The sequence below is a fragment of the Cavia porcellus genome, unplaced genomic scaffold, assembly GCF_034190915.1.
Source record: "Cavia porcellus strain 051 isolate PalLab524CR breed Dunkin Hartley unplaced genomic scaffold, mCavPor4.1 scaffold_17, whole genome shotgun sequence".
Taxonomy (NCBI): Eukaryota; Metazoa; Chordata; class Mammalia; order Rodentia; family Caviidae; genus Cavia; species Cavia porcellus.
The window spans coordinates 64,088,452-64,160,540 of record NW_026947500.1 but is presented as its reverse complement, the minus strand read 5'-3'; the positions used below and the strand labels follow the sequence as shown (position 1 = coordinate 64,160,540).

At 36.3% G+C, this 72,089-nt stretch overlaps 1 protein-coding gene across 1 annotated transcript; it reads left to right on the top strand.

Annotated features, from left to right (window-relative positions):
• Positions 1 to 31,338: 31,338 nt before the first annotated feature.
• Positions 31,339 to 65,186, top strand: LOC100732286 (vomeronasal type-2 receptor 116-like; the record flags this gene model as incomplete). Its single annotated transcript, XM_063229123.1, has 8 exons — positions 31,339 to 31,507; positions 42,228 to 42,366; positions 47,624 to 47,915; positions 49,045 to 49,851; positions 51,385 to 51,612; positions 52,747 to 52,870; positions 58,032 to 58,919; positions 65,164 to 65,186. Coding segments are annotated over exons 1-8 (2,670 nt in total), but the record flags the coding sequence as incomplete, so codon positions are not given.
• Positions 65,187 to 72,089: the final 6,903 nt, after the last annotated feature.

Genomic DNA, 72,089 nt, shown 5'->3' with positions numbered 1-72,089 from the left:
TCTGTGAGCTAATATATGGTCTATTTTAGAAAATGATCCATGTACTGCTGAGAAGAATGTGTATTCTGATGTTGTTGGGTGGAACATTCTGTATATGTCTATCAAACCCATTTGTTCACAGGTGTGATTCAGTTCTGTTATTTCTTTGCTCATTTTCTGTCTGGTTGATCTGTCCCTTGGTGTCAGTGGTGTATTAAGGTCTCCTGTTACAATTGTGTTACTGATAATTTGAGTTTTCATTTCTGTTAATAATTGTTTTATATAACTGGGTGCTCTGGAGTTTGGTGCGTATATATTTAAGATAGTTATCTCTTCCTCTTGGAGTTTTCCCCTTACGAGTATGTAGTGACCTTCTTTGTCCTTTATGGTCATTGTTGGTTTAAAGTTCACGTTGTCTGCAAACAGAATGGCTACTCCTGCCTTTTTTTGGATTCCTGCTGCATGAAGAATTGTTTTCCATCCTTTGACTTTCAGTCTGTGAGTATCTTTCTGGGTTAGATGGGTTTTCTGTAAACAGCATATGGTTGGATTTTGTTTCTTGATCCATTCTGCTAGTCTGTTTCTTTTGATTGGTGCATTGAGACCATTTACATTAATGGTTATTATTGTTAAATGCTGGTTAATTGTAGGAATGTTATCTTTCTGCTGTTGCATCTTTATCTTTCGGTTCTGTTTAATTATTTGCTTTGCTTAGTGGTTTTTTCCTTTGTGTATCTAAACTGTCTTTCAATATTTTTTGCAGGGTTGGTTTGGTGTTCATGAAGTTCTTCAGCTGTTCTTTGTCATGGAAGTATCGTATTGCACCATCTATTTTGAATGATAGTTTTGCAGGATATATCAGTCTTGGTTGGAAATCATTTTGCTTTAGGATCTGGAATACTTCACTCCATGCTCTTCTTGACTTTATCGTTTGTGCTGAGAAGTCTGCTGTGATTCTGATAGGTTTTCCTTTATAAGTGATCTGTCTTTTCTCTCTGACAGCTTTTAATAATCTATTCTTGTGTTGGATTTCTGGGATGGTGACTATTATATGTCTGGGTGTAGTTTTATTTTGGTTCTGACTGTTTGGAGTTCTATATGCTTCACTGATCCTGATGTCAGTTTCTGATCTCATGCTTGGGAAATTTTCAGCTATTACTTCTCTAAATATCCTCCTGACATCCTTTATGTTGTCTCCCTCTCTTTCATTAATCCCTATCATTCTTATGTTATTCTTCTTTGCATCGTCTTGCAGTTGTTGAATTGTTGTTTCCTGGTTCCTTGTTATTTTCAAAAGATCTTTCCTTTCCTGTTCACTAGCTGCAATCCTGTCTTCAAGGTCTGAAATTCTATCTTCACTTTCATTAAGGCGGTTTTTACAACTTTCAGTGGAGTTTTTTATTTCCTGTATATCTCTGTGCATCTGCATTATGTATTCTGTTTGTTTCTTATATTGCTCGTCTAGGGATTCTATCTTTTTGTTTAGTTCCTCCAATTTTTTATCTGTGTTTTCTTTAGATATATTTAGAATCTCTTTCATTTCTTTTATCATTTCTTCTTTTATCTGGGAGATTATTTCGAGTTTGAATTTCTTTAAAGCTTCCTGGAGTTGCTTGTCAATTTCAGTGGCTATTGTGTCCGATATATGAGGTGGATGGGATATATTTTCTTCTATATACATCACTCCTAGGGTTTCTTGAGATGGGCTGGAGGTTTGAGGTTGTAATTTGGTCTTTCGTTTTGTCATTTTCCTATATTTCTGTGTTTCAAGTGTTATTTGAAAGCTTCCTCAGGATCTGTTGAAAATCCCCTTCTATGTTTGGAGCTACTGGGACTCTGGCGCCGCGCTACTCCAAGCCATTCGGCCTACAGAACCAGTGGCCCTCCTCTGCCAGCTCAGAACTCCGCAGTTCCAGACAAGCTGGGCCTCAGGGACACTGTGCGCCCACCTGCCCCTTGGAAGCTCCACAGTTCTTCAATCGCAGCCGGGTTAGGGTACTCACCACAGGCCGCAGTGCTTCAGGAACCTGTGGACCCTCCCTGGTTGCAGAGATATCCAGAGTCCTCCAGACACGCAGAGAGGCCGGTGAGGGCACCCCAGATCTGCCCAGCTCCTCCTCTGCAGACCTATGGCCAGGCGCGGCAGCTAAACAGGCTGGGCTAGGCTGGTAGTGTGGGCCAGCCCACCTATCGGGAGCTCAGCAGGTCTCCAAATGAAGCCGGGAATGGGGAGGCTGATGTGGAAGCCTCAAACCCACCTCTCTCCTTCACTGCACCTGGAAGCCTGAGGGAACTCCAGCAGTCTGGGCGCAGAAATCCAGAGTCCTCCAGACACGCAGAGAGGCCAGTGAGGGCACCCCAGATCTGCCCAGCTCCTCCTCTGCAGACCTATGGCCAGGCGCGGCAGCTAAACAGGCTGGGCTAGGCTGGTAGTGTGGGCCAGCCCACCTATCGGGAGCTCAGCAGGTCTCCAAATGAAGCCGGGAATGGGGAGGCTGATGTGGAAGCCTCAAACCCACCTCTCTCCTTCACTGCACCTGGAAGCCTGAGGAAACTCCAGCAGTCTGGGCACAGAAATCCAGAGTCCTCCAGACACGCAGAGAGGCCAGTGAGGGCACCCCAGATCTGCCCAGCTCCTCCTCTGCAGACCTATGGCCAGGCGCGGCAGCTAAACAGTGTATAATCTTCTTGATGATTTGCTGCATCCTATTTGCCAATATTTTATTGAGGATTTTTGTATCTGTGTTCGTTAGGGAGATTTGTCTGTAGTTCTCTTTTTTAGTTGGATCTTTCTCAGGTTTTGGTACTAGAATAATATTTGCTTCCAGGAATGACTTAGAAAGGATTAGTTCCCTTTCAATTTCATTGAAGAGTTTGAGGAGTGTTGGCATTAGGTCTTCTGTGTATTTCTTGTCAAATTCTACAGCAAATCCATCTGGGGCTGGGCTCTTCTTTGTAGGTAAGGACATAATTACATTTTCAATTTCATTAATAGATATTGGGTTATTCAGCAGTTTTACATCCTCCTGATCTAGCTTTGGTACCTCATATGTTTCTAGGAATCTGTCTATTTCTTCTGTGTTATCAACCCTTTGAAAGTAGAGGTTTTTGAAGTAGGCGTTGATGCTCTTCTATATTTCTATTGAGTCTGTAGTGATTTCACCATTTTCATTTCTTATTGCATGAATTTGAGCTTTTTCTTCCCTTTTTAAAATAAGGTTGACTAAGAGGTTATCAGTTTTATTTATTATTTCAAAGAACCAACTCTTTGATTCATTGATTTTTTGGATTGTTTAATTAGTCTCTATTGCATTGATTTCTGCTCTGATTTTTATAATTTCCTCTCTTCTTTTGGTTTTGGGCTTGACTTGCTCTTCTTTTTCTAGCTGTTTGAGGTGTAGCATCAGGCTATTTATTTGTATTTGTTCTGTTTTCCTGATGTGGGAACTCAGTGCAATAAATTTTCCTCTCAGGACGGCTTTCATTGCATCCCACAGATTCCGGTAAGTTGTATCTGTATTTTCATTTTCTTGTAGGTATTGTTTAATGTCTTCTTTAATTTCCTCTGTGATCCACTGATTACTCAAGAATGTGTTATTCAGTTTCCATATGTTTGTGGGATTTTTGCAGTATCTTTTATCATTAATTTCTAATTTCAATGTGCTATGATCTGATAACATGTAAGGGATGACTTCCACTCTTTTGCATTTGTTTAAATATGTTCTATGAGCTAATATGTGGTCTATTTTAGAGAATGACCCATGTACTGCTGAGAGGAATGTGTATTCTGATGTTGTTGGGTGAAACTTTCTGTGTATGTGTATCAACATTTGTTCACAGGTGTGGTTTAGTTCTGTTATTTCTTTGCTCATTTTCTGTCTGGTTGATCTGTCCCTTGGGGTCAATGGTGTGTTAAGGTCTCCTGTTACAATTGTGTTACTGATAATTTGATTTTTCCTTTCTGTTAATAGTTGTTTTATATAACTGGGTACTCTGGAATTTGGTGCATATATATTTAAGATAGTTATCTCTTCCTCTTGAAGTTTTCCCCTAATGAGTATGTAGTGACCTTCTATGTCCTTTCTGATCATTGTTGGTTTAATGTTCACATTGTCTGCAAACAGAATGGCTATTTCTGCTTGTTTTTGGATTCCTATTGTGCAAATTATTTTTTCCGTCCTTTGACTTTCAGTCTGTGAGTATACTTCTGTGTTAGATGGGTTTCCTGTAAACAGAATATGATTATATTTTGTCTCTTTAACCATTCTGCCAGTCTATTTCTTTTAATTGGTGTATTGAGACCATTTAGATTAGTGGTTATTACTGTTATATGCTGGTTTATTGTTGACATGTTATCTTTCTGCTCTTGCATCTTTATCTTTCTCTTCTGTTTAATTATTTGCTTTGCTTAATGGTTTTTCCCTTTGTGTATCTAAACTGTCTCTCAATATTTTTTGCAGGGTTGACTTGGTGTTCATGAAGTTCTCAAGCTGTTCTTTGTCACGGAAGTGTCTTATTTCACCATGGATTTTAAATGATAGTTTCGCAGGGTACATCAGTCTAGGTTGGAAATAATTTTGCTTTAGGATCTGGAATACTTCACTCCATGCTCTTCTTGAGTTTATTGTTTGTGCTGAGAAGTCTGCTGTAATTCTGATAGGATTTCCTTTATTTATTTAAAGAAAAGGAAACAAAAATACATGGAGATAAAAAGGGTAGTAATAATACAAAATTACAGAAAAATAAATGGTAAGAAATTGCTAGTTGATAAGTTACATATTGTCATCTTAGAAATATCTTTTCAGGTTACAAAATTAAAGTATGTAAAATGACATTCAAAAAGTGACACTGCAAACAGTTCTGCTCAATGGTCGAACAAAAACTCAGTAATATGGTCATCAGTCCTACATACTTGTTTCATATCTCAAAGAGGGTAAGATTAAACATATCAAAACAGAACAAAACAGTTAAAAAAACAATTTAAAGAAATACAGATTTCAAAGCAAGTCCACTGGAGATCTTCACTGTTTATCTAATTGTCTCTAGTTTCTTACAAATAGTTGTCCCCATCTTCACACATATTAAATACATATTGCACATTATAGAACTAATCAAATCATTACAGTCTGATGAAGGCTTTTTAGGTCTTCAAATCTAACATTGGGGAAGACAATAACTATCATCGCATCTCTCATTCTCTTCATAGTAGCTGTCCATATCTTTACATATCTGCTGAAATTGAATTCAAGAGATTAGACTAATATCATTCTGATCAGTGAATAATAGTATTGCTAGAATTTATATCATAATGCTACAAAATTCACATTGGGTTTCTTCGTGTCTCTTCTTCAGAGTATCTGTTCATTACATCTTGCATTATATAATCTGTTCCTGTAAATAATTTTTAAAAAAAATCTCATGTGTTAATTTCTACATATATATCTATCCTCTCTGTATTATAGGGAAAAACAAATCATGACAAGACAGAAAAACAAATTCCTAGAAAAACGTGCAATGGATAAGACGTATAAGACCACAATATAGGTGATCTTCCATAGTTACTATGTTTTCTCTTATTATTTTCAATAGATTTGTCCACATCATCGGCTTAGTATAGTTAAACATAGTATTACCTATTTTTATCAAAACACAACTTAGAAAATATTGTAGGATTTGAGAACTGTTAATAATTAACACCAGTATGGATATCTTCTACATCTTGTCATCTTCAGAGTAGTTGCCTCTAATTTTAGGGTTGATACTAACAAGCATACCAAATTCAAATAAAATCAGCCAAGGCAAAACCGTGGTCTTATGAATTGGATTCAATTAAGATCATTCATAGTAAGACAATGTAAGTAATACAGGATTTCAGTTTAAGTTAATAGGAAAGTAAGGATAGTTACCATGATATAACCTGCTATTTTTGGGTCAGATGTCTGTGCCCTCAAATCTGACATGACAGAAGAAATTAAATTCAAACTAAACATGGAGATAAGACTACTGTGTTTTTTAAATTCTGATACACTAGTAACAATTATCTCTGCCTTTTTTATAGTGTTTCAGAGCTATCTATACTAAAGACTATAGCTTAACGTCTCTGCCTCATGTCTGCTACTCCACTTTTCTGCTATAATTTGTCCACCTTATTCCCTCATTCCACTGTCTGCCCCATTCATTGAGGCCTCTCTGCCACTGTTGCTGGAATCCTGGTATCCTTTCCTCTCTTTCTCTGCAATGTCCTTCAGCACTATCTGTAGGGTTGGATTGGTGTCCACGAACTCTCACAGTTCCTCCTTGTCTTGGAAGCATCTTATTTCTCCATTAATTTTGAGAGAGAGTTTTGATGGGTATATGAGTCTTGGTTGCATATTATTTTCTTTCATGACTTGGAATATATCTCCCCATTCCCTTCTTGATTTAAGAGTTTGTATTGATAAGTCTGTTGTTATTTTGATAATTTTCCCATTGTAGGTAATCTGCTTCTTTTCTTGGCTGCTTTTAATATTGTTATTTTGGTGGATTTCTGGAATCTTGAATATTATATGTCTAGGTGTAGATCTGTATTGGTTGTAGGTAGCTGGTGTTCTGTATGCTTCTTTTATCTGGATATCATTTCTTTTTGCTATACATGGGAAATTTTGCTTTAATATATCTGTGAATATTCTTTGTATTTCATTTTTGGTTGCTCCTGCTTCCTCGCTCACATGATTTATTCTTAAGTTATGTATCCTTTTGTCATCTTCTAGCCTTTGAATTGTTTCTTTCTGGTTCCTTGTTATTTTTAAGAGGTTTTTTCTTTCACGATAATATGTCATAAATCTCTCTTCAAGTTTCAGAAGGCAGGCTTTAGTTTCTGTCAGGGCATTTTGCCAGTGTTCAATGGAGTTTTTAGTTTCCTGGGATCTGTTTCATGTATTCTAAGTTATGTTTAAATTCTTCTTCAGAAGTTTTTCTTTCTTTTCTGATTTCCTCATCTCTTCCATCTGTGTTCTCTTGGGCGGGGCTTGTCATTTCTTTAATTAATCTCTTTATATCTTGCCTCACTTGGATCAGGAGTATAGCTTTAAATTCATCTATGAGGTCATGGAGGTATTTTTAAATTTCGGCTGGTGCTGTGTCCAGTATTGGATGGTTACTGTGCTTGTTCTCTTCAGTGTTTACTTCTCCTGGGCTTATTTTCTCATGTTGGGCAGCTGGAGATTTTTTTTTTATTTTTATCTCTTGTCATGTTTCTGGTTTCTTTCAGACTGGAGTGTCCCGGGGATCTCTGGCCCTCTCCGTATTGCTTAGGGCCTTTCAGAAGCATTCTGACTTGAGTTTTTGCTGTCTTCCCCAATTTGCTGTTATCTGGGGTAGGCAGGGATGCAGGGACGGTGCAGGCTAGCCTCCACCCTCTGTGCCAGTCAATCGTAACTTAGGCTGTACTTTCTGGATGTCACAGAGTTGTGACTATTTTGTATCTGCTTATTGGGCTTCAAGCAGAGGCTTGGTTCAGCCCCAGCAGATCCTGCCAGTTCTCTCTGTGCCAGAAGCAGCTGACTAATGTCACCATGGCACAGGGTTCTGCTCCAATCCCAGCTGTTCTCTAAATTTCTTCTTTAATTTCCCCTGTAACCCACTGATTACTCAAGTGTGTGTTATTCAGTTTCCAGGTTTTTGTGGGATTTTTTCTGTATCTTTTATCATTAATTTCTTATTTCATAGTGTTATTATCTGATAAAATGCAAAGGATATTTTCAACTCTTTTTTATTGATATAAATATGTCCTGTGAGCTAATATTTTAGAGAATACCTCACGTTCTGCTGGGAAGAATGTGTATTCTGATGTTGTTGGATGGAACACTGTACATATCTATCAAGTCCATTTGTTCACAGGTGTGATTCAGTTCTGTTATTTCTTTGCTGATTTTCTGTCTGGTTGATACCTCCCTTTTTGTCAAAGTTGTTTTAAGGTCTCATGTTATAATTGTGTTACTGATAATTTGATTTTTAATTTTTATTAATACTTGTTTTATATAACTGGGTGCTCTGGAATTTGGTGCAGACATATTTAAGATAGTTTTCCCTTCATCTTGAAGTTTTTGTCTAACCAGTATGTAGTGACCTTCTTTATCTCTTCTGCGCATTATTTGTTTAAAATTCACATTGTCTGCAAGCAGAACTCCCTCTTTTTTTGGGCGGGTTCCTGTTGTGTGAAGTATTGTTTTCCATCCTTTGACTTTCAGCCTGTGAGTATCCTTTTGGGTAGATGGGTTTCTTATAGACAGCATGTGGTTCGATTTTGTTTCTTGATCCATTCTGCCAGTCTGTTTCTTTTAATTGGTGCATTAAGACCATTTACATTAATGCTTATAACTGTTATATGTTGGTTTATTGTTGACATATTGTCTTTCTGCTGTTGCATCATTATCTTTCTGCTCTCTTTACTTGTCTGCTTTGCTTAGTGGTTTTTTCCTAAGTGTATCTAAACTCTCTTTCAGTATTCTTGGCAGAGTTGACTTGGTGATCCTAAAGTTCTTTAGCTGTTATTTGTCATGGAATTATCTTATTTCCTCATCAATTTTGAAGACAGTTTTGCAGGGTACATCAATCTTAATTGGAATTCATTTTCCTTTAGGATCTGGAATACTTCACTCCACGCTCTTCTTGATTTTATTGTTTGTGCTGAGAAGTCTGCTGTGGTTCTGACAGGTTTTCCTTTACAAGTGATCTGTCTTTTCTCTCTGACAGCTTTTAATATTCTATTCTTATGTTGGATTTTGGGAATATTGATTATTATGTGTCTGGGTGTAGTTTTATTTTGGCTATGACTATTTGGAGTTCTATATGCTTCACTGATCCTGATTTTGGTTTCCTGTCTCATGGTTGTGAAATTCTCAGCTATTACTTCTCTAAATATCCTCTTGACATCCTTTATGTTGTCCCTTTCTTTTTCATCAATCCCTATCAACCTTATGTTTTTTTCCTTTGAGTCACCTTGCAGTTGTTGAATTGTTATTTCCTGATTCCTTGTTATTTTTAAAAGATCTTTCCTTTCCTGTTCACTAGCTGCAATCTTGTGTTTGAGGTCTATAATTCTATCTTCACTTTCAATGAGGATGTTTTCACAGCTTTCAATGGAATTTTTGATTTCCTGTATATCTCTTTGCATCTGCTTTATGCATTCTGTTTGTTTCTTATATTGTTCATCCAGGGATTCTATCTTTTTGTTTAGTTCCTCCAATTTTTTAACTGTGTTTTCTTTAGATATGTTCAGCATCTCCTTCATTTCTTCTTTTACCTGGGAGATTATTTCTGGTTTGAATTCTTTTAAAGCTTTCCAGAGTTGCTTCTTTATTTCATTTGCTATTCTGATATTTCAGGTGTATGACATATATTAGGAGGATGTACATCACTCCTAATGTTTCTTGCATTGGGCTCTAGGTTTGAGATTATAATTTGTTCTTGGTTTTGTCATTTTCCTATATTTCTGTGTTTTGAGTGTTATTCCAAGGCCTCCCCAGGGTCTGTTGCAAATCTTCTATGTCCTCAGCTCCTGGGACTCTGGCCACCCTGTTCCCCAGATTGAGAGGAGGTCACTAGGGGTCAGGCAGACTGGCTCATGCCAAGCCTCTGGAGCCAATGGCACCCACATGCTTGCTTAGAACTCTAGAGTCCACCAAGCATGGCTTGGATTGGGGATGCCCTTGCAGGCCCACTCAGGACCTGCTGCACTAATCCAGTGCACCAGAAGCAGCAAAGTTCCCTGTTCTCTGTCTAAGGCTTAGCAAGGGATCCAAACAAGCTGGACTCAGGGAAAAGCAGGGGAGGAGGACCTAGCCCAGACTGCTCAACCTCTGGAACCGATGGTGCCCGCTTGCTTGCTTAGAATTCCAGAGTCCACCAAGCAAGGCCGGGAGCAGGGAGGCCTCTGCAGTTGCACTCAGCACCCACTGTGCTGGTCCAGTGCACCAGGAAGCTGCAAAGTTCCCTGTCCAGGGCCGAGTGAGGGTCCCAAACTAGCTGCACTTGGGGGAAAGTGCACAGGGCTATTACACCAGGCCACCCAGGCTTTGGAACTGACGGTGCCCACTTGTTTGCTTAGAACTCCAGCACGATTTAGCTATCTGTAATACTTCCGTGTAAAATTAAATGTCACTGTGACATGCTGCTTTTAATGGTTTTCTGAGGACACTAAGGTGTTGAGATCTACTATTTTGAGGAGTTTCCACATTGATTTTCACAGTCATCACACCAGGTTACACTCCCACCAACAGAGGACAAGGGTTGATTTTTTCCCACAGACCATCCAACATTTATAATTGATTGATTTCTTTCTGGAGTGAGATAGAATCTCAGTGCTGATTTAATTTGCATCTTGAATGACCAATAATGTTCAACAGTTTTTAATGTATTGATTTGCTGTTTATACTTCTTTGTCAGACAAGTATGTATTCATTTCCAATGTCCATTTTTAGCTTTGGTCTTTTAATTTGGAGGGCCTGATTTTATTGGGTTCTTTGCACCTTCTAGATACTAGGTTTTTGTCTGAGGAACTGATGGAAGAAATATTTGTCTATTTACTCTTTTGATGATTTTTTTTGCTTTTCAAAAGTCTTTTAGTATTAGAACATCCCAGTTCTTACTTTTTGTGTGTTTTGTGTGTGGTTGTGTTTTTTATTTCATAAAGTCTTTGTCTGCACCTGTGTCTCCAAGAGTTTTACTTTTTCTCTCTTAAAGGAGATTTAGTGTTCCTCTTTCATTATTTAGATCTTTGACTCATTTAATTTTAGTTTAGTGAATGATGAGTGATATGGGTCTAGTTTTGCTTTTTGGTATGTGAGAAGCCAGCATTTCCCTGATTATGTACTAAGGAAGATTTTTTTTTCAGTGATGATGTTTTAAACTTTTGTAAAAGACAAGGTAACTAGATTTGTTAAAAGTGGTTTTTGCACCATCTAGTGTGTTTCATTGACCCTGGGATATGTTTTTTAAATTTGTTATTGTTCTGTTTCATTTTTTCCAAAATGCTATGCTGTTTTTGTCACAACAGTTCTGCAGTATAATTTAAGTTAGGGATTGGGATGCCACTGCTTTACTTTGGTTGCCTAGGATTGTTTTGCTATTCTAGGTCTCCTATGGCTCCTAATCAACTTTTAAATGTTTTCTCTAATTCTGTGAGGTATGCTGTTTGTATTTTCATCAGGATTGTTTTGAATCTGTATACCAATTTTGGAAGTATGTACATTTTCTTTACATTGGTTATTCCTACCCCAGAACAAGGGATGGGGATTCCACTTTCTGATACCCTCTTTGACCTTGGTTTTCCAAGTATTATAATTTTTTAATACAAACTATTTTATTTCCTTTATTGCATTAATTCCTAAGTATTTCTTTTGTGGGAATTCTACTTTGAAAGGTGTTGTTTTTCTAATTTCTCTGAGTTTGTTATATGTGTACAGGAATGCTATGAATTTGTATCCAGATATGTTGCTCAGTTTAGTTATTAAATCTAGGCATGTTTGCATGGACAATTTGGTGTCATCTATATAGAGTATTGTGTCATGCACAAATAATGATTTCTTCCTGCCTGTCCTTATTCCTTTATATTTTGATATTGTCTAATTGCTCTGGCTAATATATTCGGAACTATATTGAATCGGAGTGATGATGGTGGACATCCTTGTCTCATTCCTGATTCTAGAATGAAAGCTTTCACTTTTTGTCCATGTAGTATGATGCTGGCTGTTGGTTTGTCATAGATGGCTTTTATCAGATTGAGATAAAAAACATCTATTCCAATTTTCTTTAGGATTTTATCAGGAATGGGTATTGCACTTTGGATCCTGTTGTCCGATAATATGCAAGGAATAAGTTCAATTCCTTCACATTTACTTCAGTATAAGTTAGTATGTTGTATGGGTTAATATGTGACTTATTTTGGATAATAGCATACGCAGCTGAGAATATATATTGTGATGTGGGAGAGGATACTCTGTAGCTATCTACTAAATGAATTTGTTCACAAGTTTGGATCAGTTTCAATAATTCTTTGTTAATTTCTTTTCTAGTTATGGTGTCCAGTTTTGTCAGTGCATCATTGAGGTCTCCAGTTACAATGTGATTTTTCATGTGTGTTAGTAATTTTTACTATAGTTCTGTACACCGATATTTGGTTCATTCATATTTATGTTCTTTTCATCTCACAGTGTTCCTTTAACAAGTATATAGTGATCTTCTTTGTCTCTTTTGATCAGTCATGCCTTGAACTTCACTATCCGAACACAATAGCTACTCATGCTTTTTTCTGGGTTCTTGTTGCATGAAGTATTGTTTTCCATCCTTTGAGTTTTAGTCTACTGACTGCTTTTTGTGTTGTGTGTTTCTTGTGTGCAGCATATTTTTGCATTTTGATAATTCATTCTGTTTGTCTCCTTCTTTTGAATGATAAATTGAGATTATTTACATTGATGGTTTTAAGTGATACGATTTGATGTATCCTTGTTATATTATTTTTCTGTTGCTGGTTCCCTGTATTTTTCTCTGTCTTTAATTAATTGCCTTTCATGTGGTTTTTTTATCTTTAATGTTCTTGGAGTTGAGGTCTTTATTATCTTTAAAATGTTTTGTAGAGATATTTTGGTGATCATGAATTACTTCTGTTGCTGTTTGTCATAGATGTATCTTATTTCTCCATCAATTTTTAAAGATAGTTTTGCAGGGTAGATAAATCTGTGTTGGAGGTTATTTTCTTTCTGGATCTGAACTAATTCACTTCAAGCTGCTTGACTTAAGGGTTTGTATTGAGAAGTCTGCTGGGATTGTAATGCTCTTCCTATTTAAGTGGTTTGTTTTTTCTCTAACATTTTTTAATGTTCTGAATCTTCAATGTTATGTGGTTTTTGAATAGATTTTGTTTGTTTTTGAATCATCAATGTTATGTGGCTTTTGGAGATTTTTTTTGTTTATTTTTCACTTTTAGAGACAAGGTCTTAGGGGCTGGGGATTTAGCTCAGCGGCATAAGCGCCTGCCTTGTAAAGCAGGCAGTTGTGAGTTCGATCCCCCGTACCGATAAAAAGGAAAAAGACAAAAAAAAAAAAAAAAAAAAAAAAAAAAAAAAAAAAAACCAAACAAAAAAACAAAACAAAACAAAAAAAAAACAGAGACAAGGTCTTTCTTTGCAGCATAATATGGTGTTAAACTCACTATGTAGCCAAGCCTGACTTTGAAATCACAGTGATTATCCTGCCTAAGCCTAGAGAGTGCTGGGGTTATAGGTATGCACTACTATTGGTGGCTTTGTGTAAAATCTTTTTGATAATGTTTAACTGGAGATGTATATGTCCTATTTATTTGCATGTCAAATTTTTCATGTTTGGGATGTTTCCTGCCATTACTTTGGTGAATAGGGGATTTTATCCATTGTTTTTAAGTTGACTTTTTTCACTGTTTGTGTTATTCTTTGCATAGTACAACAGCTGATGCTTTAATGTTTCATGATTTCTTTCTATTTTAAACAAATTTATGATTCCTTTTTCACAAATAAAAATTCTTCTGGATCTGATATTCTGTCTTCATGTTGGCTCATTCTGCTGTGTATCCTATCAATGGAAGTTTTAATCTTCTTGACATATATTTGAATCCATTTCATGAATTTCTTGTATTGGGCATTCATGGTTTACATTGTTTTACTGAGCTCTTTTGTTTTTTATGTGTATCTTCATTGGAGTCACTAATCATACTCTTCATTATGCCCATCATCTCTGAAGTTATTTGATAAATGATGTCTGATTTTTATTTTTTTCTAGAGCCTTATGCATCTGCTTTGTTACTTTCACTCATATCACTTCAGAAAAGGCAGGCAGGTAGGTTTTAAATTGTTCCACCTCACTGCCCTCTGGGATGCTTTGGGGGAGTGCAAATCTGGACTTACACATGGCTTCTATGTTTTCTCATTTTTGAGTTTTTCATTTCAGTTTTGTTCCTGCATTGATGCTTGTAAACTGATTGTGGTAGGTATCTTTATGGATAGTGTTGAGAACCCTTAGGAAATGACTGTTTCTCAGAGATGTCATCTAGTCATAGTTGGATTTTTGTGTCATAACTTTGTCATGATATCCTATGGCTTCAAATTATTGCAAATGAGAATTTTCTGCCTGTTTAACCTACTAGCTCCTGCTTCTTTGGCACTGGCTTGTAATATTGTTTGTGATCTTCAGGCATTCTTAGCCTTGGCATGCATAGAGCAAAATCTGATTAGTCCAGCCTTTTTGACTTGGCTGAAGTAGTACTGAAGTGGAATGTTGCATGTTAGCTGAACAAGTACCATCTTGTACTTAGATATACTATGTCTCTGGGAGATTTTAAAATGCAGAAATATAGTATTTTATTTTCAGACAGCTTGAGTACTTTAAAGTCTTGATAATGACCACTGAGCAGAGGCAGATACCTTCAATTTTGCCACCCTTCATGAGCTACTGAAGTTCTGCTACCATAATGGCAAATGGTCAGAGATTCCTTATATCCATGTATTTTTTACTCCCCAGGAATATCCCTGCCTTATCCAGACATGTGAGGTAACCCAGGTGCTCTCGGCTCACTCCACATTGCCAAATCCCCTACACTCACCAAAGCTATAGGTGATTTTCATTTTACTCCCCCCCCATACCCACAAGAATCTTCCTGTTCTCTTTCATCACAGTCTGCGTCTCCGCCATCTTTTCTGCTATCTTCTCTTCTGTATTTTCCTCCATCTTTTTCTCCATGCACCTTTCCTCTGATCTCTCCTACTCCACTGTCACCATTTTCTCCCCTCAGCACACCACCGCAGTACTTGTGCCACACACCCTCCACTTTCTTGTCATTCCTCCCCCTCTCTGCCATCTTATTCCTCCACTTACCCACCACCACCAAACATGAGTAATTACTATATGGGAGATAAAATTATTTATTTTTACATTAATGATAAGTTCTAAAAACTCAGGTTAAATATCAATAGAAAAATATTGGGTAATAATTTGGATATTAAATACAAACCAAGAGAAAGACATGTAGACACAAGTCTCACATTAGAAAATGAAATTTAAAGAAGATCAGTAGGAAGAGCTCAACAAGCACTGCTATAAAAAGTCACTGTACTTCTGTACTACTCTATAGAATTTTCCTGAATTTGACACATAAATTCAGTACATTGCCATTTTAAATTCAAGAGAATTTGGTATCATGAATACTAACTTGTGATAAAGGAAATACAAAACCAAATATCAGAGTAAGTTTGAATCAGCATATTTAAATGACACTAAGTCTTAAAGAGGACGAAACATAATGGGATACACTGTGAAATGTAATGACCTGAACAAATCTATCATAATAAAAATGATGGAAAAGAACATGTGGAACACAGGTAAAATTAAGTAAAATTGTCAAACAAAAATTTAAAAAATTATGACAAAATTTATAGAACAAGACTTCCAGACAAATATGCAAGTCAAAAGTTGATTTTTTCAGTTGTTGTTAACATTAAGACTATCACCGGAAAAAATAAGTCACTTCTTTACTGATGTAAACTCCAAGTTTTACTCTAATAACTAACCCCCAAAAATGTTGCAGATTTGCACCAGAAACACTGTACTTTAGAAATGACTTTTTTTTAAAACTAAGTTTTCTTATTTACCAGAATGTTTTATCTCTGAACTCATGCAGATAATTTTTCTGATCTTAACAACATAACGTAGCACTTAGAGACTAAGATGCAGCCCACCAGCCCTGCACCAGTGGCCAGGATGGAGAAGACCACCGTGGCCACCATTACCTTCCCCTTGTTGCTGTGGTACATGGGGAGGAAGGTGATTCACACACTGAAGAACACCAGCATGCTGAATGTCAGGAACTTGGCTTGATTAAATGTGTCAGGCAGGTTCCAGGCCACTGTGAAGCTGAGCAGGGCCAGGTATCCCAGGTATCCCAGGATGCAATAGAAGGCAGTGAGGGAGCACTTGTTGCACACAGTGATGATGTGGCTGTGTTCAGATCCAAGTAGGGTGAATTTGTCCCCATACAGATGACACAGAAAGTGAATTATACCAGGGTGCAGATGGGGAAAATACAGTTTTCTGCCCCTCATACCAGCAACTGCCTCATCCTTCTGCCTGGGGGAAGTCATCCTAAAGGGAAGCATCAGAGTAAGTGTTTTAGCCAAGACAGTGGAAACAGCCACAGTGAAGACAACTGCAAATGTGATCTGCTAGATGATGCTGGTGGCTGTGTTGGGACGGCCAATGAAGAGCAAGGAGCAGAGAAAACAGTGTGAGGGAGATGAGCAGGGTGTACCTGAGAGCCAGGTTATTTGCCTTGACAATGTGAGTGTCTTGGTGCTTCACAAAGAGCCCAAGGACAGCAGCTGTGAGAGCAGTGAGACTCAGGGCAGTGCCAGCCAGCACCTTCCCCATGAGATCTTCATGAGCCAGGAATGTCACTGACTTTTGGAGGCAGCAGTCTTGCTGTATTGGCATACTTGTCACCAGGGCACTTCACAACTGCTCCATATCTACTGAGACATTCAAACAGTCTTTAGCTCATGTTCATTAATTCTCCCCATTCAGTCAGCCATTCATAGAATTTCATGTCTTCCTAAGAAACATTGTGATCTTTTGTTTCTGTTTCATATTTTTTCATCTTAAAGGATTTTCTTTCAATTTCTAGACAAGCATCTCTAATGCAAGAACTTTGTACTATTACATCAACTCTACTTTCAAAAATTATTACATTTTGAAATTATCTTATCACAGATTTGCTCAGGCTGCACTCCAGTCTGTGATCCTTTGTCACAGCCTCCTGGAGTGACTGGATTCCAGGTCTGCATCAACATGTCCAGTTTTTTTTTTGATTTTTCTAGACATTAAGCAAAGGAATGTTATACTTACAGTACTTCACAAACAATCCTCCCCTTAAGTTCCATATTTTCAAAGATTAATAAAGTGTACACATACTTATAGCTATCCTATGTAAGTTCATGCTTTACAGGTTTGTTTAGTGAATAACAGCTTGAGAAAACTAAGCACTTTACCATATTCTAGAAATATGATGAAATTTACACACTGTCCATTAGGATATGTTCTCACACTCCTTGAAAGTTTGAGGCTTTCTTGAAAGATCATGTTTCAGTTTATATGACAATTATGCAGTTTGTGTAGAAAAAAATTGTAAAATGTTAACATCCTCTCATTGTTGACCAACTCCATCCATGAACATGCTTTCTTAAATTATTTCAATTTTTTTATTACAAATGTTTTTTTGGGCTTATATATACAGAAAAGTGTTCTGCACTTTCAGAACATTTATTAGTTTTACAACGATATCGCTAATGCTTTACCACTTCTTAAGGGTGAATCTGTGTAATATCTTTCAGTGGGCATTAACTCACCTACAGAAATAGATTACTTTTCACTTTATATTCCACCACCATTGGTTCAATTATTAATTTCTGTGTGCTTTATATTTACAAACTAACACTGCATAAATGTTATACAAGATATATCCTTATTTCCATACTTAAATGCTTTTCTATGTTTTTCTGAGTGTTTTGTATCACCAGACACATGTAGCACATCTGGTAGAAGTAGTATTCCACTGTGACATTTCCTTTCAGAGTTTAACTGAAAAAGGTGTGCTGTACTTTAGGGTTGTATAAATGTCATTTATAGGATGTATGCTGTTTCTTCATATCCTTAATTTATTAACTTTTACTTTTCTTTATAAATCATGGAAATGATTTCAATTTTATATTTTCTTAATTCACTGATACCACTTTTAGATTTTACTGACATAGAACACTAAACTATGTTTAACAGGTTGAATTTGGTCATGGATTCCCTATTTAGAATATGTGTCAATTTGAATAGAATATGGCAATTTGGTTCCCAAAAGCAAGTGGTCTGTAAACTCTGTTCCTTGTAATGACATGATCAGATGTTGGCAACATAGTGTAGCCTTTCTCTCTCTTTTAAAAATTATTAATATATACATTTTTAGTACATAATGAGTCCATTAACTGAAGGGAATTGGTATATGTACATGGCACATCGTAATTCTTTTTCTCCTTCTCAACTCTCCTTTTATTGTACCAGCTTCTAATTCACTTATTTATCTTATACCCTTATACATTTTATTGCTGTATATAATATTGGCACAAGACTCGTAGGATAAATGACATATAAAACATATAAGACAACTATCCTACATTTTTGTTAAAGTTTCACTGCTGGATTATGGTAACTTAATCTCCCTTTCCTTATTCCTCTTCATTAGCTGTCATTATGTTTTTACATGTTAAGTTTTTCAAATAAGAGAAGCTATGCAATATTTCCACTCAGGCGTCAGATGTACTTCACTTTACATTTTGGGCTCAAGGTGCATCAGATTTCATACAAATAAGTCAAGTTTATCCTTATTTATGATAGAGTAGTACTCTGTAGGACTTCTAAGGTTTAGCTATCCTCTTAACATAATTGATTTTGTCACTTTTTGCTTTTTCCAAAGGAGTTTGCATAAATTGGCATTAGCACAATGATTTAAACATTGAAATTTCACAACTAGTAAATTTTTTTCAGTTTTGACTTCTCATAGCATTTATTTTTATTATATTTTATTAGTGCTTATTAATTTTATGAAATAATAAGTTTCACTGTAATATTTTCTGCATGTATATAATAATATCTTTTTCTCAACTTTGCCCTCCCTTACACCCGCTCCCACCTACTCTTTTCCCCTTCTCTAGTAGCAGACTCCCTCCCACTTTATACAATCAGTGTTGATCCCACATATCAGGGAGAATGTGTGATACTTCTGAGCATGAGTCTGGTTTATTTTATTTTACATGAGGATGTCCAATTTTGTTATTGTCATGAAAATGTCCTAATTGCATTTTACTTTATGACTGAATGCATTGATGCATATGTATAATAAATGTTTTTATTGACTTTCTAATGGCATCTTAGGCTGACTCAATATAATAGCTATTATGCATTTTGTACCATGAACATAAACATGAAAGTATGTCATTAGAATGCTGACCAATTCCTTCATGCATATACTATGGATAATATAATTGGGAGTAGGTTAGAGAGAGTTACTTTTAATACTTAATCCATATAAACATTTTAGGGATATATTAAATTAAGGGATTTATTAAATTTGTTAATAGCATTTAGTCAATTTTTTTTCTTAAAGTCTTGGTATTTTCTGTATTTTGTGAATTTCAAATAAACATTTAAATAGATTTGATCTGGCCTGCGGGATCAATCCGTGGGGTGTACCTGGAGGTGGAACGGGGATTAAATAAAGACATAGGGGAGACAAAGAGAGATAAAAGCAAGTCGAGAGAATCTGACCAAGCCCCGTGTTTATTCTGGAAGTGATTACATCTTTTATAGGCCAAGGGTGGGAGGTGGTACAGGAAGAGGCTACGGGGGTGAATACAACAGGGTCATCATCATGTCTGGGTATGTGAGGTAAGCAGGAGAGCATTATGGTTAATGTAGGCAGACGCAGTGCCCATAGGAGAGAGAGAGGCAGGGAGGTAGCAATGAGGCTGTCACTCAGCTCCCTACATAGATTGGTGTAGAACATTGAACTATATACTATATAATCATAAGGAAAATTTACACACATCTGAAGAAACAGTGAAATTTTTAATTATGATATTATTTTTTTGAAATATGTCTTTGTCAACGTTTTCTAATGTATTCATTGTTGTCATTTTTTTTTTTACCAAAATCAATCTTGGTTCTGTTGAGTTCTTTATTTGTGTTTTAATTTCCTAAGCATTCATTTCATTTTTTTTCTCATCTGGCATTTTTAGTTTCAATTTTCTCTTTATTACCTAGTTTATAAAAATATTTTAAATGCAGCATTTTTTCAATGACTGAATATTCATAGCAGCATACAATATGAAATAGGCACTTTTCACTAAAATAGTTTTTGCTTCAAATTTAGTATTTGATAAGTCTTTCAAGTACAGGTGAATGTTAACTTGTATTTTAAATTATTTTATGAGAAATAAAATTTTTGAGGATTGTTATTGAGAAACCAGAATTATAAACAACTTAAGAGAAATGTATCATGCACTCAAACCCCGTAGAGAATACATATCCAAGTTAATACAAGTTACATCATCAGTCTTGATATATATCAATCCAAATTTGAAGTCATACTAAGTAGGTTGCAAAATGAAATCAAATGTCAGCTGTTCAAGTAAATTAGAAAATATCCAGTATAAAGATAAGTCTACCATGTCATGCTTTTTCATCATGTCAAATGTTTGCAAAGTCTTTCAAAATTCATAAATTGTGTGATTCAATAATTTTCTATACGCTGTCTCTATTCTCACTCTAATAGTATCTGTGTTTCAAGGACATAGGATTTCATTTTTATCCTTTTGAATAATGCACTAATAGGAATTAGCTATTTGGGCCATGAATGCTACTCCTGAGCAAGAATTTATGGCATCTTAATTCTTCTTGGTATAATAATGAATGAGTCAATTTCTCATCTCTGCTTCAAAACACGCAACATGGAGAATTTAGAACAAGAGAATTTATTGTGGCCCAGATTTTCAGCCCATAGTCAGTGTCCCGAAGGCAGAAATGGCATCGAAGAAAGATTAGGGCAGGGACAATTGTTCATCCCATGGAAGCAAACAGCACAAAGAGAGACAGACCAAAGTGTGTGTGTGTGTGTGTGTGTGTGTGTGTGTGTGTGTGTGTGTGACTCACATCCCCACAAATCCCCACAGAGGCATGGAAATTCCTCTAACATTTTCCTAAAAATATAAAGCCCATCATTTATTCAGTCTCTTAGACTGAATGCATACCATCCAGCAGCTCTGTGGCACAAACTATGATTCAGGGTTTATGCTACTATTATGTGACTTTTTGTGTATCAGAGATAACATGTCAATAACTGATGTCATACTGTACTCCAGGCATGTACCACACTAATGATATATCTCTGTCTCAAGTCAAGCACAATAATTCTGAACACCTGCTTTCTGTCAAGGTCAGTGCTAGATCCTGAAAAGTAAAAATATTCTGGATCTTCATCTCCAATGCAATCAAAATGAGGTTTCAATAATGTGCACAGCTGTTGTTTAATAATTCTATGTGGTAAGATTTATGGTGAAAGTAGAACTCAGAGGTGATAAGTTGGGAGAAGTGTTCTCATGAAAAAATACTTTAATGAGGTATAGAAAAGCAACTCAGAATAGCTTGGGAGTGTATTGTGCACCTGTAATCCCAGCTACACAATAATATGAGACAGACTGAGGAAAAAGTTCAAGATTTGTCTCAAAATAACAACAAAAACATATGGACATGGCAGAGGGTGAGGGAGCCACTTGGCCCAAACCTCACTAATATCAAAAGGAAGTGCAATTTAAAAAAAGAATATATGAGTACATATAGAGAGAAGGACGGAGAATATACTGAGTTGAAGAAATGAATTCTACCTGACAGAAGAAAGAATTCTGTTATCATTGTCCTTTGGAAGATTTTTTTCCATTTCTTGGATGGATAGGGTGAATAATATGAAATGAACATGGAGAATTTCCCCCTAAGACACACTCTTACCATGGCCATTGGTGATCTCATTCTCTGGGCAAGGAGTACAATCAAACAACAGGCAGGTTTTCTCTCCTGAAATGTTTTCCTGAATCCATGATGACAACTTTCACTGCATACAAAGCGAACCATCTGAGGAAAAAATATAGATTGCTGAGTTCTTTGAAATGTATCATTTAGTACTGGAAAGAAAAAATACATACATAAATAGTATTACATATATGTATTGTGTTATATTTAACAACAAAATTAATAAAAATTTAACAAATATAATTAAATATATTCTTTTCCAATTCATTGGAAAGCTAAGAATAAATGACAGAATTGATAAAATTGAAACTGAAAATTTTAAATGTCATAGTTTTTCCTATTACACAAAATTTGGTGTACAAAATCTACAGCAATATTTTGGTTATTACCAATGTGCTTTATAAAGAATTGTAAAATATCAGGCCCCCAAATTCAAATACCCAATCTAAAATTGGGCATCTGATATAAGCACCTACTTCTTAGATGAAGAAATATAAGTGGCTCATAAATATATGAAGACATGCTCAACATCACTAGCCTTTCAAGAAATGCAAGTTAAGTCAACATTGAGATTTCATTTCACTCCAGAAAGAATGAATGCCATCAAGAAATCAACCAATATCAAATATTGGCAAGCCTGTGGGGAAAAATGAACACTTCTCTACTGCTGGTGGCAGTAGAGAGTACTGTTGGTGGTTGTAGACTGGCACAACCACTGTGGAAATCAGTGTGGAGATGCCTCAAAATCTCTCATTGGAGGCCCCTTTCAAACCAGATATTCCTCTCTGTGCATTTTCCCTGAAGAACTGGAAATATCACATCACAGTGATATGTGCACCTGTGTTTACAGAAGCACAACTTGTAGTAACTAAATCTTGGAAACAATCCAAATCCCCATCAATCAAAGAATGGATAAAAAAACATATTTTTTTTTAACCACATGGAATATTACTCAGCTTAAAGAAGGGTGAACTTGAGGTTTTTATGGATAGATTTATGCAACTTGAGGCCATATTAAAAGTCAAATAAATCAATGTCTTATGTGTAAAAATCATATTGTCTCCTAGTGTAAAAAGCTTTGAAAATGTAATAAGATCCAAAATGTACAATAGATATTGTGAAAATGAAAGTGCAAGAAAGTGCTTAAAAGGAAAGAACAACTAGAATTGGTGAAAGGAGAAAAGGGAGAAAGGAAGGAAGAGATCATATGTACATAGGTGTATATATATATATGCATATATATATATATGATAGATAACTGTACTATTAATCCTTGTAAGTTCATCCAGAAGAACATTTTGTGTTTTCATTGTTTGATCATTTTTATATGTATTATATATTAATATTGCATACATTTATCTTATAAGTAGTTCAGATTATAAGATTTAGGCATAAAAGATGCAAATGACAGAAGAAATAGATAGATTCATATATATATATATTATATGAATTGTAAAAATTGAATCAAATGATGCAAGTACACTAAATAACTAAATACCAGTCAAAAATTGAAAGCACAATTAAAAGCTTACCAACAAAGAAAAATAACTGGTCCTGATAGATTCATTGCTGAATTCTAAAAGAAATTTAGACAAGACCTAATACTACTATTTCTTAATCTTTTTAATGATATTGAAGGAAAACAATACTTCCAAAGTAATTCCTAAAAGTAAATACTATGCAGATATCAAAGCCAGAGAAGGACCCAACTAAATAAAGGCAATTCAGACCAATCTGTTAATGAATATAGATGTAAACATTCTAAATAAGATCCTGGCAAAAGAACTCAGCAAATCATCAAGATTGTTGACTACGGTCAAGTAAATTCATCCAAGGGATGCAGGGATGGTTCAATATACACAAGTCAACAAATATAAAAATCACATGCCCATATCAATAGATTATCCATACATAATAAACACCCCCAAAAAAGTTGAATAGAATGTCTTTACATCAATCTGGTAAAGGTCATCTACAACAAACCAACACCAAGATGTTCACGATAGTATGAAAGTAAAAGAAATCCAAAATACATCATTTGATGGCAGAGTACACAAAGACTGGCATATACTCACAAGGGAATAATACTTAGCCATTAAAATTAAGGAAACTTAAACATCTGTCAAAACATGGATGACTCTTGAAAACATAATAGACAAAGGAACCAAGATAAGCCCGCATACTTTATGAGCGCCTATGTGATATGCAGAATAGACAGATACATAGAAATTGGACTAATTGCCCCCTAAAATGAGTTTTAAGTTCCATGGATTTTATGTCAGTAAACACTTAAGAATGACAGGCCATCTGAGGCACATTTAAGAAATTGCAGTATAGTACCGAGCTTAACCAAGAAAGGTCGGGTTCCACCAGCTTTCCAACATCACATCCAGGTACAATGACCAGCAATTCCCACTCCTCCTAGGTGAAGTCCATGGCTATAACCTGAAAAATCACCATGTCATGAATCATTGAAAACATCATGGCTCCTGAAAAGGTACTTTAGTGTGGACAGGAAAGGACACAGGCTCACAGGGAACAGGAGGGCTCAGCACTCTTTCGTGAGGCTCTGGGTTCAGACTTTAGTGCTAATCTGCTGTCTACTTGACTGGATTTGAAGGTCCAGTGCAATGCTATGCAGTGATTCTCTCCCTTCTCAGATTAGGAGCTCCTGCAGTCTAACCTCTATCAAGCTGCAGAGTTGAGCACAGACAGGAACAATGCAAAGATAGCAGAAATATTTAGTAAATGAGTGATGATTGGACTAAGGGAGCTCAGATTCCACTGCCACCTTTGTGTCAGGAACTCACTAATGAACCTCTTCTTCTCTATGCATCCTTTCTGAGTGGAGGCTTGGGAAGAGGGAGAACTGAGGTGGGGAAGAGGTAATAAATTGCAAGAACTCAGCATGCTTAGTTTTCTGAGAGCCTGGAGGCTTCTCCACCCATCTGATTGTAACAAAACCCAATGAGTACATGTCAAAGTCATGCACACAATAAGCACACTCTCAGTGCACACATTCACCCCTCACATACACCTACAGGTTCCATGAGAATCCAGGGTCCCTCTCAATGCACGCAGCAAACAGGGCCCAAGGTTCTTGATGATTATACATATGTCCAGGTGAGGAAAGTGATGTTCCGATGGCATTGCTGTTTTTATCAGGTTTGCAGAAGAATTAAGAATCATTGTCTCATACAGGTGACACACAAAAAAACGAAAACTCAAAGTCCCGTATTACAGGAGTTGCCCATCAGACCCAGAAGATTAGTTTCTCAGAATCTACTCCTGCTATGCCTTCTTTGCAATCCTTAGATATGCTGCACTGCAATATGAGCTGGGGTCCATCGAACCTGACTCCCATGGCTCCAGAGTGCCAAGTTGATCAAGCAGTCCTTAAACTTGTGATCCTCTTGTCTTGAATTCTGAGACTGAGTGTGGCCCAGATGCCTAGCCTGCAACTACAGGTTCATATGACCATGACGAGATTCCTTTTCTTCTTTCAAAATAATAATAATAATAATAATAGTAATAATTATGATAATTGCTGAGTTAAGGTGTAAGAAAACCTCAGGGTTAGTCAGCACAGGAAGAATACAGGACTCACCCAACAGGACCCAGAAGAAAAATTCAGGTAACTGGCTCTCCTCTTCATTGTAGTACTCAATAATAAGAAAAACATTAACCACAAAGTAGGAACATAAGATAGACACAACTGACAGTTGTGACTATTAAGACTGAAAAACCAAATATTAGCTCAAAAGTTGAAAATGACAAAATGAAAAAGCAAAAGGCAGTGTCAAATATCTAGTCCATCAAAGCAAGAAAAGGTGACAGTGAAATAGTCAATTTTAAAAGTCATATATCAGAAACCTCTGAAAAGATAGCACATAAAATAAAGAAACAAGTTGATGAGGCTATAGAGGAAATCAAAATATAAATAATTTCTAACTTAAAGATAGAAATAACAACCTTAGTAAATGAGATGTTCAGCATAGCTAGAGAAGAAATAGATAATAAAATTGATTGAAACCTTAAATGAACAATATAGAAAACAAGCAGAATCCATGAAACAAACTCAAGGAGATATCCAAAAAACAAAAATTCTATTGAAATCTGGGAAAAACAATTTAAATGAAGGTGAGGATAGAATTTTGGACCTTGAGGACATGATGGCAGAGAGTGATCATGAAAGGGTAGAACTATGGAAAACAACAAAGCAGCATGAAAAAACTATCCAGCAGCTTCAAGATGATGCCAAGAGAAATAATATAAGACTCATAGGCATCAATGAAGACATAGAAGTCAACACAAATGAGATTGTAAGCTATTCACAGAAAAGCAGAAAATTTCCCACACATAGGGAAAAAATCTAATATACACATAAGTGAGGCACATGGAAAGCCAAGCAATCACAATCAATGTAAGATTACACTGAGCCATATAATAATTAAGTTCCCCAACATACAGCATAAAAACTGAATATTAAAAGCTGTTAGAGAGGATACAACAGCAAGTATGTTTAGGGGTGTTAAATAGCTGACTATATTAATGTTTTTGGATCACTGAACACAGCTGTTTGCAGTCTCTCTGAATATCCACTTTGTATTCTTTGATACTGTGATTTGAGCAACTATTTTCAAGATGATAATATGTAATCTATTAACAGGTGATTTCTTACTGTTTTTTTTGTAGTTCTGTATTACGTGTACCCTTACACTGCTTTGTTTTGTTTTGTGTTTTTCTCTTTTTCCTTTTAAATAAAATAAAAAAAAGCTGTTAGAGAAAAGACACATCTCACCTATCAAGGAAAGACCACAAGGATTACAGGAGTCTTTTCAATACAAATCTTCAAGTGCAGACAAGCTTGGAGTGAAACATTTCAAGGCCTAAAAGAAAACAACTTTTATCTCAGAATGATGTACCCAGAAAAACTCTTTCAAGTTTAATGGAAATTAAGATACTTCCATTACTAAGAACAACTGAAGAAATTCATGTCCACCAAAGCAACCCTAGAAACAGTATTGAAAGACATACTACATAGAGATAAAAATGATCACAGTCTCTAGAACAAAAATAGAAAGAAACCACCAGGAAGGGCAAGAAATTAAACAAGGGGAAAAATCAGAAAACAGACAACCAGAACATAACATGACAAAGTTAAGCCAATACATATCAATTGTATCCATAAATGTAAATGACCTCAATTCACCTATTAAAAGAAAAAGATTGATATAATGTATCAAGAAACAGGATCTGACTCTATAGTGTGTACAAGAAACACATCTGACTCAAAAGAAAAATCATAGCTTAAAAGTCAAAGGATGGAAAATAGTATCCCATGTAACAGAAACCCAGAAAAAAGCAGGGGTAACTATTCTGTTTGAAAACAAAGTTAATTTCAAATCTAAACTTTTTAGAAGAGATAAGAAGGTCACTACATACTTGTTAGTGGAAAACTTTAAGATGAAGAACTAACAATTATAAATATATATGGACCAAATACAGGAGCACTCAACTGTATAAGACAAATACTAATGGACATGAAAAACCACATACAAAAGAACACAATTGTAATAGGGGATATTAACACCGCACTGTCACAGACAGATTAATCAACTAGCCAAAAACTCAGCAAAGAAATAACAGAACTGAATCATACCTGTGAGCAGATGGACTTAGTGGATGTTTACAGAGTCTTCCACCTAATCACATCATAATATATTGAATTATTATGATGTCTCTCCACATGAGACATTCTCCAATATAGACCATATATTAACCCATAAACATTCTCAAGTAAATGAAAAGGGAGTGCATAATATCTTACCATAGCACACTGAAATTTGAAATTAATTGCAAGAGAAATTGCAAAACATGCATAAATATATGTAAATTAAACGACAACATTTTGAACAACCAGAGGGTTACAGGGGAAATTAAACAAGAAATAAAACAATACATTCATTCAGTGAAAATGCAGATATACTATATGGTAACCTGTCAGGTGCAAAGAAAGAAGTCATAAAAGGGAAATATATAGCAACAAATTGTCACATCAAGAAAACATAATGAGCACAAATAATCAACCTGATGTTACGTCTCAAGCTTCTAGAAAAGGAAGAGCAAGTCAAACCTAAATATCCTAGAAGAAATTGTAAAGATTAGACAAGAAATCAATGCAGTGGAAACTAAAAAAATACAAAGAATTAACAAATCAAAAAGCTGTTTTTGAGAGAATAAACAAAATCAATAAACTTCCAGCCAACCTTATTAAAAAAAGAAAGTAAAAACTCAAATTCACACAATAAGGACTTAAAAATGGAGATTACTACAGATCCCATGGAAATTCAAAAGATTATGAACATCTACCTTGAAAACCTCTACTCATATAGGGTGGAAAACACAGAGGAAATGGACAGATTTTTAGAAACATATGAACTACCAAAGCTCAATCAAGAAGATATAACAAATTTGAATAACTCAATATCAACTACCAAAATTGAAAATATGACTAAAAGCTTATCAACAAAGAGAATTCATGTTCTGATTGATTTACAATTCTATGACAAATTTAGAGAAGATTTGACACCAATAATTTTTAAACGCTTCAATGAAATCCCAAGAGATGCCATCCTATCTAACTCATTGCTGGAGGCAAGCGATACCAAAATCAGAGAAAGACCAAACCAAAAAAGAATACTATAGGCCAATCTAATGAACACTGATGTGAAGATTCCCAATTAAGTATTGACAAATAGAATCCAAAAAATCATCAAGAAGATTATACATCTAGACTACGTGGGATTTATTCCAGGAATGCAGAGATGTGTATACATATGCAAATCAATAAGCTAGTACACCATATCAAAAGAGCCAAAAATATAAAAACCACATGATTATTTCAATAGGCATTGAAAAAGCTTTTGATAAACTCTAACACCTGTTCATGATAAAAACCCTACAGAAACTCAGAATAGATGGTATCTACCTCAATTTCATAAAGGCCATTATGACAAACCAACATCCAACATCACACTAAATTAAAGTCTTCATTCTAGAATCAGGAACAAGATAAGGATGTACACTAACACCATTCCCATTTAATATAGTTCTGGAAATAGTAACCAGAAAAATAAGACAAGAGAAAGAAATAAAAGGAATAAAGATAAGAAGAGGCTAAATAATTATTATGTGCAGATGACATGATACTTTACACAGAAGACTCAAAAAACTCCATTAAAAGACAACTAGAGGTAATAAATAATTCAGCAGTGTAGCTGGATATAAAGTCAACACTCAAAATTCAATAGCATTTCTGTACACACACAAAAAACTCAGAGAGGGAAATTATTGAAATATCACCTTTCACAATAGTATCTAAAAAATGAAATATTAGTAATCGACCTAACCAAGAGTGTAAAAGATCTATATGCTGAAAATTATTCTACTCTAAGAAAAGGAGATTGTAGAGGATACAAGAAAATGGAAGGCTATCTCTTGCTCTTGGGCAGGGAGAACCAACACTGTGAAAATGGCCATACTCCCAAAATGGTCATACAGATTTAATGCAATCTGAATCAAGATACCATTAAAATACCTTAAAGATCTACAGAAAATATGTCTAAAATTCATTTTGAAACAGAAGAGATGTAGAATAGCAAAGGCAATTCTGGTCAACAACGGCAAAGCAGGGGGGATCTCAATTCCTGACCTGAAACTATACTACAAAGCTACAATGATAAAATCAACATGGTACCAGCAAAGAAATAGACCGGAGGATCAATGGAACAGATTAGAAGATGCAAACACTAGGACAAAGATACTAAGCCACCTTGTATTTGACAAAGGGACCAAACACGTTTACTAGAAAAAAGACTCTTTAACAAATGGTGTTGGAGATATTGGCTCTTTACATGGTGAAGCCTAAAACTATACTGAGACTAGTTTAAACTAACTAAACTAAACTAAACTGAAACTCATGCACTAAACTGAAGTGAAAATGGATCAAGGTCCTAAATATTAAAAATTTAGATTTTTAATACTAAATCTGTTGGAAGACAAGGTAGATAAAAATCTTAGAGACATAGCGGTAGGCAGAGAATTCATGAACAAAACGCAAGCTGCATTAGAAACACTTCAAAGAGTCAACAACTGGGATCTCATATTACTAAAAAGTTTTGATACTTCAAAGAATTCACCAACAAAATGAAAGGAAAATGCACCGAATGGGGAAGAATTTTAGCACACAATCCCTCAGACAAAGGACTTATGTCCAGAACATATAAAGTGTTGAAAAATGCCAAGCCCCCAAATTCAAAGATCCTCTCCAAAACTGGACATCTGACCTGAAAACACTTTTCTCTGATGAAGATTTACAAATGGAAAATAAATACAGGATAAAATGCTCACCATCACTGATCATTTGAGAAATGCAAGTTAAAACAACACTGAGGTATCATTTTACCCCAGAAAAATGGTTGTCATCAAGAAATCTATTGATGAAAATGATGCAGAGGCTTTGAGGAAAAAGGAACACTTTACCACTGTTGGTGGGAATGTAGACTGGCGCAGCAACTGTGAAAATCAGCATGGAGAATCCCCAATAAACTAGGATTGGAAGTTCCATTCAATCTAGCTATTCTCCTACTGGATATTATTCCAGAAAAATTGAAAAGGTCATGTCACAATAATGTATATACACCCATGTTTACAGGAGCACAATTGATAATAGCTAAATCTTCTAAACATCCAAAATGCACATCAACTGCAGAGTGGATGTAAAAATATGGTATTTTTATAAAACAGATTATTACTCAACTCTAAAAAAGGATGATCTTGAGCCCTTTGTAGATAAATGGAGGCAAATTGAAACTATCCTCATCAGTGAAATAAACAAGACTCATTGCGTAGTGAAAAAAAATAAAAACTGAAAGAGTAATAAGATCAAAAATGTATAATTGATATTGTAAAAATGAAAGGGATGGGAAGTGTTATAAAGGATATAACTGTATGTATAAGTGTTTAAGTTAGATGACCATATCACTAAATCTTCATTGGATTATTGAACAGAATGGTTTGTACTGTCAATGTTTGAGTGTCTATCCAGTTTTTATGATCTCATTTTGTAACTTGAACAACTATTTCTAAAATGACAGCATGTATTGTATCAACTAGCGATTTATATTTTTAAAATTCTGTATTATTCTACCTTTTCGTATTTTTCTTCTTCTTTCCTTCTTTAAATCAACACCAAAGTAACAAATCTGACATTCACCCTAGAGATAAAAGAGATACAAGAGCAGAAAACAAAATATGATTTAAGCAACTTAGCAGAGTACAGATATTGAGAATATGTATAAGTAAAAAATATGGAAATCAATTCAGGGATAACATCTTGAAAAACACCCATTGATTTGTATTAGCACCATGGTTTGTAATTTTAGGCAGTACAATTTGTTATGCTAGGTGAAATGATTATACTAAAAACGAGGTTGTATTTTAAGATAAAAAATATTTTCGTTGAAACTTTTGGAATGAATAATGGAGATGGTGTTTGAATCTGAAATGTTAAAATATATGGTAGGGACTAAATGTGGTTGGTATATTTAGAATGTCTGTTTCCCCTAAACTTTCTCCTCTTCTTCAAACCTGTCAAAGAGTTATTCTTTTATCTTTTGAGAATAGCATAGCACTTAGAAACAAATATGCAGCTCCACACTGGAAGCCAAGATGGAGAAGACCTCCATGGCCACCATCACCTTCCCTTTCCTGCTGTGGTACATGGGGAGGAAGGTGACCCACACACTACAGAAAACCAACATGCTGAAAGTTAGGAACTTGGCTTCATTGAAGATGTCAGGCAGGTTCCTGGCCAGGAAAGCAGGACTAGGGAGCACAGGTATGCCAGGACACAATAGAAGGTAGTGAGTGAGCCCTCGATACACACAATGATGATGTGGTCATGTTCAGAGTGGGCATCTGTGTCACTATAGGGTAGATTTGTCCCTATCCAGGTGCCACAGAGAGTGAGTTGGATCAGATAGCAAATGGGGTTAATGTAGTTTGGTTCTCCTGATACCAACAACTGCCTTCCTTCTGCCTGGAGCAGTGTTTTTAAAGGCTAGAACCACAGGAATGATCTGGGCCAAGACAGAGGAAATAGCCACACTGACCACGAGTCCTAATGTCATTTGAAAATGAAAATATTTTCATTTTGAATGCAATTGTTTTACAGGCTTATAACATTTTTGGTAGTAATTTGTATTTTAATCCCATTACTGAAGAACAGTGTATTTTTAAATATCTCCAATTTTTAAAATGTATAATCTTGAAAATGTAAAACTGAAAGTAAATTTTGCACTATATATATCATTTGACCTAACTGACTGTCTTTACACTATAGAAGAATACATAATAATGTATCACAATTCATGACATCAGATACAATATAATGCAAAAATTCTATAGCCATTTTTCTATTTTAACAATTTTTGTGAGTATGCAGTTCCTAAAATGAATATTATCATTACATGTTGCAAAAATATATGAAAATAGCAAAAACTTTGTATTTGAAATTTGTTATGAAAAAGTACTGGATTTGAAACATCAAAGCATTCACAGGAAGCTTTGAGAATTACACACGTTTTGTTTCACAGGTTACCTTAGTCCAGGTTCACTGTAAGATTACAGATTGACACTGTCTCACTCACCATTAGATATAAACTAGGATGACCACGGCAATCAGTGCTTCATTTGAGCATCATAGAATCAGCAGCACCAGAGAAAAGTATGTACCTGTTGACTGTGACTATAAAATGAGTACATTGAAGGGATGAATTAATAGACGAGTGGGAAACAGTGCTCCACTCTGATCCCATTGGAAATATGCCTAACTTCCCATTACTGGGAAGTTATTAGAGGGAACAGTTATCACAGTGTCATTCTACATTTGATACCTGTCTGATTGAAAATGTGTCCCTTTGGGCAGAAAATACAGATAAAGCAGTGGACAGGCCTTCCTTCTTGAGGAATTTTTCTGAATCCTGGACCACAGCTCTGACTACACAGTGAATGAGGGGTCTAAGAGGAACAAGGAAGCACTGGTTATAATTTTGCACATTTTGAGAAGATGAAATGTGATGTATGTATTTCCAGATTAATAAGACAGATCAATATTTGACTTTTATTAGGAAATGATCAGAAATTCTTTTTGCATAGTTGACCATGTTTATCTTTCTATTGTTTGTATATATTTCTTGACAAATTGTGTGGGAATGTCCATATGTGGGGAGACAATATTAAATCATGTCAGTGCTTTGGGATTATAAGTATGACAAATTTTGGAGGCCAAAGTTTCTACAAACCAACAAAAGAAAATGGTAATAAAATGCATTGTACAAGTGTCCCCTTGTCACTGTATATCAAGCAAATTTACTACATTGCAAGCATTTATTAGCGCACGTTATTAGGACAGAAAAAAGAACGTGGTGATAGTCTTTTACTAACCTTGTATAAGGTAATTTAGTTATTTTCTTCCTCATTACCTCCTCTCTCATTCTCCCCCAAATACTCTTTTGCCTCTTTTCCATTTCCTTCTTCTCCATATTCCCCTTTCCATCAAGAAGTCTGCCATTTAGTTCCTGTTCCTTGGTGTTTGTATTCATTTTTACTTATTTTATCTTGTGTTTATAGCTTGAGAGGAAGCATGCCATTTTTAACATGTTGAGACTGGTTTATTTGATTTAAGCACATTGCATTCCATTTTATCCATGCCCTTCAAACAAAATGACTTTGGTTTTGTAATATTAAGGTCAATGAATATAAACTAGCAGACAATTCAATAGTTTAGAGGCTCCTCCAAAAGTCTAAACTACAGATATTTTTAATTTAGTAATCCCACTACTGAGTGTATGAGCAGAGAATACAAATGAATTTAAGGACATATTTGCTCTGTCATTTCCTTTGCAGAATTACTCAAGCAGCCAACACATGAAACGAAACAGAGCATCTACTCACAAGTGAGTGCAAAACAAAGTGTATATATTTATACTAAAACACGACAGTCTTTTTAGAAGAGACCAATTCTGTCATGTTCAGCAACATGGATAAAAGTAGTGTATGTTGGATGAAATAAGGGAGGCATGGAAAGAAAAACACTATAGATCTCTGTAACGCCAAGATTAAAAAACCAAACTCACAGAGAAAGTAAAATGGGAAATGAAAGTATTTGGAAAGATTTTGGAGAAAGGAAACAGCTTTATTCAGGAAAAAAGGAATAATTTAGCAGTTTTATCATACATCATTCTTCATATAGAGGACAACAAAACGTTGCATTTTGTTTCTTTTCACCACAAACTGATATAAGATTTGTATGCTTTGATATAACAATTTCACAATATACACAAACCACAAAATATTTAGTTGAACTGTATAAATATATCCAATTTCTCCTTCTCAACAATAAACTATAAATAGGCAGACAGGAAAATCTATCAGAAAAGTTTATATGAAGAGTAGTGAAACACAAGAATAAGAAAGCAGCGAAGGATAGAACTCAGTGGCTCAGTGATTGCCTGGCAAGGGCAAGGCTGGGAGTTTGACTTCTGTTTCCAATATAAATAAATTAATTAATTAATTAAGAAAACAGGACCTAATTTCTGGATGACAAGTAAAGTAGATATGGCTCAGTAAACAATTTAATGGTGTGAGAATTCAAAGTGGGCAGAGTATAAACTATCAGGCTCAGAGATAACCACTGAAACTCTGTGATGTGTCAGGGAAGCTGGTTTTCTGTGTCAAGCGGCTTATTGTGCTGTAAATCCTGAGGTCCATTTCTTCCAGGAGTGCAATGCAGGCAGGAGACAGAGACTAAACTTAATCACTTAAGGTGGATCTGGGGGGCTGCACAACTGGTCATCAGTGTTCAGTTGTGCACTTTCTTCTTAAGATGTCATATAGAATTTGGCCACTAGATGTTTTCCCAATATCAAAACCCTCTATCAAAGTATGCCACATTCCTCAAAACATGCTCTTACAGGCTGCATACACAAAAATACCCAGGCACTATCTCAGGAGGCAGTGTGGAAATCTTGGTGGACCAAGATGAGATAATAAAGCCCAAGAAGGATCCATAAACATATTTTTAAGTGTTATTTCACCAAATTGTGGGGTGGCAGGTGCAGAGCCCAAGGCCTGAGAGATCCCCAGAGATCCTTCAGGAGGTGACATGAAGCACTGAAAAGAGAGAGCCAGCAATGATCTGATCATAACGTGACCTAGGGTGATATGTGGCCTCCATGGCTATGTTGCTGATCCACCACTGTCTGTTTAGATGTGCTGCTGTCTAGCAAGCTGGTTTGGCAAACGTTCTACTTTGTAAAGACATCTAATGATTTTGGGATTTCTCAGTGCCTTACACAGAATTTGATTCTCATTGCCGAAGGCTGATTCCACAGACAGGATCCAGCTCCGTTTATTCAACCGAGACATCAAAAAAAAGCTTTTTCCGGGAGGAGGAGCTGCGCGGACCCGGAGCCGCCTGCAGAGGCCCCGTCCTTTGTCTGGAGGAGGAGGGGTCCCGGGTTCCTGGGGCACCTCGGCCCGTACCCAGCAGCGCCTGGCCGTCGGTGAGCGGAGGAGGAGCTGCGCGGACCCGGAGCCGCCTGCAGAGGCCCCGTCCTTTGTCTGGAGGAGGAGGGGTCCCGGGTTCCTGGGGCACCTCGGCCCGTACCCAGCCGCGCCTGGCCTTCGGTGAGCGGAGGAGGAGCTGCGCGGACCCGGAGCCGCCTGCAGAGGCCCCGTCCTTTGTCTGGAGGAGGAGGGGTCCCGGGTTCCTGGGGCACCTCGGCCCGTACCCAGCAGCGCCTGGCCGTCGGTGTGCGGAGGAGGAGCTGCGCGGACCCGGAGCCGCCTGCAGAGGCCCCGTCCTTTGTCTGGAGGAGGAGGGGTCCCGGGTTCCTGGGGCACCTCGGCCCGTACCCAGCCGCGCCTGGCCGTCGGTGTGCGGAGGAGGAGCTGCGCGGACCCGGAGCCGCCTGCAGAGGCCCCTTCCTTTGTCTGGAGGAGGAGGGGTCCCGGGTTCCTGAGGCACCTCGGCCTGAGCCCAGCCGCGCATAGCCATCTGCGTGCAGAGGAGGAGCGGGGTAGATCCGGAGTGCCCGCAGGAGGCCCTTCCTTTGTCTGGAGGTTTGTGGATATCTCTGCCAGCAGGGAGGGATCACAGGCTCCTGAGGCACTGCGGTCTGTGGTGAGTACCCTAACCCGGCTGCGATCCAAGAGCTGTGGATCTACCAAGGGGCAGGTGGGTGCACAGTGTCCCTGAGGCCCAGCTTGTCTGGAACCGCGGAGTTCTGATCAAGCAGAGAAGGGCCATTGGTTCTGCAGGCCCAATGGCCTGGGGTAGAGGGGTGCCAGAGTCTCAGTAGCTGCAAACATAGAAGGGGATTTTCAACAGATCCTGAGGAGGCTTTCAAATAACACTTGAAACACAGAAATATAGGAAAATGACAAAACGAAAGACCAAATTACAACCCCAAACCTCCAGCCCAACTCAGGAAACCCTAGGAGAAGTGTATTTAGAAGAAAATATATCCCATCCTCCTCATATATTAGACACAATAGCTACTGAAGTTGACAAGCAACTCCAGGAAGCTTTAAAGAAATTCAAAATCGAAATAATTTCTCAGATAAAAGAAGAAATGATAAAAGAAATGAAAGAGATTCTAAATATATCTAAAGAAAACACAGATAAAAAATTGGAGGAATTAAACAAAAAGATAGAATCCCTAGACGAGCAATATAAGAAACAAACAGAATACATAATGCAGATGCACAGAGATATACAGGAAATAAAAAACTCCACTGAAAGTTGTAAAAACCGCCTTAATGAAAGTGAAGACAGAATTTCAGACCTTGAAGACAGGATTGCAGCAAGTGAACAGGAAAGGAAAGATCTTTTAAAAATAACAAGGAATCAGGAAATAACAATTCAACAACTGCAAGATGATGCAAAGAAGAATAACATAAGAATGATAGGGATTAATGAAAAAGAAGGAGACAACATAAAGGATATCAAGAGGATATTTAGAGAAGCAATAGCTGAAAACTTCCCAAGCATGAGATCAGAAACTGACATCAGGATCAGTGAAGCATATAGAACTCCAAATAGTCATAACCAAAATAAAACTACACCCAGACATATAATAATCACCATCCCAGAAATCCAACACAAGAATAGATTATTAAAAGCTGTCAGAGAGAAAAGACAGATCACTTATAAAGGAAAACCTATCAGAATCACAGCAGACTTCTCAGCACAAACAATAAAGTCAAGAAGAGCATGGAGTGAAGTATTCCAGATCCTAAAGCAAAATGATTTCCAACCTAGACTGATATATCCTGCAACACTATCATTTAAAATAGATGGTGAAATACGAAACTTCCATGACAAAGAACAGCTGAAGAACTTCATGAACACCAAACCAACCCTGCAAAAAATATTGAAAGACAGTTTAGATACACAAAGGAAAAAACCACTAAGCAAAGCAAATAATTAAACAGAACAGAAAGATAAAGATGCAACAGCAGAGAGATAAGAATCCTACAATTAAACAACATTTAACAGTAATAACCATTAATGTAAATGGTCTCAATGCACCAATCAAAAGAAACAGACTAGCAGAATGGATCAAGAAACAAAATCCAACCATATGCTGTTTACAGGAAACCCATCTAACCCAGAAGGATACTCACAGACTGAAAGTCAAAGGATGGAAAACAATTCTTCATGCAGCAGGAATCCAAAAAAAGGCAGGAGTAGCCATTCTGTTTGCAGACAACGTGAACTTTAAACCAACAATGACCATAAAGGACAAAGAAGGTCACTACATACTCGTAAGGGGAAAACTCCAAGAGGAAGAGATAACTATCTTAAATATATACGCACCAAACTCCAGAGCGCCCAGTTATATAAAACAATTATTAACAGAAATGAAAACTCAAATTATCAGTAACACAATTGTAACGGGAGACCTTAATACGCCATTGACACCAAGGGACAGATCGACCAGACAGAAAATGAGTAAAGAAATAACAGAACTGAATCATACCTGTGAACAAATGGGTTTGATAGACATATACAGAATGTTCCACCCAACAACATCAGAATACACATTCTTCTCAGCAGTACATGGATCATTTTCTAAAATAGACCATATATTAGCTCATAAAACATATTTAAACAAGTGCAAAAGAGCTGAAATCATCCCTTGCATGTTATCGGATCACAGCGCTCTGAAATTAGAAATTAATGATAAAAGATACCGCAAAAATCCCACAAACACATGGAAACTGAATAACACACTCTTGAGTAATCAGTGGGTCACAGAAGAAATTAAAGAAGAAATCAAACAATACCTAAAAGAAAATGAAAATGCAGATACAACTTACCGGAATCTGTGGGATACAATGAAAGCCGTTCTGAGAGGAAAATTTATTGCACTGAGTTCCCACATCAGGAAAACAGAACGAATACAAATAAATAACTTGATGCTACACCTCAAACAGCTAGAAAAGGAAGAGCAAGTCAAGCCCAAAGCCAAAAGAAGAGAGGAAATTATAAAAATCAGAGCAGAAATCAATGCAATAGAGACTAAGAAAACAATCCAAAGGATCAACAAATCAAAGAGTTGGTTCTTTGAAAGAATAAATAAAATCGATAAGCCCCTAGCCAACCTTATTAAAAAAAGGGAAGAAAAAGCTCAAATTCATGCAATAAGAAATGAAAAAGGAGAAGTCACTACAGACCCAATAGAAATACAGAAGATCATCAACACCTATTTTGAAAACCTCTACTCTCAAAAGTTTGATAACACAGAAGAAATAGACAGTTTCTTAGAAGCATATGAAGTGCCAAAGCTAGATCAAGAGGATGTAAAACTGTTGAATAACCCAATCTCGGTTACTGAAATTGAAAATGTAATTAAGTCCTTACCCACCAAGAAGAGCCCAGGCCCAGATGGATTCACTGCAGAATGCTACAAGAAATACAAAGAAGACCTAATGCCGACACTCCTCAAACTATTCAATGAAATTGAAAGGGAAGCAATCCTGCCTAAGTCATTCCTGGAAGCAAATATCACTCTAGTACCAAAACCTGAGAAAGACCCAACTAAAAAAGAGAACTATAGACCGATCTCCCTAATGAACACAGATGCAAAAATCCTCAATAAAATATTGGCAAATAGGATCCAGCAAATCATCAAGAAGATTATACACCACGACCAAGTGGGATTCATCCCAGGAATGCAAGGATGGTTCAACATACGCAAATCAATAAATGTAATTCACCATATCAATAAAGCCAAAAATAAGAATCACATGATCATTTCTATAGATGCAGAAAAAGCCTTCGATAAGGTCCAACATTTATTCATGATAAAAACTCTACAGAAAATTGGAATAGATGGTCTTTACCTCAATATAATAAAGGCCATTTATGACAAACCAACAGCCAGCATCATACTAAATGGCCAAAAATTGAAAGCCTTTACTTTAAAATCAGGCACAAGACAAGGATGTCCTTTATCACCACTCCTATTTAATATAGTACTGGAAGTACTAGCCAGAGCAATTAGGCAAGAAAGAGAAATAAAAGGGGTAAAGATAGGAAAAGAAGAAGTTAAGTTGTCATTGTTTGCAGATGACATGATACTCTACATAGAAGACCCCCTAAGCTCCATTGAAAGACTCTTAGATACAATAAATAAATTCAGTAATGTGGCTGGATACAAAATCAATACTCAGAAATCAATAGCATTCCTATACACAAACAACAAAACCACAGAGAGGGAAATAAGGGAAACTGGTCTATTCACATTAGCAAGCAAAAAAATGAAATATTTAGGAATTACTCTTACAAAAGAAGTGAAAGACTTATACAGTGAAAACTATATTACACTGAAAAAGGAAATTGAAGATGATCTCAGAAAATGGAAAGACATCCCTTGCTCATGGATAGGAAGAACAAACATTGTGAAGATGGCCATTCTCCCAAAACTCTTATACAGATTCAATGCAATCCCAATAGAAATACCATCAACATACCTTATAGATCTAGAGAAATCACTCCTAAATTTCATCTGGAACCAGAAGAGACCTAGAATCGCAAAAGCAATTCTAAGCAGCAAAGACAAAGCAGGAGGCATCACAATCCCTGACTTGAAATTATACTACAAAGCAACAGTAGTAAAATCAACATGGTATTGGAATCAAAACAGAGCTGAAGATCAATGGAATAGATTAGAAGATACAACCACAACTACAAACACACTCAACCACCTTATCTTCGATAAAGGAGCCAAGCAGGTTCACTGGAAGAACGACAGTCTCTTTAATAAATGGTGCTGGAAAAACTGGCTCTCCATTTGCCGAAAACTAAAGCTAGACCCATGTCTATCACCATGTACTAAATTAAAATCTAAATGGGTCAAAGATCTGAATATTAAAACAGAAACGCTAAATCTATTGGAAGACAAATTGGGTAGAAACCTTGGAGGCATAGGAGTAGGTAGAGAATTCATGAATAGGACTCAAACTGCACGGGAAATACTTCCCAGAATCAATAACTGGGACCTCTTCTTATTAAAAAGTTTTTGCATGTCAAAAGAAATCTCCAGCATAGTGAAAAGAAAACCCACAAACTGGGAAAAGATTTTAGTGAACTCTCTCTCAGACAAGGGCCTCTTGTCTAAAACATATAAAGAATTAAAAAAACTCAGACCTTCAAAATTCAAAGATCCAATCCAAAAATGGGCATCTGAGATGAATACGCAATTCTCAGATGAAGAAATGCAAATGGCAAATAAATACATGAAAAAATGCTCATCATCATTGGCCATTAGAGAAATGCAAATTAAAACCACACTGAGATACCATCTCACTCCTGAAAGAATGGCCAGGATCAAGAAAACCAACAACAACAAATGCTGGAGAGGCTGTGGGGAAAAAGGAACTCTCCTGCACTGCTGGTGGGAGTGTAGACTGGTACAGCCTTTGTGGAGATCTGTCTGGAGGTTTCTCAAAAAGTTGGGATTGGAAATCCCATTTATTCCAGCTATTCCACTTCTAGGCATATTCCCAGAAGAACTGAAAGCATCATACCACAGGGATATATGTGCACCTATGTTTATAGCAGCACAATTTGTAATCGCCAGATCTTGGAAACAACCCAAGTGTCCATCAACTGAGGAATGGATAAAAAAGTTGTGGTATTTCTATACAATGGAGTATTATTCAGCTATAAAGAAGGATTGCATTGAGATATTTATCAATAAATGGGCGCAGCTTGATACCATACTCATAAGTGAAATAAATCAATCTCGCATGTATGAATACCGAATAGTTTCCCTAATGTAAGTAATGATTCAAATATATAAAAATATGTGATAATCATGATTCCCCATTATGTGGCCTTGAAGCCTTATAAAATTTTCACTTATTAATTAGAAAGGCTTTACTCTGGGCTTTTTGATATGGAAATATTTGAAGCTATAGTATATGAAGTTTTATCCAAATATTTTAAGGAAAAAGACAGACACTATGGTAACTACTATTCTTTAAAAAAAATTATTTAGCTATTTCTTATGTTTATTTTAATTAAGGGAAAAACTTAAAAAATTAGGATATATAGTAGTAACTCTTTTTGATCTCCTATTAACTTGTTTTGAAGTCCTGTAATACTCCCAAGATCTTGTTTTGACTGATTAGACTCTGTTCCATTCTGTGCGACAGTAGCAAGTTTGAAGGTATAGGCAACTAATTTGAAGGCAATAAGATTCACAAAGATGCCCATTCTGGTTTGACTATTGTCTCCTTTGGAAGTCCTGCAATGTTCACAATGCCTAAGTTTTATTGGTCTTGTTCTCCACTGTTTTGTCCAACTTTATAATATCTAATGAGATAGACAATTCCTTTTAAGGAAACAAGAGACAATGTTGATAACCATTGTTGATGACCTTGTACTCTGTTCTACATCATGTGCTATGTCTATCCTTGGTTTGGACTTACAGCTTTGTTTTGCCATATTTGACTTTATTATCTCCCCCCCAAGAGAGTAATGAGAACTGAGGAGTAATAAAATCCAAAATGTGTAAATTTTGTTATAAAAAAGAGAGGGAGGGAAAAAAAAAAGAGCTCTAACGGATATAACAACAAGTGTGTTTAGGGATGTTAAATAGCTGACTATATTAATGTTTTTGGATCATTGAACACAGCTGTTTGCAGTCTCTCCGTTTGAATGTCTACTTTGTATTCTTTGATACTGTGATATGAGCAACTATTTCCAAGATGATATTATGTAATCTATTAACAGGTGATTTCTTACTGTTATGTTTATTTTTTTTTTTTGTAGTTCTGTATTATGTGTAACCTTACACTGCTTTGTCTTGTTTTGTGTTTTTCTCTTTTTCCTCTTAAATAAAAAAAAAAAAAAAAAAAAAAAAAAAAAAAAAAAAAAAAGCTTTTTCCTTACTTTGGGGAGCTGAACATGTTCTTCTTCATTTTCCTCTTTCTACTCTTGAAAACTTTACATTCATCACGGAGGGAAGCTTCATGGTGTTTAGCATACCTGCGTCCGAGTGTCCACAGAGATGGGGACTTGGTGCTCGGTGGGTTTTTCCCCCTCTACTACATTAACCAGAATCCCGATGCATCCCGCCTGTCCTTTCTATTCACACCAAAAACTTATATAAGAGCCAGTAGGTAAGTTCCATGCTGTGTGTGTGTGTGTGTGTGTGTGTGTGTGTGTGTATTAAATATGCTTATGACTCTGTGTGATTGGATTTGCTGGCATTTGTTGTACTGCTTGGGTTGGTACGCCTTGAGAACTATTTTTTAAAATGTAAAGACATTGCTGGAAGATACACTGATGATTTTTGAGATTATCTTGCTTCTTGAACTTTTGACCATGTTTCACTTTTCTTCTCTCTTCTCCATGTAAGATAGATGATAGAATTCCTCATTTTTATGCATAAACCATCACATGCATGCTCATTATCAAGCATTATCAAGTACTTAAAATAAATGAAGTACCTGCTATTTCATCATCTCCTTCTGAGACATCTCATGAAGTGATAGCCTTAGGCATCTGACAAACCAAGCCCTGGTCTGACATTAATAATGCACCCAAGTGACTCACTTTATGTGTCCACTTTGGACAGGGACATTTTAAAAGTATGTCTCACAGTGAAGCCCACCACAGCTGAGATTCACAGCCAAAGCTGACCATGTCCTACAAAATGTCCATAATTGAATCTTATCAGACTTGATGTTCTTTCTTCTGATCTTAGATTAATTAGAAGAAAATGAAACCATCATTTAGAGGGGCTTATTGCTCTACTCCAAGAATCTCTTTGTTAACTCTTTCAGAAAGAAAAGCAGAAATTTATTAATTGGAGCCTTAGTCTACTGTATGGTATGTGACTAATAACTAAATTGCTGAATTAATTTAAATAGGGATTCAATGGCAGGTTAGTATGTTCTCTGTACATGACTTGCTGGTGTAGATGTTAAGTGTACCTTAAAAGTGTCCCACATATCAGTATGTTCATGTCATAAGAGAGTCAAGCTGTATGCAGTTTGGTTCCATGACTGTCTCTATCTTTAGCAGTTTCCAACATCCTTTAATAATTACTGTTTCAGTAATAAGTATGCACTAGATATAGATGATACTGGTCTACCATCTTGTGGAGTAAAATTCTAATTTTCTGCCATGGTAAGGACAATTTTCTATCATTTTCCCCTCTATTGTTAATTTTCAATTTCTCTCCATTTTTTTCTATTTCTATATCTTTACTAAAAGCATAAAATGGACTATTTTCTGTCCATTACTTCATCCATGTGAAATCTAAGGTTGGATGACTTCACTGATTCTTCTCATGTTCCACAGTTAGGAATGTAGAACTGGTGATAGAGAAGAAACTCTTAATCACACATAACCTTCAGGGAACCTGTGTGCCCATGAGTTCATGAGGCACGATTAAAGCTACCACCCCATTTTACAAAAATGGAAGCTCCATTTTGCTCTCCACATTGTGATATACACTCAGATATATTCTGAACACTCTTTTTATTTTTAATTTAAGGAGAAAAAAGAAAAGAAACAGAAAAAGGGTACAAGTAATATAAAATTAAAAAAATAAACAGTAAGAAATCACTAGTTAATAGATTACATATTCTCTTCTTAGGAATAGTTATTCAAGTTACAAAATTGAATCACATAAAGTGGACTTTCAAACAGTGAGAGTGCAAACAGTTTTGTTCAATGATCCAAAAAACACTCAGTAATATGGTTATCTATCTTATACACTTAAACATATATGCAGTTATAACCTTTAGAGCACTTTCTTTTCTTTTTTTTGTAGAATGACAATTACACATTGTGGTTTTTATTACTCCCAGAGTTCTTATTACTTTTTTTGAAGAGAGTAAAACCAAATGCAACATATCAGAACAGAGTCAGTCAAATCAAAAGGATGGACATAATACATAATGTAAAAACAAAATATAAGGTGATCAACAATAGTTACCATACTGCCTCTTGCTATTTTAAGAAGAATTGGCAGTTATAATAAAATTGAACTAAACAGGAAAGAATAAAACCAAAGCATTGGAGACATTACAGGATTTTAAAAGAAAATAATAGTCAATCTGAATGGGCATCATAATGATTCTTATTGTCTTCACAGTTATGCCTATACTTTCAATTTGGTACTATCAAGCAAAGCAGAATAGAGGAAAATCAGTCAAAACAACAAGATGGTGAGGGCAATACAGGATTTCAAGTTAATGGGAAATCAAAGTAGGTTACTATAATGTATCCTACTATTTTTTATTTATTTTTCCCTTAATTAAAAAATAAAAAGAAAAAAGTAAATAATTAAAAAAAGGAGGGATTGAGATAAAAGAAGGCATTACAACAGAACAGCGCAGGTCAAATCATAACAATTTAAGCAAACCAGTGTTTCACCACAAGATATCCTGACATAAAAATAGTTACCATAGTGTCTCTTTCCTTGAAATCTTTGAGTATAACTTATACTGTAGTATCAAACATATCACGACACTATAAAACCATTCAAGAGAATGACATTATTACAGAGTATTTAGAACCAATTGACAGAAGATGAACAATGGTTTCTATATAAACTCCTTGTCTATAAAAGTTTTTACTTATATTATCATATATAATAAAGTCCAATAAGATACAACCTTTTAAGACCAATGGAGACTGAAGAATACATGTTTGATGGGACTTCAAAACAAGATGATACTAAATCAGTACTAGCTATTATGATGTCTTGTTTTCTCCAGAATTGCTGTTCCTACCTTCTGATCTTCTCTGCCTCATTTCTGTTGAGCTCTTTTTCTGTAGTTTGTTGTCAGTTTGTCATTCTTCATTTCGTTTTCTGCTCCATTCATTGTGGCCTCTCTGCCACTATTTCTGGAATCTTGGTATTTTCTTTTTTTAGACTATCCTGCAGTATTCTCTGTAGAGTTGAATTAGTGATTGCAAATTCTCCTAGTTCCTCTTTATCCTGGAAGCACCTTGTTTTTCCATCAATTTCTAGGAACAGTTGTGCAGTATATATCAATCTTGGCTGGAGGTTATTATCTTCCAAAGCTTGAATTATTTCCCCCCATGCTCTTCATGATTTGATGGTTTGTGCCGAGAAGTCTGCTGTAATTTTGATGGGTGTTCCCTTGTAAGTGATCTGTTTCTTGTCTCTGATGGCTTTCTGTATTCTGTTCTTATATTGGATTTCTGAAATTTTGATTATTATATGCCTGGGTGTAGCTCTGTTTGGGTTGTAGGTTGCTGGGGTCCTGTATGCCTCATATATCTGAGTATCTTTACCATTTGCCAAATTAGGGAAATTCTCTTGGATTATTTCTGTGAGTAGCTTTTGTAGTCCATTTGTTTGTGTCCCTACTCCTTCTCTTATGTTCTTAATTAAGTTATAGATCCTCTTATCATCTTCTAGTTTTTGTATTGTTGCTGTTTGTTTTTTTGTTATTTTTAAGAAGTTTTTCATTTCATGCTCCCATATTACAAATTTGTCCTCCAGTTCAGATAATCTATCCTTAGTTTCTTTCAAGCTGTTATGCCAGTTTTTGATAGAGTTTTTAGTTTCCAGGTAATCTTTTTGAACCTGCTTCACGTATTCTATGTTTTCTCTATCTTCTCCATCAAATAATTCTCCCCTTTTTTTCTGTTCTTCCATTCCACATTCTGTTTTTTCTTGGGCTGTGCTTAGCATTTCTCTAACTATTCTGCTTATGTCTTGCTTCAGCCCATTAATAACTTCATTCCTGAACTCGTCTATGAGGCTCTGGAGACAGCGCTTTGTATGTATTGGTGCTGTGTCTGCTATTGTGTGTTTCTCAGGATTGGGGGCTGAGGACCCTTTCTTGTTGCTCCCTCTTCCCATATTCTTTGTTCCTTATATTTAAGCGTGTATAGGAGGCCCAGCTTCCTTCCCTGTTGGCCACAGTCTGTTTGAATTGCACCGAATAGATGTTCCGCCCACTGCAGTGTACTAGGGAGACACAGACCTGGGCAGCCTATGCGGGGCCTGCCCCTCCAGGTCAACCTACCCTAGGGCTTCACCTCTAGGGTGCACCTTCAGGCACTGGGACCTGAGTTGAGCTAGCCTATTGGGTCTCAGCCAGTGGCGTCTCACAGGCCAGGCCCTCTGACCAATCCTGCTTGAGAGGGGGATATGTGACTGAAGTCACTGCAGCTTCTTGTTCCAGGAAGTCTGCCTGGTCTGAGTATGTCCTCTGCTGAAGCCTCCTTCTCTATGTAAGGGTCTGATTCACTCACTCACCGCAAGTCGAGGCAGGGCACCCGGCCAGTCCTGCTCCCAACTCCTTTCAACGCTTCCCACTCTCCAAGCTTTTGCGCCTCTCTCCCTGCTGTGCCAACTGGGATGCAACAGCGGCTGCAGGTAATTCAAATCACAGTTTCAGTGGCGCGGGTCCAGCTTCCTTGCTGAGACCTTATCTGTGCCTGCTGTCTCACCAGGATTGTGTTTCCAGATGGTTTCTGTTAATTTAGTTCATTCCTGGGTCAGCAAAGAATATCCCCCTGCCTGGGACTTCCTGTCCGGCACCATTCCTAGATTTCAAGTGTGGTTTCTCCGAGAGCCTCAGAGACTGCTGCTATCTATCCGCCATGTTCTTCCAGAATCTCTTTTTATTTTTTCAAAAAGCCAATCAAATTTATCATAGTTATAGAACAGTAAAAATGTCTATTTCTGTATTTGTGCAAGTCCTAATATGAGCACAGACTCTCAACTTTATTCTGTAAATGATGTAGTCAGATGGACTATAGCTCAGTCATAATTTCCTGTGATTAATGAACATTTCTGTTGTATTTTGCAGGTCTTTTATGTGTTACTTTTCCTAAGTATGCCAACACAAATTTAAGCAATGGTGAATATTTCAGGTGTAATTAACTTTCTGTACTTCTTATACCTAAATGTCCAATATTTTTAAATAAACGCTGCACATTTCCTTGATCAATGTAAGTGAAATAAAATCACTGGGCCAAAATATATTTTCACTGACAAAGCTGATCATATTTCTTGTTAAACACTCATAGGAAGCCAGCATATTTTTCACTACCATCTATTCACCCATAGCTTGTCCCCTTTCCTCCTTCAGTTCCTGGAAGATACTAGTCTAATTTGCAATGCTATTGATTTGTCTATTCAAAATATATCCTATGAGTGAGTCCATATGATTTTTGGCATTTTCTTTCTGGATTACTTCATGTGCAATTTGTTCAAGTTTCACTCATATAGCAGTTACTCTTGTAAGCAATAACCTTACAGTGTCTTAGTATATTTGTCTTTTGGGGCATCAACTCTCTCTGTTTGTACAAAATAAGAAAATGCTATGTTCTACCATTTTCTGGTTACAGTTAGTGGAACTGATACAATTTCTACTTGAACAGATGGTTTTGGAAGAACTACCAGTATGTTCTGGCTTTCTACTTTGCCATTGAGGAGATCAACAAGGGCTCCCAGCTGCTCCCCAATGTGACCTTGGGTTTCCAAGTCTACAATGCCATTGCCAGTGACCACTTTGCCTTGTGGAGCACTCTGCACTGGCTTTGTGGAACAGACATTCCCCTCCCTAACTACAACTGCCGGACACACAGAAAATTTGCTGCTGTCATTGAAGGAACCTCAGCAGCATTTTCAGCTGAAACTGGAACAATTTTGGAACTCTACAAATTCCCCCAGGCAAGTGGACCATAAATTTGGGCAATAATTTTTCCAGTATATCCAATAGTACCTCTGGTAAAAGGGAAATATGGACACTAAGCGAGGTTAGGGTGAAGTGATAAAGGAATTTCCTTGTGTTTACAGATAATCAAGATTTCAAAAAGAGAGAGAGAGTGGGGATATGGTTACTATTGGGCTCAATCCATATTTTGTCCTGCTCCAGAGCACTGACTTCTCATTTTCCTTTACACTGACTGCTGGCAGCTCACAGTCGGTGTTATGATGCATGTCCATGACATAATATGACAGTCTCAGGAGCCTCTAGAGGTCAGTAACTGTTCCATGTGGGGCTAGAAACAGCAGGACATGTGACTTCTTTGAGAAAACACTGTGAGCTTAAGTTTTAGAGAACCCAATGAATAGCTGCATCTCTTACAACTCTATTAAGATTCAGACACTCGCTTTTCTAAGTCCTACCTTAAATCCACCTACTTGGAAAACTCACACAAAAATTTCTGCTTCCTATAGTCAGTGTTGTGTGTTGTTTCCAGAAGATATCTACAGCACAAATATCAGTTATGTGGCATAACTGAAAAACAGGAGGATTGCATTGGAAAAAAATCTTGAAATACTGCTTATTCAGTTATCCAGGTATAGTGTTTATATTACTTAAGACAAGCTCAGTTTTAGTGCTATAATAATGTGATAACATTCACAGATTAGCTTATTGAAGATTTGTTTCTTTATCAAAGAGTCCATCCACTATTGGTTGCTGCCAGGTGACTTTACAGCTGAAAGCAGAAGGGAGAGTGGCAGGCAGATTCCCTATTTTAGTGCTTTAGCCAAAGTTTATTCCATCTTGAATCACGTGCCAGATGTGAAAAGTACATGTGGACCTTAACAATTATTTCATTAAATAAAACATACACGTGACAATTCCTAAATGCTGTGCAACAGTAAGCACAGCACTCTGTTCAGAACTTGAGGACTGGGTAATCTCTGCACAGCTCTTTCTCTTTACCAGTTAGTAGTCTACTCAGCAGCCCCATCTTGGAGAGAACACTCAACCCCCCCCCCTCCCCGCAAAGTTTGCAAACACCAATCTCAGTAAGCTCCAGAGTCATGACATTTTTGTTTGTTTTTCCAGGTCACATATGGACCTTTTGACACCATTCTCAGTGACAAACACCAATATCCATCGGTCTATCAGATGGCCCCCAAGGACAGCACTGTGGTGCATGCAATGATCTCATTATTGCTACATTTTGGCTGGACATGGGTGGCCATCTTTGTATCTGATGATGTGAAAGGTGAGCACTTCCTGGGGGACCTGAAAGCAGAGATGCTAAAGAAAGGTATCTGTGTGGCCTTGACAAAAAAGCTCCCTGCCACTAAGATAATGTATGCATCAAGTGACATCACTTTCATGAGCAAGATCAGAGTTTCATCTGCCAATGTGCATATCCTGTATGGGGAAGTTGGAAGCCTGATCACTGTGGACATTGCAGCAGAATTCTTTTTGACAACAGGAAAGGTGTGGATCATGACTGCAAAGTGGGACATTGTTGTGTATGAGACGGACCACATGCTGAATTCCTTTCATGGAAGCTTCTCATTTTCTCCTCACAAGGGGGAAGTTCCTGGTTTCAGACACTTCCTCCAAACAACCACCCCTTCCCAATACCCTGAAGACTTTTATTTCAGCAAATTATGGCTCAATTTTTTTGATTGTTCACTTCCTGGTTCACAGTGTGGGAGAATTGGAGTTTGCCCACCGAATACATCCTTAGAGTTTATGCCTGGAAACATTGACCTCATGACATTGTCTGACTCCAGCTATTTCATCTACAATGCTGTGTATGCAGTGGCCCATGTGCTGCATAAAATGCTTTTGGAGAAAGCAGAATTTGCTTCTTCTGAAGATTCAGAGCAGCCTGGTCTTCTTCCTTGGCAGGTAAACCTTCTTCAGAAGAAGAACAGGTACTGATGACCTGATGGTGTCCGAAGGAATTTTAATGTGATGTACCATAAGCAGGTTTTCATCTCTAGGTCAACAGAGTTAGGCAAATGGATTAGTGGCCTTTTGCTCTTGACATGTATATATCTGTAATTATCACCTGCAGGGTAGACCTCTGTGGCTGAGTGTTGTGACCCCAATCTACTTAATTTTATATTATGCCATAAATTTCAAAAGTAGCATAAAGTGATGTTAAGTATGTAAATAGAACTCATGACAAAAATACATGTTAAATAACTCATCAGATCTATAACACTCCTTGAAATAAATCCAAATCAGAAAACCATGGTCACAATAATTGTGTCAATTTCATTCAGATTGTTGTATATTTTGTAGCCCAAATCCTCTCTTTTACAATTTGAATGAAAATGAAAAAACCTCTACAAAATATTGTAAAATGATGCTGGGAAATGTATTGCTCATCAACATTGCTGGTCTTTATATTTGGACCGGGACTATGTTTAATTTTTACATGTGATGCTATGAAATATATATATATATATATATATATATATATATATATATATATATATATCTCATCCTGCTATCAGTCAAACACAAATACGTTTAAATTTTAACCTCAAAGTAATTGAATCCCAGCATGGGGTATATTAATGAAATCTTCCCCTTACATGTATAGGCAAGCACATTAAGCAGAATTTGAATCATTAAATAAAAGTACTACAGAAACAAAATTACATAATATTCATATCAGTACCAACAATAATAACTGTGTACAACACTGAAATTAAGTCCTTGATTCTAAGAAAAGTTGATGTTTGGCATGGTGTATCCTGAAGGACAATGGTGAATTTTTTAGTGTTTGTGTTCACATATCGAAGAGCTTAAATAAGACTTGTTAAAAGAATCAGAGGTGAATTATTTTCCTCAATACAATGTCAGAGACCATTGGACTCTGACATTGGACTGGACTACATAACTCCAAAATAAACCCAGATATTTTGGGATACTCTCACTTTATGAAAAAAATCATCTGAAACAAAAGAAAAAGTAATTCGTGGTGTGCATTTTCTTAAGTTTTATGCAGGTATAAGTCAGATATGAAAAGTACACAAAGTCAGTGAGTATATTTTCACAAGCATGGACATTTCTGCACATTCATGGTGCTATCTGTAGAATGCATTAAACCAGTGCATCCAGGTATAGTCCTTATCAGTGTTTGAGGGTTAGCCTCAGATTCATCTAAAGTGAACTATGAGTCTGGGTTGGAAAAGAGATCATTTAACTGCCACTCTGGAGGCAATCTTCTAGAATCTTCACAGTGCTGTTTCTTTACTCCTCCAATCATGCATGGGGATCAAGGCCCCCACTTAGACCCATGGGACAATGACCACCCAAGCAGAAAAGACTGTCAACAATGACACATGAGCACTTAGTTCTGACAAAACTGTTTAACATACATTTAATCTGTATGCACTCCTCATTCCCTGTCTGACGCCTCTCCTGCAGCTTCATCCCCACCTGAAGAAAGTGGAATTTACAAACAGTGCTGGATACTCCATATTCTTGGATGAGGAAAGACAATATGTGGCCCAGTATGACATCCAGAACACTCTGAATTTTCCAGGTGGCCTTAGGGTGCTGGTTAAAGTAGGGGAGTTTTTCTTTAAGGGACCACATGGCCAAAGCTTGGTGATCAATGATGAGTTGATAGAATGGCCTGTTGGTTTCACAGAGGTATGAATCCATTTCAATATAAGACATACAGAGACATACTTGGAAACAGTTGCAGAATCAGACTGTAATGCCTTCTACTAAGCACTGATGTCACCTTCATATCTTGCCTCTGTACCACATCTTCTGAGCTAACTTCTGGGGAAATAGCAAGTTTGTAGAAGATACTATATTTTAGTTTGGATATATTTATTTGTGGTACAGTTGAGTGATAAATACAGATAGCAGTAAAAATATGGCTAGATGTTTACCAATCATATACCTCTAAATAACTCAACATCTTTCAGTTATACACGGCAAGAGTCATTTTTATGCTTTGACTTAATATATGACTCACACTAAGTCATGTATTAACATATGATTAATGTTTTCCACATGTTATCATCATTCTCTTTTGTCAGTGTTAAGAATCTTTGATATCCAAATTTTGTTCTTCCTAGCATCCAAATGAACTGACAGGATATCATTTTATCTTCCCAAATGTGGACCATCTCACACAAATTTTCAGATTAATGTAACAATCATGCTTTGCATACTAGTTGTGTTGTTCATTGTTAGAGCATGGCATCCTCTTGATTATGAAGCACAGAAGTGCAATAAACTCAAGTGGAGACTCACTTGTTTCAGTATGTTATGTTGGTACTGTTTTGTTGGTTTGTTTATTGTTTTTTTTTCTAGTAGTTACTCTGTGTTTAGCCAAATTATCACCTCATTGCACTGTGTTTTCTAGAATATAGGCCTATGTCCAACCAAGTACGATGACCTTGTAAAAATACCATCAGAAGGAGTACCAGGACCCTTAACTTACTGTATGGAAACGTGCCTCTAAAGACATGGGAAAGTAGCTAGATCAGAAAGCAAAATGGCATGGGTGTGTTGCTTGTGATCTAATAAAGTGACCAAGGGCCCTGGAAATGTTTGACAAATAGTTTCATAAGCAATAGAAAGATAACAATTTTGACCCCAAATTTGATAACTAGGTCATATAAACATGACAGATGGTGGGAAAAGTGGTTGTGATCAATTTCTAGTGAAAATCAAATATATATCTGTTTTATTAATCTGGAAATATGTACATCATACTTCATCTGCTCATAATATACAGAAGCAAAACCAGTGCTTCTTTCTTCCCCTTAGACTCCTCAATCAGTGTGCAGCCAGAGCTGTGGTCCAGGATTCAGCAAGATTCTTCAGAAAGGAAGACCTGTCTGCTGCTTTACCTGCATTTTCTGCCCAGAGAGACACATATCCAATCAGACAGGTAGCAAATCTACAATGACACTGTGGTAACTTCTCCCTCCAATAACTTCTCACTAATGTGAAGCTAAGCTTATTGCTAATGGGGTAAGAGTGAAGCATTGTTTGCCACTCGCCTACTAATTCATTCCTTCAATATAGCCTTTTTATAGTCATAGTCACCAGGTACGTACTTTTGTTTCGCGATGTTGATTCTATGATGCTCAACTGAAGCACTAATTCCCATGGTCATCTTAGGTTATATCCAATGGTGAGTGAGACAGGGTCAATATGAAATCTTTTTTTTATTTAAGGAGAAAAACAAAAAAATAGAAAAAGGGTACAAGTTATACAGAATTTCAGAAAACATAAACAGTAGGAAATCACTAGTTAATAGATTACATATTGTTATCTTAGAAATAGTTGTTCAAGTTACAAAATTAAAGCATATAAAGTGGACTTTCAAACAGTGAGACTGGAGACAGTTTTGTTCAATGATCCAACAAAACTCAGTAATATGGTTATCTATCTTATACACTTAAATATATATGCAGTTATATTCTTTAGAGCACTTTCTTTTCCTTTCTTTTGTACAATGACAATTACACATTTTGGGTTTTATTACTCCCACAGTTCTTATTATTTTTTTTGGAGAGAGTAAAACCAAATGTGACATAACAGAACAGAGTCAGTCAAATGAAAAGGATGGACATAATAGATAATGTAAAAACAAAATACTAGGTAATCAACAATGGTTACCATACTGCCTCTTGCTATCTTAAAAAGAATTGCCTATATCATCAGTTATAATAAAACTGAACAAAACAGTAAAGAATAAAACCAAAACATTGGAGACATTACAGGACTTTAAAAGAAGATAATAGTCAACCGGATTGGGTGTCATAATGAATCTTATTGTCTTCACAGTTTTGCCTATACTTTTGAACTTGGTATTATCAAGCAAAGCAGAATAGAGGAAAATCAGTCAAAGCAAGATGGTGAGGGCTATATAGGGTTTCAAATCAAGTTAATAAGAAATCAAAGTGGGTTACTATAATTTATCCTGCTTTTGAAAATTTTTCCTTAATTAAAAAGATAAAAATAAAAAAGTAAGTAATTAAAAAGAAAGAGATTGAGATAAAAGAGGGCATAACAACAAGACAATGCAGGTCAAAGCATAACCATTCAAGCAAAATAGTGTTTCACCACAAGATATCCTGACACAAAAGTAGTTACCATAGTGTCTTTTTCCTTGAAATCTTTGAGTATAACTTCGTATACTGTAGCACCAAACATATCAAGACAGTATAAAACCATTCAAGAGAATGACAGTATTACAGGGTATTTAGAACCAACTATCAGAAAATGATCAATGGTTTCTGTATAATTCTCTTGTCTATAAAAGTTTTTGCTTATATTATCACATACAATAAAATCCAATAAGATACAACCTGTTAAGTCCAATGGAGACAGAAGAATAAAAGCTTGATGGGACTTCAAAGCAAGATGATACTAAATCAGCACTAGCTATTATGATGTCTTGTTTTCTCCAAAATAGCTGTTCCTACCATCAACCTTCTCTGCCTCATTTTTTTGAGCTCTTTTTCTGTTCTTTGTTGTCAGTTTGTCTTCTTCATTTTGCTTTCTGCTCCATTCATTGTGGCTTCTCTGCCAGTGTTTCTGAAGTCTTGGTATTTTCCTCTTTTAGAATATCCTGCAGTATTCTCTGTGAGTTGAATTGGTGGTTGCAAATTCCCCTAGTACCTCTTTATCCTGGAAGCACCTTGTTTTTCCATGAATTTCTAGGGACAGTTGTGCAGGATATATCAGTCTTGGCAGGAGGTTGTTATATTTCAAAGCTTGAATTATTTCCCCCCATGCTCTTCGTGATTTGATGATTTGTGCCAAGAAGTCTGCTGTAATTCTGATGGGTGTTCCCTTGTAAGTGATCTGTTTCTTGTCTCTGATGGCTTTTAGTATTCTGTTCTTATATTGGATTTCTGAAATTTTGATTATTATATACCTGGGTGTAGCTCTGTTTGGGTTGTAGGTTACTGGGGTCCTGTATGCCTCATACATCTGAGTATCTTTACCTTTTGCTAAATTAGGGAAATTCTCTTGAATTATTTCTGTGAATAGCTTTTGTAGTCCATTTGTTTGTGTCCCTACTTCTTCTTTTATGTTCTTAATTCTTGTTATAGACCCTCTTATCATCTTCTAGCCTTTGTATTATTGCTGTTTGTTTTTTTGTTATTTTTAAGAAGTTTTTCATTTCATGCTCCCATATTACAGATCTGCCCTCCAATTCAGATAATCTATCCTTAGTTTCTTTCAAGCTGTTATGCTAGCCTTTGATAGAGTTTTTAGTTTCCTGGTAATCTCTTTGAACCTGCTTCACATATTCTATGTTTTCTCTATTTTCTCCATCAAACAATTCTCCCCTTTTTTCTGTTCTTCCATTCCACCATCTGTTTTTTCTTGGGCGGTGCTTAGCATTTCTCTAACTATTCTTTATTTCATTAAATACTTCATTATTAAACTCGTCTATGAGGCTCTGCAGATATCACTTTATGTCTATTGGTGCTGTGTCTGACATTGCATGTTTTCTGTCTTCCTCTTCGCTTCACTTTCCTGGATCAGTGTTCTCAGGATTGGGGACTGAGTACCCTTTCTTGTTGCTTCCTCTTCCCATACTTTTTGTTCCTTCCATACAAGCGAATGTAGGAGTCCCATTTTTTTCCTCTTTTTCAGTTTCAGTTTGTTTGAATTGCATCAGCTAGGTGTTCCCTCCCACTGCAGTGTACTAGGGAGACAGAGACCTGGGCAGCCTCTGCTGGGCCCATCCCTCCAGGTCAACCTACTGAAGGCTTCACGACTAGGGTGCACCTCCAGGCACTGGGATCTGGTTTGGGCTAGACTACTGGGTCTAAGTCAGCAGTGTCATGCAGGCCAGGTACTCCCTAACAATCCCGCTTGAGAGGGGAATATGCAGCTAGTGTCACTGCAGCCTCCTGTTCCAGCAAGTCTGCCTGGTCCCAGTATTTCCTTTGCTGGAGCCTCCTACTCTATGAAAGGGTCCCTGTTCTACTCACTCACCGCAAGTCGATGTAGGGCTCCCTGCTAGTCCCACTCTCAGCTCCATTCACAGATTCCTGTCTCAGAACATTCATGCCTCTCTCTCCCTGCCCTGCAGATTTGGACATAGCTGCGGCAGCAGGAAATTCAAATTGCGGCTTCCAGTGGTGGTGGTTCTAGCTTCCCATGCTGAGATTTTATCTGTTCCTGTTATACCACTAGGATTGGATTTCTAGTTGGTTTCTCTTATCTTAGTTCATTCCTGGGTCAGCAGGGTATATCTCCCCTTGCTTAGGACTCCTTGTACTGCATCATTCCTGGATTTTAAGTGGGGTATCTCAGAGAGCCTCCATAGCTGCTGCTAGCTATCCACCATGTTCTACCAGAGGTCCAATATGAAATCTTACAGTGAACCTGGATTAGGTAATCTATGAAACAAAATGTGTGTATTTCTCAAAGCGTCCTCTGGATGCTTTGATGTCTCAAATCTAAAACTTTTCTATAACAAAATTTAAGTACATAAATTTTTGATCTTTGTAAGTATATGTATGCAGTGCCTCATAACATTCATTTTAAGGACTTGTTGCTCACTTGAATGGATAAAGTGGAAAACCTAATTTAGAATCACTGTATTGCATTGTATGCATTGTCATGAATTCTGCACACAGTGTTACATATTCGTCATTAGTGTGAGAACTGTTAGTTACATCCTATGGTATATATGTTGTAAATGAGCATAAAACTCACGGTTTTAAACTTTGGAGATTTTAAATTTTAAATATTGGAGACTTTTAAAAATGCACTGTTCTTAAGTAATAGTATTAAAATACAAATTGTTACCCAAAGAGTTATAAACCATTAATACATTTGCATTCAAATTGAAAATATTTTCTGTTTTCAATATTTATATGCAAAAATAATGAAAAATAGTCACAGAGAATTACAAATGTATGAAGACAAAAGACAAAATAGAAACAGAAAATGCCATAGATAATTATAAACTTAGGTTGTAGAGTATGTGGATGAGAACATTTAAATGTGATTGCTGAAAAAATATTACTCATAAGAATAATAACACAAATGATAAAATAAAAGGTCAAGAAACAACTGTCCAATCAGACAGGTTGATAGGTTTGACAGAAGATAGCTGGATAACATTAGAGCAATCATAAACCTCAAGTTATATCAGGACTAAACATTTCACCATTTGAGGAGGAATGAGGGAAAACTTCAAAACATACTGTGTATGGGTGAATTTTGTGCCAATAATAAGCTTACCCTGAGAAAGACTGAGGAGAGTCAAGAGAAGAATGGAGAAGACCTCACCATCATAGTGACATCACAGAGTCTCAGGATGACCCAACTTCCTATCCCATCCTGTTGAATCTGGTGGACATGCCACTTGAATGCATTTAAAATGGCATTTAATTAGATTAATTATTTCTGAGTCAGGCATGTAGAAATGCAACCTGGTATATATTAACCACTATGTATTCATGTTGAAATTGAAGAAGAGTTGAATTTCTTTCTTATTTAATGTAAATTAGTTTTTATTTTAAAGAGAATAAAACTAAACAAAACAGAACAAAACAGATAAGAAGAAAATAATGTGAGTGACACAGATTTCAAAGCAAGACACCAGGAGATCTACAGTGGTTACCATAATGTTTCTTATTTCCTTGTAAGTAGTGGTACATATCTTCACACATAATGAATTCATACTAAACAAAATAGTATTGAACAGATCATAACAGAGAGATGAAGACATTATAATAATTCAAAACCAGACAATGGGACAATCAACAATTGCTGACATAATGCCTCTTGTTCTCCTCCAAATAGCTTTCCATATCTTCATGTATGCTGAAATTAAACAACATATAACAGACTAAAACCACTCTGGACAAAGAATAAAATCATTATTGGATTTTACAGCAAGAGGATATGGAATCAGCAATGGATACCCTAATGTCTCTTTTTCTTCAATGTAGCTGTTCTTTTCATCACGCATAATAAAATCAACTTTTGTAAACTGATTAAGTAAATTTCATTGATTTCATAAAAATGAATAATTTCTGAAAAAGAGTACTGAATCTTTGCTTTTTTCCCAGATGCAGAGCAATGCACACAGTGCCCAAAGCATGAATACACAAACAGAAACAGAGATCGCTGTCTCCCCAAGATTTTGGACTTCCTGTCCTTTGAGGATGCCCTAGGGATGGCTCTGACCCACATAGCTCTGAGTTTCTCTGTATTCACAACTGTGATTTTGGCAATCTTTGTGAAGCACCGAGACACTGCCATAGTCAAGGCCAATAACAGGACTCTCAGCTACACCCTGCTCATCTCCCTCCTCCTGTGCTTCCTCTGCTCCTTGCTCTTCATTGGCCGTCCCACCACAGGCACCTGCATCCTCCAACAAATGACATTTGGACTTGTGTTCACTGTGGCTGTTTCCTCTGTCTTGGCCAAGACCATTACTGTGGTTCTGGCCTTTAAAGTCACTGGTCCAGGAAGAAGGATGAGGCATTTGCTGGTGTCAGGGGCACCAAACTACATCATCCCCATGTGCACCCTGATCCAACTCACTCTCTGTGGCTTCTGGATGGGGACAAATCCACCCTACATTGACACAGATGCATATTCTGAACATGGCCATATCATCCTCTTGTGCAACAAGGGCTCCCTCACTGCCTTCTACTGTGTCCTGGGATACCTGGGCTCCTTGGCCCTGCTCAGCTTCACTGTGGCTTTCCTGGCCAGGAACCTGCCTGACACCTTCAATGAAGCCAAGTTTCTGACATTCAGCATGCTGGTGTTCTGCAGTGTGTGGGTCACCTTCCTCCCCGTATACCACAGCAGCAAGGGGAAATTGATGGTTGCCATGGAGGTTTTCTCCATCTTGGCCTCCAGTGCAGGGCTGCTGGGCTGCATATTTCTTCCTAAGTGCTATGTTATTCTCATAAGATCTGAGAACAACACTTTGACAGGTTTAAAGAGTAGGAAAAATGTTAGGGGAAATAGATATTCTAAAAATATCAACCGCATCTAGTGGCTACCACGTATTTCAGTTTACATAATTAAACTCCACTTTTGGTATTCATTGCCAAAGTCTGAATGAAAACAAAATCTTTTTACCTTAAAATGCATTTTCATTTTAATATAATGATTGCAGTAAATAAATCAAATTCTGCTGTCTATAACTACAAATAGCAATGCTATTGCAGATGAATGTATGCTTTTCAAGTTGTTAACCATGGTTTTACTTCCATATTTTTCAACCTACACAAATTCTCAATATCTGTATCTTTCTAAATTATTTAAATTATTCATGTTTTCTTTTCTGCTTCTTGTGTCTCTTTTAACTCTTGTGTAATTCTCAGGTGTTATTTTTTGTTAATATAGTCATTTACTAGACTTATCCTCAAATGTATTGGCTTGTGAAGTTAAATCTTTTATATAATTATAGTGTGTGGCCACCAATCACTTTCAGTGCTCCTGCTCTTAAATCTAATTTTAATCTGGCTGTTATAAGTGTTAAATCATCCACTCCCCAAGCCTGTCTAAAGATTCTGAAGCATTAAATTATAGTGTTGTTCATAAGTACACAGATTAACATTACATATAAGGAAATAAAATTCAATTCCAAGCAAGAGTCTCATCTAAAGATTGAGAACATGATCTCAGTAAGGCAGGTCAAAACTTACTTGGTGGTGTCAGCTATGCTCATTATCATTAGTGTGTGTGCATGTGTGTGTGTTTGTGTGTAGGTGTGTAAATTCAGTGCAAATCATGCAGTTAAAATGAATAATCTCTCAAAGCTTCAATTTAATAAAAATCTTAATCACATACTCTATTTCAATCAAGAAAATCAATATTGTCTTAATACACATGTGATATTAAAACTGAAATTTGTTATTTTTTCATGAAAAATTTTGAAATGCATTCACTTTAAATGTAAATCTCAACTTTAATTAATATACCTAGCTTGTATACACAGTCTTGGACATGTGTTAACATCTCTCAAATTGACAAATACTTCCTTAACATTTATCAACAATATTTTTCAATTTTAAATTCAAAAGTAAGTTGAAAATATATTTCCATTTTGACACTTTTCTAATCCTCATCTTTTTTATGTAATTACATTACAGAATTCATAAGTTGATATTGCCATATCAATTTTAAATAATTCCAAGTTTACTACTTATGCTCAACATTATTCCTATTTTGACAAACTCAAAATGAACTTTAACTGAACCAGAAGTAATTCCACTCTTTTGAGAGGACTTCTGAATTCAAATGTTGTCAAAGTCTATCCATGTGATTCTTCTTCTCAATAATTTTGATGGGGGAAACATACAAAAGTATGTTCCAGTGTTTCTGACATAATTCCATAGTCTCAATTGTAAACATGGAGAGCCACACGTTTCATATTAGAAATGGATCTTTGCAATATATTTAGCCATAAAATTAGTTATTAGAGAAAACTGAAAAGTTGAAAGCTGACAAAGCTTATTGTTCAGAAATACAAATTTATTTTTGCATTGAATTTGAGTTACTGATTTAAGGATTTCTGATTTTAGTGTAATTACTGGTTTCTCAAATAATGGGGAATGTGTGACTGAGAGATGTTTCTGGCACATATTAAAGCAGAATTTAGGTTTATTACTTGAGCAGTTCCCTTCTCAATTTCCTCACCCACAATGCTTCTGATTCTGACATCACCTATGAAGAAAGAATTAAAGCTTCTGTCTCAGAAGGAAGATGAGGCAAGCCAAAGTATCAAATGATCTACCTCCATTTGGGCAATAAATAGGCCTTCCAGACATCCCTGCAAGACAGTAGAGTAGCTCAGCTATTATGATCTGGAGAGACAAATCCAAGAATGACATCATAGCTTTGTCCATCAATCCTTCTCAACTACTGCCCTCCTGAATGAGAAATATTACTGTCCCTCCTACTTAAAGAGGCCCCATGCCCTCATAGATTTAATGCAATTCAACTTGCAGATTCACAGCTCAACCTTACCAGACTTGAATCATCTATTCTTGATGCTGTTAGACATTAAGCACAAGAAGGTGACACAAACAGCCCTTTGGTGATTGGAAAACAATGCCAAAGTGGGTGTGTTTAATGTTGAATATCTTCTCATGAACAATTCTGAGAGAAAGATCACAAATGAGACCCCAAAAAAGAGAATAGTTACAATGCTTGAAGTAATACCAAGACAATCTCTTACAAAGCATTAAAGAGAGTGCAAATAGAATAATAATATGGGAAAGATTCTAGAGGTGCTGAAGGGGACTAATAAAAACCCTAACCATTTTATGAAAGGTTCTTTGCAGTGTTTTGACTGTATAGCCCATTTAATACTTGGGATATTTGGCCGCACCTAGCCATCGGTGTGCAGAGGAGGGGCTGGGCGGATCTGGGGTGCCTGCATCGGCCTCCCTGTGTGTCTGGAGGACTGCGGATATCTCGGCCCAGACTGTTTGGGTCCCTCCAGGCTTCCAGGTGCAGTGAAGTGGAGAGGTGGGTTTGAGGCCTCTACATCCACCTCCCCATCCTGGTTGCACTTGGAGAACTGCTGAGCTCCCGACGGGTGGGCGGGCCAACACTATCCCCAGACCCCAGCATGTTTCGACTGCCACACCTAGCCATCGGTGTGCAGAGGAGGGACTGGGCGGATCTGAGGCACCTGCATCGGCCCCTCCGTGTGTCTGGAGGACTGTGGATATCTCAGCAAGCAGGGAGGGATCGCAGGTTCCAGAGGCACCGTGGCCTGTGGTGAGTGCTCAGCACACTCTGCCCAAATCTCAGACTGTTCCGGACCCTCCAGCTTTCCGGGTGCAGTGAAGTGGAGAAGTGGGTTTGAGGCCTCTACATCCACCTCCCCATCCTGGTTGCACTTGGAGAACTGCTGAGCTTCCGACGGGTGGGCGGGCCCACACTATCCCCGGAGCCCAGCCTGTTTCAGACTGCTGCGTCTAGCCATCAGTGTGCAGAGGACGGGCTGGGCGGATCGGGGGTGCCTGCATCGGCCTCCCTGTGTGTCTGGAGGACTGTGAATATCTCGGCCTGGACTGTTTGGGTCCCTCCAGGCTTCCAGGTGCAGTGAAGTGGAGAGGTGGGTTTGAGGCATCTACATCTGCCTCCACATCCCGGCTGCAATTGGAGAGCTGTGGAGCTTCGAAGGGGCAAGTGGGTGCACAGTGTCCCTGAGGCCCAGCTTGTCTGGAACTGCGGCGTTCTGAGCAGGCAGAGGAGGGCCATTGGTTCTGCAGGCCCAGTGGCTTGGGGTAGCGTGGTGCCAGAGTCTCAGTAGCTGCAAATATAGAAGGGGATTTTCAACAGATCCTGAGGAAGCTTTCAAATAATACTTGAAACACAGAAATATAGGAAAATGACAAAACGAAAGACCTAATTACAACCTCAAACCTCCAGCCCATCTCAAGAAACCCTAGGAGCAATGTATATAGAAGAAAATATATGCCATTCACCTCAAATATCGGACACAATAGCTACTGAAATTGACAAGCAACTACAGGAAGCTTTAAAGAAATTCAAACTCGAAATAATCTCCCAGATAAAAGAAGAAATGATAAAAGAAATGAAAGAGATTCTGAATATATCTAAAGAAAACACAGATAAAAAATTGGAGGAACTAAATAAAAAGATAGAATCCCTAGACGAGCAATATAAGAAACAAACAGAATACATAATGCAGATGCACAGAGATATACAGGAAATAAAAAACTCCACTGAAAGTTGTAAAAACCGCCTTAATGAAAGTGAGGACAGAATTTCAGACATTGAAGACAGGATTGCAGCTAGTGAACAGGAAAGGAAAGATCTTTTAAAAATAACAAGGAATCAGGAAACAACAATTCAACAACTGCAAGACGATGCAAAGAAGAATAACATAAGAATGATAGGGATTAATGAAAAAGAAGGAGACAACATAAAGGATGTCAAGAGGATATTTAGAGAAGTAATAGCTGAAAATTTCCCAAGCATGAGATCAGAAATTGACATCAGGATCAGTGAAGCATATACAACTCCAAATAGTCATAACCAAAATAAAACTACACACAGACATATAATAATCACCATCCCAGAAATCCAACACAAGAGTAGATTATTAAAAGCTGTCAGAGAGAAAATACAGATCACTTATAAAGAAAAACCTATCAGAATCACAGCAGACTTCTCAGCACAAACAATAAAGTCAAGAAGAGCATTGAGTGAAGTATTCCAGATCCTAAAGCAAAATGATTTCCAACCTAGACTGATGTATCCTGCAAAACTATCATTCAAAATTGATGGGGAAATATGATACTTCCATGACAAAGAAAAGCTGAAGAACTTCATGAACACCAAACCAACCCTGCAAAAAATATTGAAAAACAGTTTAGATACACAAAGGAAAAAACCACTAAGCAAAGCAAATAATTAAACAGAACAGAAAGATAAAGATGCAAGAGCAGAGAGATAACATTCCAACAATAAACCAGCTTTTAACAGTAATAACCATTAATGTAAATGGTCTCAATGCACCAATCAAAAGACACAGACTAGCAGAATGGATCAAGAAACAAAATCCAACCATATGCTGTTTACAGGAAACCGATCTAACCCAGAAGGATACTCACAGAGTGAAAGTCAAATGATGGAAAACAATTCTTCATGCAGCAGGAATCCAAAAAAAGGCAGACAACGTGAACTTTAAACCAACAATGACCATAAAGGACAAAGAAGGTCACTACATACTCGTAAGGGGAAAACTCCAAGAGGAAGAGATAACTATCTTAAATATATATGCACCAAACTCCAGAGCACCCAGTTATATACAACAACTATTAACAGAAAAGAAAAGTCAAATTATCAGTAACACAATTGTAACAGGAGACCTTAATATGCCATTGACACCAAGGGACAGATCAACTAGACAGAAAATGAGCAAAGAAATAACAGAACTGAATCACACCTGCGAACAAATGGATTTGATAGACATATACAGAATGTTCCACCCAACAACATCAGAATAAACATTCTTCTCAGCAGTACATGGATCATTCTCTAAAATAGACCATATATTGGCTCACAGAACATATTTAAACAAATGCAAAAGAGTTGAAATCATCCCTTGCATGTTATCGGATCATAGCGCTCTGAAATTAGAAATTAATGATAAAAGATACAGCAAAAATCCCACAAACACATGGAAACTGAATAACACACTCTTGATTAATCAGTGGGTCCCAGAAGAAATTAAAGAAGAAATTAAACAATACCTAAAAGAAAATGAAAATGCTGATACAACTTACCGGGATCTGCGGGATGCAATGAAAGCCGTCCTGAGAGGAAAATTTATTGCACTGAGTTCCCACATCAGGAAAACAGAACGAATACAAATAAATAACTTGATGCTACACCTCAAACAGCTAGAACAAGAAGAGCAAGTCAAGCCCAAAGCCAAAAGAAGAGAGGAAATTATAAAAATCAGAGCAGAAATCAATGCAATAGAGACTAAGAAAACCATCCAAAGAATCAATGAATCAAAAAGTTGGTTCTTTGAAAGAATAAATAAAATCGATAAGCCCCTAGCCAACCTTATTAAAAAAAGGGAAGAAAAAGCTCAAATTCATGCAATAAGAAAACAAAAAGGTGAAATCACTACAGACCCAATAGAAATACAGAAGATCATCAACACCTATTTCGAGAACCTCTACTCTCAAAAGTTTGATAACACAGAAGAAATAGACAGATTCTTAGAAACATATGAAGTACCAAAGGTAGATCAAGAGGATGTAAAACTGTTGAATAACCCAATCTCTGTTAATGAAATTGAAAATGTAAGTAAGTCCTTACCCACCAAGAAGAGCCCAGGCCCAGATGGATTCACTGCAGAATTGTACAAGAAATACAAAGAAGACCTAATGCCGACACTCCTCAAACTATTCAATGAAATTGAAAGGGAAGCAATCCTTCCTAAGTCATTCCTGGAAGCAAATATTACTCTAGTACCAAAACCTGAGAAAGACCCAACTAAAAAAGAGAACTATAGACCGATCTCCCTAATGAACACAGATGCAAAAATTCTCAATAAAATATTGGCAAATAGGATGCAGCAAATCATTAAGCAGATTATACACCATGACCAAGTGGGATTCATCCCAGGAATGCAAGGATGGTTCAACATACACAAATCAATAAATGTAATCCACCATATCAATAAAGCCAAAAGTAATAATCACATGATCATTTCTATAGATGCAGAAAAAGCCTTCGATAAGGTCCAACATTCATCCATGATAAGAACTTTACAGAAAATTGGAATAGATGGTCTTTTCCTCAATATAATAAAGGCCATTTATGGCAAACCAACAGCCAGCATCATACTAAATGGCCAAAAATTGAAAGCCTTTAATTTAAAATCAGGCACAAGACAAGGATGTCCTTTATCACCACTCCTATTTAAAATAGTACTCGAAGTACTAGCCAGAGCAATTAGACAAGAGGGAGAAATAAAAGGGGTAAAGATAGGAAAAGAAGAAGTTAAATTATCATTGTTTGCAGATGACATGATACTCTACATAGAAGACCCCCTAAACTCCATTGAAAGACTCTTACATACAATAAATAAATTCAGTAATGTGGCTGGATACAAAATCAATACTCAGAAATCAATAGCATTCCTATACACGAACAACAAAATCACAGAGAGGGAAATAAGAGAAACTGGACTATTCACATTAGCAAGCAAAAAAATGAAATATTTAGGAATTACTCTTACGAAAGAAGTGAAAGACTTATACAGTGAAAATTATAATACACTGAAAAAGGAAATTGAGGATGATCTTAGAAAATGGAAAGACATCCCTTGCTCATGGATAGGAAGAACAAACCTTGTGAAGATGGCCATTCTCCCAAAACTGTTGTACAGATTCAATGCAATCCCAATAGAAATACCATCAACATACCTTATACATCTAGAGAAATCACTCCTAAATTTCATCTGGAACCAGAAGAGACCTAGAATCGCAAAGGCAATTCTAAGCAGCAAAGACAAAGCAGGAGGCATCACAATCCCTGACTTGAAGTTATACTACAAAGCAACAGTAGTAAAATCAATATGGCATTGGAATCAAAACAGAGCCAAAGATCAATGGAATAGATTAGAAGATACAACCACAACTACAAACACACTCAACCACCTTATCTTTGATAAAGGAGCCAAGCAGGTTCATTGGAAGAACGATAGTCTCTTTAATAAATGGTGCTGGAAAAACTGGCTCTCCATTTGCCAAAAACTAAAGCTAGACCCATGTCTACCACCATGTACTAAATTAAAATCTAAATGGGTCAAAGATCTGAATACTGAAACAGAAACACTAAATGTATTGGAAGACAAATTAGGTAGAAACCTTGGAGACATAGGAGTAGGTAGAGAATTCATGAACAGTACTTAAACTGGGCGGGAAATACTTCCCAGAATCAATAATTGTGACCACTTCTTATTAAAAAGTTTCTGCATGTTGAAAGAAATCTCCAGTATAGTGAAAAGAAAACCCACAAACTGGGAAAAGATTTTAGTGAACTCTCTCTCAGACAAGGGACTCTTGTCTAAAACATATAAAGAATTAAAAAAAACTCAGACCTCCACAATTCAAAGATCCAATCCAAAAATGGGCATCTGAGATGAATACGCAATTCTCAGATGAAGAAATGCAAATAGCAAATAAATACATGAAAAAATGTTCATCATCATTGGTCATTAGAGAAATGCAAACTAAAATCACACTGAGATACCATCTCACTCCTGAAAGAATGGCCAGGATCAAGAAAACCAACAACAACAAATGCTGGAGAGGCTGTGGGAAAAAGGAACTCTCCTGCACTGTTCTTGGGAGTGTAGACTGGTACAGCCTTTGTGGAGGTCTGTCTGGAGATTTCTCAAAAAGTTGGGATTGGAAATCCCATTTATTCCAGCTATTCCACTTCTAGGCATATTCCCAGAAGAAGTGAAAGCATCATACCACAGTGATATATGTGCACCTATGTTTATAGCAGCACAATTTGTAATCACCAGATCTTGGAGACAACCCAAGTGTCCACCAAATGAGGAATGGATAAAAAAGTTGTGGTATTTCTATACAATGGAGTATTATTCAGCTATAAAGAAGGATCGCATTGAGATATTTATCAATAAATGGGCGCAGCTTGAGACCATACTCATAAGTGAAATAAATCAATCTCGCATGTGTGAATACTGAATAGTTTCCGTAATGTAAGTAATGATTCAAATATATAAAATATGTGGTAATCATGATTCCCCATTATGTGGCCTTGAAGCCTTATAAAGTTTTCACTTATTAATTTTGAAAGGCTTTATTCTGGGCTTCTTGATATGGAAATATTTGAAGCTATAGTATATGAAGTTTTATCCAAATATTTCAAGGAAAAAGACAGACACTATGGTAACTACTATTAAGTCGGGTTATTTGGTGGTGAAGCACCAGGTTGCTGAAACAGTCATGATTTGACCTGTATTGTTATGTTGTTATGTCCTGTTTTATCTCAATCTCTCCCTTATCTTTAAAAAAATTATTTAGTTATTTCTTATGTTTGTTTTAATTAAGGGGAAACATTACAAAAATTAGCAGGATATATAATAGTAACTCTTTTTGATTTCCTATTAACTTGTTTTGAAGTCCTGTAATACTCCCACGATCTTGTTTTGGCTGATTAGACTCTGTTCCATTCTGTATGATAGTATCAAATTTGAGCGTATAGGCAACTACTTTGAAGGCAGTAAGATTCACTAACATGACCATTCTGGTTTGACTATTGTCTCCTTTGGAAGTCCTGTAATGTTTACAATGCCTAAGTTTTATTGGTCTTGTTCTCTACTGTTTTGTCCAACTTTATAATATCTAATGAGATAGACAATTCTTTTTAAGGAAACAAGAGACATCGTTGATAACCATTGTTGATAACCTTGTACTCTGTTTTACATCATGTGCTATGTCTATCCTTGGTTTTGACTGACAGCTTTGTTTTGCCATATTTGACTTTATTCTCTCCCCCCCCCAAAAGTAATAAGAACTAAGGAGTAATAAAATCCAAAACCTGTAAATTTTGTTGTAAAAAAGAGAGGGGAAAATAACGAGCTCTAACGGATATAACAGCAAGTATGTTTAGGGGTGTTAAATAGCTGACTATATTAATGTTTTTGGATCATTGAACACAGCTGTTTGCAGTCTCTCTGTTTGAATGTCCACTTTGTATTCTTTGATACTGTGATTTGAGCATCTATTTCTAAGATGATAATATGTAATCTATTAACAGATGATTTGTTACTGTTTTTTTTGTAGTTCTATTTTGCGTGTACCCTTACATCACTTTGTTTTGTTTTGTGTTTTTCTCTTTTTCCTTTTAAATAAAATTAAAAAAAAAGAATCACAATAACATTCATACATTTTTGATGTTATTTACTTTCTCAGCTGCTTACACTAGGGACACAGTTCGATTCTTACACATGTAAGACCGATTTACTTCACTTATCAGTATGTTCTCTTTTTTTAAAATTTTATTTTAAAGGAAAAAGAGAAAAAACAAAACAAAACAGTGTAAGGGTGCAAGTAATACAGAACTACAAAAAAAAAACCCAGCAAGAAATCACCGGTTAATAGATTACATATTATCATCTTAGAGATAGTTGCTCAAATCACAGTGTAGGATTATATTCTCAAGTTGCGTGCATTTCTTTATAAATGTCTCAAATTTATCATTCTTTATAGCTTAGTAGTACTCCATGGAAAAATTCCACTTCATGTTTTATCCATTCCTTGGTTGAAGAGCATATTGCTTGTGTCCAAAATTTATCAATCACAAAAACTGATGGATGTACATATGTTGCTGTGGTATAATATTTTTATATCTTCAGGGAAAATACTTACAAACTGAATAGCTAGGTTAAATGTGACCTCTTATCCTTTTTTTTGAGAAATGCCATACAGATTCACATAGTTGTTACACCAGTCTGTATTGCCTCCAAATGTGGAGAATGGTTTCTTATACTCCAACTCCTCCAGTGTTTATTATTGGTTGATTACTGGATGATAATTATTCTTACAGAGGTGACATAAGAATCTCAGCATTGTTTTGATTTTCATCTCCTGAATGAACAATGATTTTGAACCTTTTTTCTAGCATTTATTTGACATTTGTATTTAGTCATCTGAGAATTTTCTTTACATTTCAACCACCAAATTTTGGATTGGGTCATAGAATTTGGGGAATCTGAGTTTTTACTATTAATCTTTATATGTTCTTGATAAAAGTGTTTTGTCTGAGGGGACAGTTGGTTAAGATATTTTCTAACACTGTGGGTTGTCTTATCATTTTGTTGGTGATTTCTTTTTTTCTTTTTTTAAAATGTTATTTAAAGAGAAAAAACAGTAAAATGGTACAAGTAATGCAGAATTTCACAAAAATGAACAGTAAGAAATCACTAGTCAATAGATTACATATTGTCATCTTAGAAATAGTCGTTCAAGTTACAAAATTAAAGCATACAAAGTAGACATTCAAACAGTGAGACTGCAAACAGTTGTGTTCAATGATCCAACAAAAACTTAGTAATATGATCATCAATCATGCACACCTAAACACAATTGCAGTTGTATCATTTAGAGCACTTTCATTTCCTCTCTTTTTTACAATAAGAATTACACATTTTGGGTTTTACACTTAAACCATTCTTATTACTTTTTTTTGGAGGAGAATAAAACCAAATGTGACAAAACAAAGCAGAGCCAGTCAAAACAAAGGATGGACAAAGTACATGATGAAAAACAGAATACAAGGTAATCAACAATGGTTACCATAATGCCTCTTGCTACCTTAAAAAGAATTGCCTATATAATCAGGTATAATAAAATTGAACAAAACAGTACAGAACAAAACCAACAAAATCAAAACATTGGAGACATTACAGGACTTCAAAAGAAGATAATAGTCAAACCAGAATGGGCATCATAGTGAATAGTATTACCTTCAAAGTAGTTTCCTAACCCCTCAAACTTGATACTATCAAACAAAACAGAATAGAGTAAAATCAGTCAAAACAAGATGGTGAGAGCAATACAGGGCTTCAAATCAAGTTAATAGGAAATCAAAAAAGTTAGTACAATACATCCTGCTAATTGTTTATTCATTTTTCCCTTAATTAAAAAATAATAAAAAAATAAATTAAAAAAGGGGAGATTGAGATAAAAGAGGACATAACAACATAACAACACAGATTTGAACAGAACAATGTAAGCAACATAATGTTTCACCACAAGATAACCTGACTTAATAGTAGTTACCATAGTGTCTCTTTCCTTGAAATATTTGAGTATAACTTTGTATACTATAACATTAAACATATCAAGACAGTGTGAAACCATTCAAGAGGATGAAAGTATTATAAGATATTTACAACCAGTTAACAAAAAACAAATAATGGTTAATATACTATCTCCTTGTCTATAAAAAATTTTGTTTACACTATCACATATAATAAAATACAATAAGATACAACATGACAAAACTAATGGAGACAGAAGAACAACAGTCTGATGGGACTTCAAAACAAGATGATATTAAATCAGCACTAGCTATTATGATGTCTTGTTTTCTTCAAAATAGCTGTTCATATCATTCCAGTCAATAAAATCAAACAGGCCAGAATAAAACCATTCCAATTAATGTGGGAAAACTTTATAAAGCTTCAAAGCAATATAATGGTGTATCATGATTATCACACATTTTTATATATTTATATCATTTCTTACACTAGGGAAACTGCTCGGTATTCATACATGTAAGTTTGATTTATTTCACTTATGAGTTTGGTCTCAAGCTGCACCCATTTATTTATAAATATCTCTCTTTTTTAAAAATTTTATTTAAAAGGAAAAAGAGAAAAAACAAAACAAAACAAAGTGGTGTAAGGGTACAAGTAATACATAACAACAAAAAACCCCACCAGTTAATAGATTACACATTATCATCTTAGAGATAGTTGCTCAAGTCACAGTATCAAAGCATACAAAGTGGACATTCAATCAGTGAGACTGCAGTTATGTTCAATGATCCAACCAAAAACATTAATATGGTCAGCTATTTAACACCCCTAAACACACTTGCAGTTGTATCCTTTAGAGCACTTTTTTCCCTCTCTTTTTTTACCACAAAATTTACAAATTTTGGGTTTTATTACTCCTTAGTTCTTATTACTTTTTTTTGGAAGACAATAAAGTCAAATATGGCAAAACAAAGCTGTCAGTCAAAATCAAGGATAGACATAGCACATGATGTAAAAACAGAGTATAAGTTTATCAACAATGTTTACCATAATGCCTCTTGCTTCATTAAAAAGAATTATCTATCTCATTAGGTATTATAAAGGTGAACAAAACAGTAGAGAACAAGACCAATAAAACTTAAACATTGTAAAAATTACAGGACTTCTAAAGGAGATAATAGTCAAACCAGAGTGGGCATGTTAGTGAATCTTATTGCCTTCAAAGTAGTTGCCTATATCCTCAAACTTGATACTATCATACAGAATGGAACAGAGTCTAGGGAGTATTATAGGACTTCAAATCAAGTTAATAGAAAATCAAAAAAAGTTACTATAATATATCCTGATAATTTAAAAAATTTTTCCCCTTAATTAAAAAAAGCATAAAAATAATTAAATAATTTTTTAATGAATAAGGGAGAGATTGAGATAAAACAGGACATAACAACATAACAATACAGGTCAAAGCATGACTGTTTCAGCAACCTAGTGCTTCACCACCAAATAACCCGACTTAATAGTAGTTACCATAGTGTGTGTCTTTTTTCTTGGAATATTTGAATTTAACTTCATACACTATAGCTTCAAATATTTCCATATCAAGAAGCCCAGAATAAAGCCTTTCCAATTAATAAGTGAAAATTAATAAGTCTTCAAGGCCACATAATGGGGAATCATGATTACCACATACTTTTATATATTCAAATCATTACTTACATTAGGGAAACTATTCAGTATTCACACATGCGAGATTGATTTATTTCACTTATGAGTATGGTCTCAAGCTGCGCCCATTTATTGATAAATATCT